The sequence below is a fragment of the Lepisosteus platostomus genome, chromosome 2 (genome assembly GCF_059453375.1).
Source record: "Lepisosteus platostomus isolate fLepPlt1 chromosome 2, fLepPlt1.hap1, whole genome shotgun sequence".
In the NCBI taxonomy this organism is placed as follows: Eukaryota; Metazoa; Chordata; class Actinopteri; order Semionotiformes; family Lepisosteidae; genus Lepisosteus; species Lepisosteus platostomus.
In genome coordinates, this window is record NC_142612.1 from 6,436,626 (window position 1) to 6,502,699 (window position 66,074).

Genomic DNA, 66,074 nt, shown 5'->3' on the forward strand with positions numbered 1-66,074 from the left:
TCCCAGATAAACACATAGAGATAAACTGTTGAACAACCAAACACACAAATGTATACATTTTGCATGAACATCGCATCGGGCAGTTATGTAATATTTATAGTTTAAATTGATATTTTGTTGACTGAATGATATTGTTCTTTTCAATGACAAAATGCTGAGCTCTGATTATAAGATGTCATCGCAACACCAGGTTCTCCGGTTTTGTTATTTGAGGTAAAGTTACCCCAATGAGACAATAAATAATCCGTCGACATTAAAAATGACGTGGTTTTAATTAACGCGAACACAAAGACCCGACCCTGGTGGAGGAAGGAGCATCGCCTGGTTACAGTGATGGACGATGACTTGGTTTTACACCAAATTATTCGCACCAATTGAAGCTATTGTCCAGGAGTGCCGTCTGGCAATATTTTAGAATCTCTAATGCCAATTAGTGTTATCTGCGGAATTTGTGTCACTCGTATACTTTAGGCACATACTGCAAACAGTTGGGAAAACTGTTAACCTGTGGTATATGTACATTTTTACATCTGAAAATACGCAGTAGGCTAGATGTTATTTTCGTTTCTGCGTTCTGAGTGTACGAGAACTGGGAATTGGTTGGTACTTAATCTTACGAAATATATTTCAAAAACATGGTTCCTGATAATTTTTATGTTTATAGAAAATAAACAAAAAATGACCTGTACGTTTATTTTAAAATGTACTCTTATCTGTGTACTACCATTAATGCACAGGATCACGTATATCACTCACGCCCAAAAACTGTTTCAAGGTAATAAAGAGCATGCACTAAAGTAAAATCCAAACATACCTCCATAACGTTGGTGAACCGCTTTTGGTCTCTCAGTAACGATTTCATAAAATGTATAATTGTGTCCTTTAAACCCTAATGATTGAAGAGTAAAACCCGACTAGGTCTGTGAGTGACGTTAAGAAAAGTGCTCTGAGAAACATAGGAACTTAAAAGTCCTGCTTCTATTTAATTGTTTTATTATTTCCCTATGTCTTACTTCTGGTAAATCTGAAAATACTCCTAAAAGAGGACTGAGAACAGACGAGTGTGGAATTCCCCATAGTCATGGATAAGAACTTGGGAATTTCCGCTTTCCAGACTTCCACTTGGAAAATTAAAAGGCCGAAGTACAGTACAAGCGAACCTTTGTATCATTTTACTTCATAGTCTGATTCACTTACTGCAATCTTAACTGTGTGTAAACATCTATAAAACTGCTGACTAATCTTCTCAACCAGAAGGTTTACCATGGCGTACTAGCTCACACATACACAAAAATGAAGAAAAAAAAGAAAGGTTAACATAGGGGTAGGTACTCAAACCACAACAGCTGATCGGTCCTGCATGTATCCTAATTGCCCTGTTGTTACGCGAACAGAGAGCATCAGAAACGATGGTCCACACTAGTACAGCCGGGCAGATGGGAGCAGTTTCAGATCACAGTACGACACAGCCCCACAGTTGAGTCCAGAGACTAACCCATTACCCTGTGGTGCTCCGGTCTAAATAATAAGTTTGATTTTTAAAATGCTTGTATTACATGAAAAAAGCTTATCTTGATATACAACCAGGCTAATATGCAACTAAAGTGGTCACAATAAATGGAAATTACATACATACATATAAATTACATACATTTTAATATAAAATTATATACTTTTTACAAATTAAAAATATAAAGTTAATCTAATATACAACTACTCTGATATTAAATAAATGTATATGTATTTATTAAAAGTATAAATGTCTATTTCAAACAGTAAATGATGGTTTTCATATCTTGAAATGTGGTGACCATTTTTAACTGCATAGCTGTTTGTCTTGTGCTGTATAGACTCTAATCATGTGGCTTGGTGTACCGTTAAGTGGCTTACGTAAGAAAGACCGCAGAAAGGTCATCCATTCACGACTGGCTGTTAAGATCACTTTATTGGCCATATACAATTTCTTGTATTAGGAATTTGTCTTTTCACATACCCCAGCTTGCTCATCATGAGACACACAGACAGGGAGAGAAGCTGGGGGTCAGAGCGCAGGGTCAGCCATTTATACGCCGCCCCTGGAGTTAAGGGCCTTGCTCAGGGGCCCAACAGAATAGGATTCCTCTGCCGGCCACGGGATACGAACCGGCAACTTTCCAGCCACAGGTGCAGATCCTTAGCCACAGAGCCACCGCACTGCCCCTTTTGGTTTGCAAGCTATATTTTGGAATGGTTACTTATTATTATTAAGGCAAAAAAATAAGAGGAAAAGATATAGCAGGCCCGAGTTAGATCTGGGCATATGGATAGAAAACTACATAAATGACACAGACTAGAAATTAACGGTTCTTTGTTCCATGTTTTTAAACGTTTATTATTACAATTGCATAAATTAGTATAAAGCTTTGCATCCCAAAGGATAAACAACTCCAGAATAATGTATTCTCAATTGCTATCAAGAGTTGTTACAGTGCATATATATTGTCATGATCAGAGTAACCTGGAGAACAAACCGATGACACGGTGTTACTTCTGTGTCTGTTCCTTCTGCTCTGACTGGTGAGAGAGAAAATCGCAGGAAAAAATATTTCTTTTCGGCTTGGGAAGGAATGATGGAAGTCATTCCTTGTGTCTGTTTACTTGCACATACATGTAGCTGTCGAACGCGTGAATGGGGACACCTGGCTAGCAGAACACCTGGACTGATGCCAAGCAGCTTTTAATCGCTCCCTAACCTCAAAGTGTGTGGATATATGCCAGCCAATGCAGTGTCAGTAAAGATAAGCCAACAATATAATAAACATAATTAGTAATTAACACATCTTTACATATCCCGTGGCTCTCCTCAATGTCTCTTAGTAAGCCTCCAGTAGTTGCAGCACCTGGTATCCAGAAAGAAAATTTCTGCAGACTTTATACAGTGGTTTTCACAGAGAGCCGCTGGAGTACTGCCTTACGGCGGACAGCAGAGGGGTTACAGCAATAAAGATAAGCCCCGCCTCTCGTGACCGGGCCGTGGGCAAACCCGAAACTGCCCAGCGCCGACCAGGCCAGCAGCACCCGCCGCCGACAGCTCCTTTCCCGCGAGGGTCGCGTGCGCCGAGCCGGGGGACGACCGGTCCCGAGCGCCGCCTCCTCAGCCGCCCGGGCAGACGTGGGAGAGGAAGACGTCGACCTGGTTCTTGACGATCACGGCGGGGGGGTGGAGGGCGTGCGGGAGGCGGTGGGCCAGCGTCATCTCCCAGGCGTCCACCAGCACCACGTCCAGGCCCTGGAACATGTGGCGCAGCAGGGCGTCCAGCTGCAGGGAGAACCAGTCGCTGTTGTACAGGCTGACCTCGGGGCCGAGCTCCTGCACGTTGGCCGTCTTGAGCACCACCAGCGTGCGCGGGCTGCGGGCCAGCAGGCGCCGCACGGCCCGGCGGATGTTGCGCAGCCGGCGGATGTAGACCTCGGCGGGGAAGGTGCTGAAGTGGGACCAGATGGTGATGGCGACCACCACGTCCCGCCCACCCACGATGCCCTCCAGCTCGTTGGCCACGTAGCGGAGCTCGCTGGCGGCCACCGTGGAGAAGCGGATGGGCGGCCCGTGGCAGCGGTACTTCAGCATGATGCCGTGCGCGCTGTCCACGGCCAGGAAGGGGCCCACGTTCTTCGGGCTGCCCAGGTTAAACTCCTGAAGACCTGGCGGGAAGAGAGGGCTCAGAACGATCTAACCCCCGATTAAAGTAGAGGGCGGCCCAAATACGATACCATGGCAAGCGGCCGTTCACTGACACAGAGACGTCAATACACACCAGGCTGGGTTTTCTTTCTGCCAGCAGCCATATCACTCTGCAACTCACCACTGGCAGCCCACTGAAGCTCAGCAGGTGTGGGCCTGGCCAGTACCTGGATGGGAGACTCCTGGGAAAGCTAAGGTTGCTGCTGGAAGAGGTGTTAATGGGGCCCTGCGGTCTGTGTGGGTCCTAATGCCCAGATGAGACGTAAAACCGACGTCCTGACTCTCTGTGTATTAAGACTTTGGTACAGGCACAGGGTGAGAAGTGAAATGCCAAAAATTCTTCCACCTATGCATTTGCATTGATATCAAGAAGGGGTATTGTCACCTTCGGTATAATACTTTGTTCAGATGCTCAATGGTGGAGACAAACCTCTACAGAGTATGAAGCAGCCAAGTAAGCCAACAGCTGTGATCAGAATTAGCATCATAATGCTGCTAGTCACCAGAAAAACATGCCACTGAGTACATGAATCAGGGTACTCTCAACTGATCTATTGTACAAATTCCACTCTGTGAAATCTGGGGCTTCCCCTTAGATAAACTGTCCTGTGCTGGGCTGTCTGTGGGCCAATCCAGTGAAAACAATTGTATAATAAGAAGGCATAATTGTATAAGCGTACTGAGTATCATTGCTATTTGCACTTGCTAAGTGTGTGTTTTTTACATCTAAATTCGTGGCTGTGAACCCTCTGGTTCTCCCACCTCCGAGTCACTCATTATTTGAACCCGTGCAGCTCTGTACCAAGGAGCTTTCCTCCTCTTGCCTGCCAGCGTGCACGAAGCCACAGGGGCCGCAGTCAGGTATCGACATGGCTCAGGCTCAAACCCGTGACTGAATAAGAATGCGCCTCCTCTTTACCAACAGAGCCACTCAGGAGCACCTGCTATCATGTATCGTACTTTCACAACGTATAAGAACTTTCTCATACATCAAAATGCAGTACTAAAAAGTATTACCCACCTTTATAATTTTGGCAATGTCTGGAAACATTCAGCTGAGCCACAATCTACTCCCACTCATTCAAATAAACCCTGAAATCACTACACAGCCAACAGCAATTCACCTCATTATACTGAGCCACAAAGACACTCCAGGTTTTGCTCCTATTACCCGATTTTAGGAATAAACAAGATGCTCACCAGATTGTTATATACTCTTCAGCAGAGTTAGCGTTGCCAAATTCATCACCAGTTATCTTTTCCAAGGGATTCTATCAAAGCAGCTCTTTAGGATGCACCAACAGCAGCTTCAGTTTGACCAGCTAATGTGGTCAAATGTGTGTGATAGTGAAACAATGTTTATTTCACTACCAGAGGAGCAATTTATACAGTAATCCCTCATCATATGAGTTCCTCAAAAACCACTCATAAAGTGAAAGCTTGCATAATGGAAATTAAATTCCCATTCCTTCCCTTGTTATAATTTCTGATTGGTTCCAGAATTCAAAAACGTTCCCTCAAACACCAAACCTTCACCTTCATACAGCACAGAACAGTTCCTAAGAATGAAAACAATAACATTCCTGGTTAATTAACAGAAGTGAGCGAATGCATAAACATCAGGTGCTATCCTGTACTATATGAGCTTTTATCATAAAAAAAGTTAAAATATAATAAAAGATAAAGAGAGAGTAAATTCCTTCATTTCTTGAAAAAGAACCTGACAAAACTTGATATCCGAGAAATTGAGAGAAAATCTGAACCTCCTATAAGAAAAGCCAGCTTGTAAGAGTGAAAATAAAACAAAACAGTAGGAGTTACTATATGTCTTATAACCAAAAACTCTTACAGAGGCAGCTCGTATAGGGAAGGATTACTGTAGTTGTATGACATCAGAAATTTGCTTCAATGATAAAAATTTGCTAATGGTAAAGTGTTCAGGGGCAATAACAAATCACGTTTATTAGAAATAATTCTAACAAATGTTCCTGTAAAAACATACATAACCAAGGTATAACCGATAAAATCAGTGCTGACTATTCAAGGCAAGATGACTTCTGTCCTGCATAAAATGAAAAAGAACCCGACAAAACTCAACATTTGAGAGAACCGATAAATCACCTCTGTAAGAGCCCAGCTTACATGGGGAATGGGGAGGAGAAATTTTGTGTGAGAAATACTGAGAGGCCTTTGAGTTTTCTAATCCAATGAGCAGTTCCCATCAGGAGGGAGTCAAAAACTTACCTGGAACAAGGGCATTCAAGTATTCAAACCACTGGCGCACTGTCGAGTCCCCATATAGGTAAATAACCTTCCGTTTCAGGCACTGTGTGACTGAAAGGGCATCGTTGAACTGGCGCACAGCTCTTCCTCCTGTGGGCTTCCACACATCTTGGTAATAGAATCCAGAGGGCATGAATGTCAGGCCATCTGGGTTAGTCTTCTTCCCTCTGTCAGAATGACCTAAATGGAAACCCACACACACACAAATAAAAACTAAACTCCATTCCAAGTCAACAATACGTTTCTTCTGCTTGTTTTCACGTGTCCCTTTCTCTCCCTCTTTGAGCACTTGATGATTTAATGCTGCACTCACATACCCAGGAAGAAGGGTGCTGTGTTTATGAGTAGAAAACATTTGACCATTAGACATGCATACACTGAATGATTTTACCATTTCAAATTTGCCTAATTTTGTATGAAGTAAAACACAATCTCGATACCTTTGTCTAAATTTCAATCACACTCCACAAAAGACAGTCACACTCTTTCTTTGCATAGTCACAGCCCAATATACAGTATACCCTGATCATGTACAGTATTTTTTCACACGGAACACTATTTTCCACTACATGATGCCATCTTGTATATCTGATATTTTTCTGGGCTCTGAAATGCAAAGGTTTGAACTTTTTTTCATTTTTGTAGCTTCGTCATAAACTATGTACTTCATAAAAATTACCTAAAACTTGGAATGCTTAGAATATTTGGAAGTATAAAACATAATCTTGAACAAATGATGCAGAAGGTCTGACTTGAGAGAATGAAACGCCTGTGTGTTGAATTGGGATAAAGCTTGCAGGGGTCGTAAAGTATTCACAGGAATACTTCAAAACTCTTTACTTCCTGCAACATTGTTGTTTAACAGATTTTTATTAAAAGATGCCCATGTATGCGCTCTCTTAATTTTCGAATGTATGAGATATGAATAGTTACAAATAGAAGGATCTCATCCAGCTGTTTCTCGGAAAATCCCAGGGTTTCAGCTTCCATACCGTGGCTGGGTAGCTTGTTCTATATTCCCACACCACTTTATGTTAAGAAGTTCCTCTTTCTTTCCAACATTTCATTTCAGTTCTTTGCTTGGAATGAAGAGAATATTCAAAGATGAAAACAAAACAACAGATGTTATTTACCATTTTTTTCCTGGAGCTTCACTGTCACATGATCTGCACCAGAAGCCAGTATGGGAACTTTGATGTTTACATTACTGAAAAATAAAAGAGAGTCCTGTTGCGTTCATTTGCCGACGTGAACCGAAAGATCAATGTAACAGATGGCCTCTGCAAAGTCCCCTTTTCTATTTTGAATGCTTAACAGGTCATTCAAAGAGAAACAGATAATTCCATCTCTTAGGCACTAGGCTGTGGAAAAGTAACCCTCAGCCAGTGCATTTTCACAAGCGAAAGAACAAAACATGTACCAGACAGCCGAGTCCAGATCTCACCCAAAATCAAAACCCTTTCCTTCTGTCTTCAGCTGGAGGACACACTAACATTCATCCCTCTTCTGTGTGGACACATGCGTCCACAAAGCAGCAGCGGCCCCCAAGAGGTGACCTGCGGATACCGAGAGAAGGGAATGCTGTTACCTCTGGAAAAGCAGCCCCTCTTTGGCAGTAAGCAGGTGCTTCTGATAGCCCCCCTTGGCGTGGTTGACCCGGCTGTCGCAGCTCAGCAGCTTCGGCTTGTAGCAGAACCAGGGCTCTCCCGTGTGGGGGTCCGTGTAGTTGCAGAGGGGCTGGCTGGCGGGCAGACACAGGTTGCACAAGGTGGTCTCGGAGAAGTAGCCAGTGCGGAAGAGGCTCTTGAAGTACACCCGGTCGGGCCGCTCCTGGCGGAGCCTCTTCAGCACCTGGACGGCCTCGCTGGGGTGCACCAGCGTCACCGACACTGTCAGCTCCCCTGGCCACAGCAAGGCAAAGAACACCGAGTAGAAGCCATTCTGGTGGTCCACCACCTTCCCAGCAGCCCCCGCTTTGAGCTCCGGGGAGTGAATCCGGGCCAGCAGGAAGTCTCCCCCGTACTGCTTGGGCTGCCCCTGGAAGTCCTGCATGTGGACCAGCACCTTCAGCTGGCCACCCACTCGGAGGTCCTCACTGGGATTGAGGATGACGAAGAAGCTGTGTGCTGGGTCGGTGCTCTGCTGGAAGGACGGAGTCTGCACTGGCGGCTCTGGCCAGGCAATCAGGTCCAATAAGTACTGCTCCTCCAGGACCTCCTCCGGACTCAGCTCGAGCTCCGAGTAGCCACAGTACGAGTCTTTGTTGACCGCGACAGGTCCCACGGGCTTGAAGGCTGTGCTGATGGTGTCCTGGATCCGACAGAGCGCCGTTCTGGTGTTGCAATCAAATTTCTGTGCAAGAAGAGGGTTTAACCGTCAGGCCGGATGTCAACTTTCGCTGCTTTCGGCGATCGGGCTTTTACCAGCAGCAGCGCTTTTCTAATTAGTGATCGCCCGGGACTCCATGAAAAGTGAGCGATTTTATGAAATCAATAATTCCTTGAAATGAAAAACGTGCCGCGTGGTGAATGTGCTTGGAATAGGCGCTGCAGGAACCACGAGCCTGCAGAAGGCTACAGTAAAAACTTACATTAAAAACTAAGAACGCAGTCCTTTCAGAAATTATAAATCATATGTGCAGATAATTATTCTCACTTTATCAGTTGAACAAATTCCTACTATATCATTGTTCCATGACAATGTATACAAAAACCAATTAAAAATACAAGTAGTATTTGTCTACTGACATAAAATCAGCAGTTTCCAGCTCCAAACAAATCTTCCAGCTACAACAGGAACCTACATATTGAATGGCAATGTATATTATTACCTTTCCAAATCCAAATGACTTCTAAATCTCCAGAACCTTCAATTTCCATTTGTAGAAACCGACAGTATTGACCATTACTGAGTGCGGTCTGATGTTCATTTTGCCACACAGCGACATTTTGGGAAAAAGCAGTGTCAGCTCCCTTGTAGCACACATTGCTGCAGCTGCCCAAAGAGCCTCCGTGGAGACGCGCAGTCACAGGCCAAGGGATCGCCCATCTCGCCCCACTCACCTCCAAGGTGAAGATGTTCCTCAGCAGGAAGACGAGACCAGTGAAGGCCAGGAACAGAAAGAGAGGCGTGAACCGGGACAGATTCGTCCACATGGTCACGCAGCGCCTTCCCCGGCCACTGTCCAGCTCGATAGCGCGGCCTCGCACTCACTGCTCCTCCCGGCGCATCAGCGTCACTCCCACGGGGCAGAGAGATCAGTCAGGAGAGAGACCTGCACCGCTCGCCCTCCACGAAAAACAATGAGTAAAATGAGATGAAGATTTAATGGCCTCCCACTCAGTCAAGAGGTGTGGTAAGGTGCTAATATATTATAAGCCACAAGAGACTGAAAACCATCCCTGACTGATTTCCTGAAACTTATTTCAACTTACTTGAAGGTAGTGTCCAGCTGCTCGTCTGGATAGTTTCATCTTCAGCCACAGCTGGAGCTCCCAATTGGAACGAGAGTCTGTGAACACACACCCGTGCAAAAATCCCTACGTTTTCAGTAACGGTAAGGAGCTGGCGGAGCCAAAGACGGTGGAAAGACTGCCCCGACCTGATCCTTGTACTCATAAAAACTACAGTCTGCTTAAGAGCTGTGCCTGCTAGAGCACCACAATTCACACTCAACCACGTCACAGATCACAGATCACACATCAGAGATCAGAGATCAGAGATCAGAGATCAGTCCCAGTGTGTGAGATCTTGCTCTTTGATCTGTGCTTGATCTTTGAGCTGAGCTTTAAATGAGAGCTTATCTCTATTAAAATAACTATCGAGTGGTATTAAATGCAACTTATTTTTGTATAGATGACACTTTCCTAAAATGTATTTAAAAATAAAAACGATTACAACTGGCACGCCTGTAGCTCTTTCAAGAAACCTCCTAGGGTTACGAAAACACTTGCTGTGTGTACGAAGTACATTGTGACTGTTTTTACAGCCTTTACTATGCCGTTTCTAGGCCATTTTTTTTACCACGCTCGAATATTTTTCTGTCCATATCTTTGGAAGGGAAACACAGAAAGCCTTTAAACCAAATGCATTTCAAAGACCACGACTTGTGAAAATTTTCACAGCCTCCACATAAAACTATCAGTGAGCTAATTCTCTTTTTTTAAACCTCCAGTTCTTCATCGATTTGACTAGCTATTCAGGGGGAAAGGCAGTGACGTCACTGCGCTGGCAAGCATGCATTTTAGATAACGCGATTCCATATTATATTCCCTATTAATCAAATTCTAATCAAATTTGTTTACTCCGATAGCGAGAAGAAAAGTTTAAAATATCACTTTTCTCACAAAGTATATAAGTATTTCTTTTTACTCTCTGAAGTTGGAGATTTTACATTACCTGTGAAACACAATGGTTAAAACTCCAAAACTCCAAACTGTGCAAGAGATTAAAGCAATTAAAGAATTCAACTTAATCCTATTATCAGGTTAATTAAGGGTTCAACTGTGTAACTGACAAACCAGCTGGAACCAAGACAAATTTCCTGCTTTAGACAATTCACACTAGACCCAGTTGATACTAATGGTGATGATATGAGACTCGTACCCCTGAAATGCTAATTACAATACCTATGTTATTTACAAACATCTGGCACCAGGAAATTCCATAATGAAATTAGACCGGTCTGGGAGGGAGATAAAAAAATGGTTCTGTCTCTAGTAAATAAACAAATGTGAAAAATTGACTGTGGAGTGAATGGCTTATTTCAAGTATCTAAAATCCTCAAGGGTCCTGACCGCCTACAGCATACTGAACGGATCTCAGGACACCAATCACAAGACCAGTGGAATCCAAGGGAAAAGCATGCAGGCTCTATTTAAAGAGGAACTGCACTCCCAATTTCTCAGGCAGTGATTCAGTCTCGATGACAAAATAAATTAATTGACAATACAGAATGATTTTACAAACGGCAAATTAAGCACGAAATCATGAACTTCGTGAAAGTACTGTAAGTTGCCATGTTGTCGCAAGCTCACATTCGAGTTCCCATGAATTGCGCCGAGATGTGGCCCTTCCTGCTCACTAGTCTCCATAATGACTAATGTAATGTTGTGTGCAAGAGAATAAGTGCAGGTTGTTTACCGCAGAAATGTTCCAACGTGATCTGCATGCAGAGTCAACACGTAAGTACTATTTGTTTGCAAAACCGTCGCGAGATCGAAATCAATATTTCTATTGGATTGAGAGATGTATTCACAAGCCTGTTTGTTTACAATGTCATATGGCTGCAACATATCACCAGAAGCTGCGTTTCCTTATTCTGAATCACAGAACATGGCCCTGTGCACACTTTTGTCAATTTTGTGATGTCAATTGGAGGTTTTACATGTTACTGTGCACATTTGACTTTTATTGTGGTGTGATATGCACTCGTCAACGCTGAGTCTTTCTCACCTCAAATATAAAAATAGCCTTGCAGTTCCTCTTTAACACTGGAACAAGACACCCTTTCACATTGCTGAAGCCAGACAATCTGGCTTCCTTCGAGAAGCAGCTGGGATAATTCTGCTCCCCCGCAAAGCAGCACAATGTTATTGTTTCCTTTAAAAAAAATCATCAGTGTACCAACTTGTTTAATATTATTGAGGTGCTGGCCAATACACCAACCTTATCATTGGATAAATGATCTGTAAATAATACATACATGGCAATACACGTCATGTCATTTACCAAACCACTTTATACCCTAAGGTGTCGCGGGAGGCCAGAGCCTACCTGGCAAGCAACGAGCGCAAGGCAGGGTTCACCCTGGACAGGACGCCAGTCCATCGCAGGGCCAGTGCAAGCCAGTCATACATGGGGACAGTTTGGAGGCCACGGTAAAGGCCGAGGGGAGAAATTTGGCCCGGACACTGGGATAAGTCCCTACTCTTCTTGACAAACGCCCGGGGATCTTTAATGACCACTAAGAGTCAGGACCTCGGTTTAACGTCTCATCCAAAAGACAGTGCCCACTTAGGAGAGGTAACCCACACAAACATAGTGAGAACATACTGTACCAACTCCACACAGACAGCATTCCAGGAACCGAACCTAGCAGCAATATTAACCAGTGCACCACTGCATATACATGATAATATAATGCATAAATGAAACCGCCTCCAATCTACCCTTGCAAAATCATTTATTTTGTAAAGTGTACATTGATATTATTTCAAATATGCATAGGTTTGGAGATTGGTTTGTGTTTATTTACAGGTTATATAAATAATACATCGCCGAGTTTAAAATTTACCATAGAATATGGTCAACGTGAGACACGTTTTCTTAGCTTAGTTAACGTTGATTGTAAATCTGAGACACTATTTTTTTCCTTACCTTAAAGATTGGAAGATGTTTCTTCTTCCTAAGACCACCAGTAATTTCTTTCAGATCATACATCAAAAAGACAGAAGCAGTTTCACTGCTTTTAGTCGCGTTAAAACAGTATATCTGAAAAGAGAGTTTAAAAGGCTTAATTTTTTTAACTTTACTTATAACACAAACCATGTAATTTAACATGAAATAATATTTAAATACTAAAAGGGTAAACATTAATTAGGGATCTTTTGCTCAGATAGATTACTATTAAACCAAGCCCTTACCAGGAATCAGAGACTGAGAACGGCGGGTGCACGAACTTATTATCTTATAATAAAATATAATCTTTTTAAACCCATTAGCTCAACGTTGGTGCGCTGGGCACTAAATTGTAAAATTAAAAATTGCAAACATCAAAACATGCACCAAACAATATGGGTATGTATGTCATACACACTGACAGCAGGAGACTGCATTATGTTCATGATAAATATCAAAACACTGCAACGGTCATGTTGATATCAAGTCACACGAGGTTCTGCTGTTTCTTGCAAATCAGAACGTTGATGATGCAGAAAATCGGCAAAGGAGGAAGATAGATCGCCTATATTTTAACGCGAAATGCGTTTTAGTTGCTTTCGAAACTTGGACACACGAATGGCAAATTGTGCGTCTGCTGTTAGTCTCGGAAAAGAATAATTTATTTCGCCAATGCAATGCTAAATAAAAACAAGAAATGCGCCATTCAGTTTCATAGTTTCGTTTTATAAAGGTATTCGCAGCGGGGGAAAAATCATGCTTTATTAACAGACTAACGACAGCTTCCTTGGTATGCACAACTAGAAGCCTAGCAAGTGAAATATTAGAAAACTTACATGAAAGACGTACAAAAAATACTCACGTCCCCTCTAAAAAAAGCAAATCCGAGTCCGGTGGTGTGGTTCAAGCACTTGCGCTTTACACTATACTCACGCCTTTTGCAAAACATTTGATTCTGAAGAAAACCGTCCACGGGGGCGTGCTAAACGCTTCGTGCATCAATACATTTCAATGAGCAGGAAAGCCCTGCCAGAACTGCATCCTCTCCTCTAGGCTAGACGACAATCGCTGTCTTCGAGAATCGGCTAACTGAGCCTTAAAGCTGCTGTGTTGCGCTACTATACCCAGAGATTGCAGGTGTTTTGCGTCATTTTGTTGCACAGTCCTCGTCTTCCGTTGTGTCATTCACGTGCCCCCTCCACACAGGAAACATATTGGCCGACATTAGACTATTTTAAAATGAGCAATGTTTTTCATTTTATTTTACTCATCATTACTACTAAAAATATGAATAGCATATCCACATCCATATTTAGTTTCAATAAACGCACCAGCGCTATAAATCGTTTTTTAATGCTGTTGCAATACTCTTTGTATTGTCTTAGGAAAACATTTTATTGCTTACCACTGAAGTGACCGCTTTTCTAGACACTCCACTCAAAGTGCTTTACAGGTAATGGGGACTCCCCTCCACCATCACCAATGTTGGTTTTACGCCTCATCTGAAGGACGACGCCTTTTTACAGTACAGTGTCCCCCTCACTATACAGGGGCAATAGGACCCACGCGGACCACAGGATGAGCACCCCCTACTGGCCCCAGTTACACTTTTCCAGGAGGTCTCCAATCCAGGTACTGACCAGGCTCACACCTGCTGAACTTCAGTGGGTCGTCAGCGGTGAGCTGCAGGGTGGTACAGCTGTTGGCCTGTAGTTCCTTTACTGTTTTACCAAGACTGGAAAAACCCCTTGCCTGTGTGCTCGGCCCTGAGTCAAGGACTGCTACTGGAGGGCAGAGGAGAGGACTCGAGGGGCAGGGCTGTAGGAGGGGACTACTACATGCAAGAGAGAGGAGCCCATTGCCCTCCCAGCGGGATCAGAGCACTTCATAAGACTCTCGGCAGGATAAGTACTGCACCGCTGACAGAGTTCTTACAGTAGATCTGTCTAGCCAAGGCTGGGGAGTTTCCACGGAGCCAGGGGTGTGGAAAACGGGGCCACAGAAGTGACAGCACGAGGGAGGGGCCAGTGAACCACCCTGATTTCTGTGCTATGGCCTCTGGCCTCTATCCACTCCCCGCAGTGGAGCAGGCACAGGAACACACCAGCAGAAGCAGCAGGAAACGCGCCCAATGGGAAGACTGCTGTCAGCAGAACAGAAGGGCCTTTCTAACACCGAGCACCTCTTCGGTCCTGGCCGGGCAAAGAAATCCCATTCCACATCCTGTCTGGCATCACAGGAAAACGACATGAAACATCCAGCGCAGGCTCGGATCTGAAAAGGCTCGCCTGGGTTGAGGGGGAAGATGCTCTCTGATCACAAGGAACGAGAAAAGATTTCAACAACCAAAGACTTCAGCAATCAAAGCCAAAAGATCGAGGCCCTGATTCCTTATTTCAAAATTAAAAACTCACCCGTGGGGTCTTGTGACAAGTTCAACGTAAAGGTTATCACCTGCCCTCTATGACTGTGGGTTTGAGCCTTAATCATGTCAATACTGCAGATGGGGACTCCCAAGTGGTGGCACACATGCCAGTGCTTCCCATATTAATACAATTACAATCAATATCAACATCAAGTTTCTAAAAAGCCTGCGCTTCATTGCCTGCAAAATAGTTAAAAGCTTTTCCCCACATTTCGCACAAAATTAGACTAGTACTCTGAATTTTCAGTATTCATTTTACAACAATATACCGGGCCTCTTTAAAATGCCATTAACAGTCATTTACTTTTCACTACATCCCAATCTAGCAAAATCTATTTCCTGTAGGCATAGGAAATAGTTTTTAATCATTAACAATAAGTATTTTAAAAACGTATGTATTTTATTTTCTGCTGTTGTTGTACACTGCATATAGTACATCTGTTCTAAAAAAATCATGTTGTCGACAACTGCTGTAGCTGAAGTACGAAACCATAATGTTTCTGTACAATTGTGAAACGGCACGACTGAAATGCAAGTTAAGAGGGGCTCTGGATTTAATGACCAGTTTCTGCTGTAAACATGAAATAAAGAAACATGCAACTGTGGTAAGTGAAAAGCGCTCACCTTCTTTAAGAATTATTTTGAGTATTTTAACTGTGGAACAAGCCAAAGCCACATTTAAAGGATGTACTGTGACAAAACACAAACACCCCAAATATGCAACACTAATTTGCACAAAAAACAAAAAAAAAAATCAGTAAAAGGTTTCCTTTTTAAAACATGAACAGCTGTATTAATACACAATTTAAGCAAATAAATGTATTTGTTTATGCTTGGGATAATTCACAAGAACATCCAGCAAAGAATCAATCATCTGTTTGCGTAACAGAAATGTAAATCTCTATTTGGGTATATAATGTTATGATGAATTGTCCAAGCTAATGTTCTCAGACCTTCAAAGATTTGTTGCAAGTTTGTAATGCGTGTTATTGTGGCAATTGGAAAAAGAAGTTTCAAAACTTTACATAAAAAACATTCATAAATACACAGAAAATAAATGTACATATTTTATTTACAAAACATTGTTCTATTTATAAGTTTGAACTTCTTAAGTGCTACAGAGACTTGCATCCATATGGACCTTGCATGCTTAATTAATCTGAGCATTAAAAAAAGAAAGCCACACAGCTAACATTTACTTCATGTGGCTGACTCAATGGAGGAACTAAAGCTTTAAAATACTTCCTTCCATTGAATGTACTATGCATTTCTCCAAAACAGTTCTGCCTTTGTAATAGTTTAATTTGGCATCCACTGATCTCACTTCTGACAGCCTGTAAATGAAGGAGAAAATGTTTGCTTTCACTAAATGGTCATAAAACAGGCCCTGTCAATCTTTATTGTAGGAACATTACTCATTCTGTGCAAGGCTACATTCAATAGTAAGCTGTACTTTGCCCTTCTTCTTTCCAAAAAAGGTTCCCAGTAATATTTAAGACAATTAACATAGCAGTGCATGGTTCCAAAATGTACTTTAACAGTCAGATGAAGAATTATGAGCAGAAACAGTTTTCTTAATCCTGTATATTTACCATGCATTAGCTATATTTTACTATGTAAATATGTTACTGAGTTTTATTTTTATATATAACATAACAGTCATGAATTACTCAACAACAGGTTAAAGGCTTTACAATATGGTAAAGCAGAGAAATGTTCAAGTCATTCATCACTGATCTTTGGAAACTGCAGTTGGAACTCGAGGGTTTTCCTCATATCGTCAGTCACCAATGAAAAAAAACTAAGGGCTTATTTTAAATATAAGATCCTCAAAGTATGTCTGTATATAACTAGCTGCTACTGAATTTCAATTACCAATGAAACCTTTTCAGTAAGAACTAACAAGCCATCACCAGCGGAATGCAAACAGTTTGAATGCCAGCTGGAAAACAGGTATCTCTAATTAAGCCACTGAGACATCTGCGCATTGAGAGTTCATGTGAAGTCCAGCTCAACTAGTCCTGTCAGTGAAAACCCAACTGTGCACTGCCACTGTTGCATCCTAATGGCAGTCATGGGTTCACATCAGCAATATCCAAGTGCTAGAATTCAGTACTATTCATATACTTCTCAGCATTTTAGTAAAGGGGACACCATTTCAAACTATTTAAGGTTAGGTGGGTGCACAATTTACATTTCCTACAAATAAAAGCTGGCAAATAAATTTGAGAACGATACAAAATGCAGCAATTCACAATAACTGACAACCAATACTAAATGGTACTGTGTGCTTAATGTTGGAAAATTACATCATTCCAATTTCCCAAAGCCTCACATTCAGGATTTTGAACACAAAAAGTAAAATAATGGAGGCGGGGTATTTGAATGTCAAGGGATTCTTAATAACACGAAAATGAAATCACATTCATAATTAATCGGCACAGCATCAGCATAATCATGCAAGATTCATTTACTGACTGTATTAGGATCTGAAAGAATTGTTGATTTTGAACATACATAAAAGAACCTCAAGGAAATAATTCTGCTATTTCTGACTTTTAAAAATAAAAAAAGGGAAGCAAGACACAATCTCCAGTTTAAGATCCAGAACATTTCACAGAGGAGAGGGTAGACATCCTCTTCTCAGATTTCTCTAACACATCTCCTTTCTGTTTTTCACAGGGTATTTCCAGCTTCCTTTAGATCAGCAATGAAGAATATTAGCTGGGCACATACTAAATCGGTACTAAAATCACGTGTGCTCCCTAAAAGTTCTTACAAAACACTATTGGGAAACATCCATGGATTTTATTTACTCAAAGGCCCTAAGGCATAAATGTTCAAATGATGAGTCTGTGAAAGTTTGACCAATAAGTGTTTCTGTAAGAAAAGAAGGATGTTTTGCGAATCTCTGAGGAAATACTGCTACGGTTAATGAAGGAGCAAAGTAACGAGAGATAAACAAGGAAAAGCGTGTGAAAGGTACCAGGCAGGATAGATAGGTACCAGGTTTGCATGCCGATCAGTAATGTCCACACCGCACTTCAGATCAACAGTCTGTGAGCTGGCGCCGAGAGACACGTCAGCTTCCTGCTGTGAGGAGAGACCAACGTGGTGCGCTAGGACTCAAAAAACATGGTCGTGTCTACTCCCCAACTACCCCGCTCCGTCACACTCCCACTCCAAGAAACAGGGCCTGCCTCTCAGGTTCCCCTTCTCTCTCCAGGTGGGGAACTTCATCTGTTTCGAAGGCAGGGGGGGTCTCTTCAGGAGCTGGAGGCAGAGGACAGCTCCTCTCTTGGGCTGTCAGGGGGATAGGGCTGTCTGTCCTCTTCCCTGCCTCCTCCTCCTCCTCCTCCTCCTCAGCTTCCTCAGCTTCCTCCAGCTGCCGGACCGAGGTGAGGTACTGCTGTAGGAGGCTGCTGTCCTGCTCGCTGCGAGAGCTGTCCCGGCTACCCGCGTCGGCGACGTCCTTCTTCCCATCAGCCACGGGGCGCACCGTCTCCAGGGTGTCCCCCGTGGCCGAGCTCGAGCTGTCGTCCATGGCGCTGTGGCTGGTGGCCAGAGCTCCCTGCGGTTCACCCGAAGAATGGAAGCCCGAGTCGGGGAAGGAGCGCTCACAGCAGCGGGCAGCGGGACTGTCCGCGTTGGGAGCCAAGGACTCCTGGGACGGAGACTCACACAGACTGGAGGAAGCCAGCCCAAATGCGGTGCTGGACACAGGGGCTCCGAGCTGGGAGAAGGTCTGGAGCTGCTGGTTGACAGACTGCTGCCACAACTGGAAGGTCTGAAGCTTTAAGGAGAAATACAGAATAAAGTGTTTGCGCATTAGGTTCTTCAAAAAGGGCTTCTGTGGCTGAGTTTATTTTTATTTTTTTAATGAGACTTTATACAACAATGAACTAGTTAATTACAATTTCATGTGCTTTCTTCAAGGAATTTCTCTAGTAAAGAATGGCGACAAATTAGAAGAGGCCATTCGGGCCCTCAGTTGTTTTTTCAGCAGCTAAGGGACTGATTCGAGGATCTCATCTAGACGTGTTTTAAAGGATGCCAGCGTATAGACTGGCAGGGCCACTCGTTCCATACTATGCCAAAATATTGTCTAAAGAAGCATCTCCTGTTTTCAGTCGTACATGCACTTCAGCCTAGTTTTTCATTACTTTTCTTTCATAAACTATAAATCTGTTGCTTTGCACTTACTTGTTTCCATAGGAATTTGACAGCTTCTTCTTGCACGAGCCTCTGGATTCTCTCCTCCTCCCGGTCTTTTCTTAACCTGAAAGAAGAAACAGAACCTGCTATCAGAACTGGTGTGAAGACAATATCATCCCCGTGAGATAAAATATCAGACTCCGTTCCCTTGCACAAATGTCCAAATGATTATGTACATCCATCATTCATTGTTATAGTGAAGTGCCTTTATTCTTTTAGCTTTAAAAAGGAAACAGGAAAAAAGTACTCTTTTGAGTCTCCTGAGTAATAAGGTTCAGATATATGGACAGAGATCTCATGTGGGCAGTGATCCTAAGCAGGAGCTTTAATGATTCAGACTGGAAAAGACATTAGATGAAAAGAAGACCACATATTCCAATGCACAAATAATACCTATTCCTATGTATTTACAGTACCTTGAAAAAACATTAAGATCCCTCCTAAGGTATTCCATTTTATGAAATTAGAAAATGATGCACATTTTTTTTCAAACTTAATATCCTTTTCATGTATTAGCATTGCTGCCTTGAACCGAAGGGGCCCCGGGTTCAGTTCTGGACCTGGGGTGATCTTACCCCAGTGGAGTTCGTATGGTCACGGGCGCACCCTGGACGGGACACCAGTCCGTCACAGGGCACACACAGACACAAACACGCACACACTCACACCAGGGCCAATTTTCCCAGAAGCCACTTAACTTAACATGTTTTTAGACTGTGGGAGGAAACCAGAGCATCAGGAGGAAACACATGCGAACATGGGTGGCCTTAAAAACTAGTAGATTTTTATGCTATAGCATATAATAAAAAATACAGTATTAAAAAAGTGCATAAGACTTAAATAATTTCAGATAGAATACCCCCGCTTTGAACTTAGAGGTTATTAGAAATGTATGGATGAAGGGGTGTCAATACTGTTTTCTGCAGGTCTACTGATGTTTGCCTTGATACCCCCTTCTAAACTTCTAAACAGAAGGTCTGGGCTGTGATGTGTGACCCTCACCGAGCCAGCTCGTCGGACAGAAACACTATGTGCTCCTGCATTCGGCGGAGGCGGATTTCCGCGCGGACCTCCTTTGCCGCGGGGTGGAAACGCCTGGTCCACAGGCCCCGCCACCACGCCTGGATTTTCACAGCTGCTTCGTCCAAGTCAGGACTCCTCTCCCCGCTGGTCCGGCCCTGCTGCTCCCCGTCTACAGGAGAGCAGTCAGAACACTCCTCGAAGGCATGCACCTGGTCCAGGTGCTGGCAGCCTGACTGAAGGCAGTCGGCGGTGCACGCGAGGAAGCCCATGCTGGGCATGTGTGAGTCGGGCAGCCCCGCTGCGGCCGCCCCCTGCCCCTTTGCCACCAGCTGCTCCTCCCGCGTGTCGCTGCAGCTGGTCAAGTTCAGGGCGGGCTCCTCCACGCTCTCGAGCTGGAGCTGACGGGTGGGGGACAGGGGAAACATGCCAGATGCGACGGGCATGAAGGTGGACTCGGAGCACAGGAGGCTGCAGTTGAGCTTGTCCTCGTCCGTCTGCACGTCCTCCAGGAAGAGGGGCTCGCCGTCCGCGGCAGGCGGGCGCGTGACGGGATCGGCAGCATAGGAGTGGTCCGAGGAGACGCTCCGGCCCAGCCAGGTGTTGACCTGCGTGATGGGTTCTGAGCCACAACAGGAAATGTATATCATAGGACTTTCTTATTTTGTACGTTTGGGTCAAGTCACATTTTTTACAAATAAAACTACATGCCCTTTCATTTTTCTAATTGTTACCCAATTTAGAAACGCTCATTTCCAGGGAACCTTTTTGAACCTAATCCAAAAAAACATCATCTTATTACAGAAGAAGAAGGCTATCCTTAACTTTGACGGGAAGCTGTTTAATTACACTGAGTTCCAAAGTGAATGAAGGTGGAGACCTATGAATTCTCCTCAAGGGTAACCATTCTAATGGATGACAGCAGTTTCATTGCACTACCTCAGACATTACCACAGCTAATGTGTGTCCCACCTCTCTCCTCCGACGCCCCTGGTGTGTAAACGGGGCTCTGCTCCACCTCAAGATAAGAGGGCCGGCTGAGTGTGGATGATGAGAAGGGCCCTCCTTTCACAGTCTGCTGGAGGAGCTGTTTTTGATGAAGCCTGGAGATGTGCAAATTCACAGAACAGTATCAGCTAAATGACACAGAGTGTTTGCCTCTAATATGTCTTTATATATCTTTTGCCTCTAAATGACATTTGGACCTAAATAAGCAAAAGTTATTTTTAGATTTCTAATTTCAGTTTATTTGCACCATTACGGAACAAGTGCCTTAAAAAGCCTCCGAGAAGAAATTTCTCTTTACTTGAGCAGCGTGGGGATTCTCACGGCACAGATTTCCCACAAGTGAGAAATGTGATAAAACTGCACTAAACTGTACATGGTCCTACCTCTGCTTGTTCAGTATCTTCTCCAGCTTGGCATCTTCTGCAGACTGCAACGCTGGGGTGGAGGTGAGAGGACAGACGGTTGCCAGGTACTGGACCAGCTGGATGTGCTGTCCGGGGCGGTATGAGCGTCCTTTGCCTTGGCTATAAAGCCACTCTGCTTTCAAACTAGAAAGAACAACACAAAAGATATGACCAATACCTGAGCAACATACTGTACGGCAGGTCTCACCTGCTCGAGAAACCTGGAGGTATGGGTTGGACATTTCAGGATAAGAATTTGGGGACACATGAAATTTTGCATACCACAGAATGCTTACATAGTAACAAAGAGATGATAATATCATGAATGTAATGAAAAAGTATAGCATAAACCTGTACATGTACATTATACCATAATAAACTACAAAACATGATTCCACAACAAACCAGAAATGTCATGCATTAAAAAAAATGTTGAGCTCGGACAGCTCACCTCTTACCGATTGAAAACTGATCAGGATTTTGTTCTATATCTTGAGTACTCACCCCTCCTTCTGAGACACCACATAACCATCCAGAATGTTAAGACTGAGACACCAGCTAACTATATATGGCCGGTAGTCAAAGCCGGGCAGAGACGGTGTTGCCATGACACAGGGGTTACTCATGATGGATAGCTGCTCCAGTTCAGGGAGGGGAGCCAGGTAAGACACCTGCAATTATTTCAAACAACTATGTGTCTTTCAGATTCAACCACATAGGAAAGACCAGTCCTGGAGTTAAAATACAATATCAAAGTCATGCTTCACATTGCATGTTTCACTCTGTAACGTACTGTACATATGAAATATTTAATGTAGGTCTGTATTTAGAAATCAAATACTAAAGCTGCTTATATAATCTAACAAATATTGTTTGGTCAAAATCATTTAAAATATAAAATAATACTAGTCTTTATCGATAGGGATGAAGTCTTTATATTTTCTCTCTTGAAAATGATTAAGCTTTCTCTTCTCCACACTTGGCTGTTTTGTTACAACTGGTTACAATGTATAGCAACATTGCTTAAGAGCAAAACAATAAAAATAAGAAGTACTGTACGAATCAATCAGGACCATCACCTTTCTACAGTCACTGTCCCCTAACAGCATCCTGGCCATTAACAATTACACACTGGTGAGACCTCTCAATTTTTAATGCTCTTCACTCCACTCCCCCCTGTCTCATGTAAGTTGGATATTCTGTATGTAAATCAGCCTGCACTCTGATCACAACATACATTTTGAGACCGAAAGAGCATACTTAAATATATTTACAATTGATCTTGTTGTATGTCCTGAAACAAGCAAGGCCATGATACTAACTCAAAGAACATGACGTTACCTCATTGAGGTCTCGAATTTCATTCTCTGCCAGGGACAGGATGGTCAGTCCTGAAGGCAAGTGAGCTGGTACAGTCCGCAGAGTAGTTATCATATTTCCATGAAGGAGGAGAGTCTATATAAAGGCACATGGCTCGTTAAATCAACCCTCTGAAACACCACACATGACAAGTTTAAAAATATGAACAGCGCATTACAGTCCTCCAGAGTGTTTAAAGGTTTTATTGCCACCCTGCCCATCTCTAATGGTTCAGAAAAAATGTATCAATCACAGCTTCTCACTGTGTCAAAAAGCTGGCTGGCACTAATGATATCATCAGTAGCAATCAGTAAAGCTTGTTGAACTAAATGTGGGGAGACTGCTATCCCCACATTACCAAAAAAAAACTTTTCTAAATAAGAAAAGGTCCTAATCTTTCTTCAGCTAAGTGACAGCTCCCTTCTCCACAAGTACAGAATCAGGAGCTGCCATGTACAAAAGTTATAATGAAGCTATGGTCCGAGCAGCTCAACGCATAAAAGGCACATGCCTGGAGCACAGGCTGAGCTGTGCCAGTAACTGAACACAGCAGCCCAGAACACGTTTCCAGAGAGGATCCCAATGCAATGACATAGAAATGGCCAAGTGCCAATGGATGGATCTCAGCTTGCCAGGGAAGCGCCTGTGAGTGTCCAGTGTTACCCAGGACAACTCTGCTGTCCAAACTCAAGAGCTTGCAGAGTAAACAAGACGCTGATGAGTTTATCCATCCCGTATAAACAAGGTCTCGGTTAGGATTTTACCTTTAAGCTTGAAAGCCTTGAGAGGTCACCGATCTGTGATATATTGTTGTCAGACAAATCCAGATGTTTGAGAGCCACACAGCTGTTCAGCTGCTCAACGACCTGAGGACAAAAAGTTGTAGGTGGTGTGAACCATTTAGTGCTACCTTTTGTACTTCCATTGTTTTTCGGTTACAAAATATTTATTTTAAAACAAACTCAACACACAACACTGTGTTGTGGAAGGCATAGTTTTATTCAGCCATGAAGAGAACTTCCCTCTTTTCTGAATAAAATACAATAATTCAAAGTCTTTAACCAATAAATAAGCACATCAACAAACATACCAAAAATAATCAAATGGCAACAGTAATAAACAAAGGGTCCTGTTCTGGACTTTTGCACCTGTACCATTCACAGCAATGGTTAGATGGACATTTAAAAGTGCAATTATTGAGGATCATTTTCAGTTTTATTATAATTCCTTTTTTTTTGTGGCAAAACAAAACTACGGCTACAATGACCGTGATTAATACTGTTCTTTGTCTATCAATGAATTCAATAATAGATGAGAACTTACATTAAAAATAACTATTTGTGAAAGACTGAGATCATATTGCAAAATATTGTCTAAGGAAAGAACGGAATGCACCAATGACAGTTCACAAGAGCCTTGAAGCTGAAAAAGTACTGGAATTGTTTTAACTTACCTTGATGTTGTTCCCAGCCAGGTTCAGCCATTCCAGGTGTCCAAGATCTTTCAGCCCTTCAATGTAGCCGATGCTGTTGTTAGGCAAGTTCAGCACTCTCAGGTTTACCAGTTTGGATACCCCCATCAAGCGTACCAGACGGTTATTGGCAACAGACAACTGGACAAATGAGGAGAAGTAAAAGAATATTAAAGAGCTGGTTTTGGGTAGCTTTGATTTTGTGAAAGAGATTTATCATCTCTTTCACAATCCCACTCCATGGATTCACCCAGGTTTCTTATCTGCAAAGTTAGCTAGCTGTCCCAGCAAAAGTGACCCCTGAAAAAGGCTCTCAAGACTGAGGAGAACAGAAAGGAGGGTTAGTGAGCAAAATAGCAATGCAGAGTTCTCCAGACCTCCAGGATGAGGCATTGAGAATCAAAGACTCAACTGCTGTGGTGAACTGTACAGTGATCAAGAGAAATGGGACTGCTGGAGAAAATGACAGTCTTGAGATGAGAGTTTGAGTTGAGGTCCAGATTACTTGGTTAATAAAGATCCAATGACACTTTATAAAAAAAGGGGTGTTAACACCAGTCCCCTTGCTAAATTCCCCCTGGCATTACAGAATCATATCCAATTAAACTTCCCTCTTAATTCAGCTAGTGATTTAATTTCTCACTTCTCCTTAGTGGGCAGTGAAGCTGCAAGCTGATCCACACAACCCAGATGGGTGCTATGTTTCTGTAGTAGGTAAAGTGGATCCCCTTTTTTATCCCAAAATGTTCTACATGCAACATGCATACATAGGAATTAAAAAATGTTTTTTTTACCAATGGCACTGTTTATTAATTTACTGACATACATAGGGCCCCATGCAGCTAAGCTCAAGGAACTCAACAGCGTATCCACTATGCCCATAAAAAGTTGAGTTGTATGATAAACTACTGTACATCTCTTTCACATTTTCAGCAGACGAGAGCAGCAAAGATCAAAACAAAATATTTAAGAATAAAAACAAGCTAGATGGGGAGCTTTCGGTTGAAACCTCATGAATACATTAACGAGATGAGATCGGGTTCCAGGCCAGACCTGCAGGAGCTCCTCACACTTCTCCAGGTGCTCGAGCTTTATGATCTGGTTCCGGTCCAGGATGAGAGTGTGGGCACCAGCGGGGCAGGGGAGAGAAGGCTCCAGCCTCTGGATCCCCTGGGCGGAGAGGTCCACCACAGGGCCTGAGCACACAGCAAACACAAGAGGACTGTACTAGGGTGGACAACCCAGACAGGCACATCACAACAGCCAGGAAGATACAGAAGATGCCAAAACAGGAAACAGGTGAAATTACATCGTCAAGGGATAGAATCCCAGACATATCACAATACATTAGGGTAACCTGATAGCCGTCTCGCGGAAACAGTTTTATATTTGCCTAAAATGTCTCAAAGAACAAGCAAAACAAAAAAGAACAGCACAATCCCCTCCCACTCAGTCAGCAGTATTCTATAACAGCTGTAATAACCTGCAACTCACAGCTGGCAGCCCACAGGAGCTCAGCAGGTGTGAGCCTGGCCAGAACCTGGATGGGAGACCTCCTGGGAAAGCTCAGGTTGCTGCTGGAAGAGGTGTTAGTGGGATCAGTGGGGAGCGCTAATGCTGAGGTCTGTGTGGGTCCTACACCCCAGTACAGTGATGGGGACATTATATTGTAAAAAGGCGCCGTCCTTCAGATCAGACATAAAACCGGGGTCCTGACTTTCTGTGGTCACTTAAAATCCTAGGGCATTTCTCAAAAAGAGGAGGGGTGTTAACCTGGTGTCCTGGACAAATTCTCCCCTGGCCTTTACCTATCATGGCCTCCTAATAATCCCCATCTCTGAACTGGCTTCATCACTCTGTTCTCCTCCCCACTGAGAGCTGGTGTGTGGGGAGTGTACTGACGCACTATAGTGTCGTCACATCATCTAGGATGGGCTGTACATTCTTAGTAGATGGGAGTACCCATTACCTGTAAAGTGCTTTGAGTGGAGTGTCCAGTAAAGCACGATATCAATGTAAGGATTATATTCTCTCCATGCTGCTAACCAAAGGAAGCAGTATTAGACAGCTTCTCACAGAGACACTTGACTGCAAGCATCTGGGAGCTTCATCTGCTACAGTACACTCCAGTCCCCCACTGTCTCCGCTAAAGGACCATGGATGTCAGCACTAACTAGATAACAAGAATTTTGGGGGAAATGTAATGTAATACACTGCCTCTTAAATGTGATTCCTTACTCATAAAAAAAACCAACCAATCCCTTACATGAATAATTTGTAACATTAATGGATTTAAGAGTAACTTTTATCAACACTGCACAGGGCCACATCTCATTCGATTTGAATGTGGAATTTCTTTATAAAAGCAGACATTCTATCCCACTATCCCAAAGGAAGAGAAAGAGGAGTCACATAAATGAAAACAATGCAGGCAAGGAGGCATACAGTAGTCATTTTCCAAATCTGGAGACGTGAACTTGACTAGACCCATTTTAAACGTTTTTTCGTATTCAAATAGTTCGCTGTGATTCCAAACAGTGTTCCACCGGTGTTCAGTGTACCAAGCGCTCTGGGCTGTTCTGGTTGAATAACAGAAATAGGGTTTTTATAGACGCAAATATACTCTTATAGACGAACAGAATACCGTCAAGTACCAAATAAAAATGCCCGATGTGGTTGCAATGACTATTATAATAGCATAACTAAATTAATGTTGAAATATATGTACAGATTTAAGATATTTAAGAAGCGGGTAGTACAAAATTGAAAATCATAGCTAGAGTATGCTAGAAGAAAATGTGTAAAACTCGTACTTACCATATTTGTCTAACTTCGGGCTTTCTACTCCCATGTTTCAAATATAGTAACAGTTCTCGTTCAAAGACACTATTCTCGTTAGCTAAACTGCGTTTTCCATATGTTTACAATCTTAAATATAACAGGACACGGCTTTACAGTTAAAACAGAAATCTCCTGACAGTTGTTTGAGAAACAGCCTTGTAAAATTGAATACTTTCACGACTCTTTGTGAACGAAAGGAACACAATAAACCAGCGGCTCCACAGAACTTATTTTAAATGTATGGCTGCATTAATCTAAAGGTTATTTTAATCCAATATCGTATTTCCAAAAGAAACAGGATGAGCAGCGAAGACTCTCAGCAGTAACGACTACACTTCAGTTCCTACCAACTGTCACCATGACTTTACAAGGCATCGTGGGACCTGTAGTCCCCAACCTCGGGGCTCTTACTCCCAACTCCGGAATTATGAGAACACAAAAAAACTACAACACCCATTACGCATCGGGCCAGTTGCGCCTTGATCCAAAACAAACGCAAAACCTTATTGTATAATGGAATTACACCAAAAGGCGTTCTCGATATCTGTGGCCATGTGTAGATCCCCCCACGACAGAGGTCTAGAGAAAATGTGACACGGTTTACACTCTAATTGAACAGAACACCATACCTTTTATCTCTAACATTTTAGCTCCTACTCCCCCCTCCATCGCCGCCATACTTCCCGCTTGTACTAACGCCAAGCAACCAACTTAACTGCTTATTGGCTGTTTAATTTCGATAGAAAATGTTTGAAATGAAAATAAAAACGCATTTGTTTGTTAAATTTAAGACATGTATGCGGCCTTCTCTTGGATTTCATGGAGGTATTCTGATAATCAATTAATTACAGTTTCGTACAAATGGATTACCCACAATCCCCTCTTTCTTTTCTCCATCTTAGCCGCCGTCATGAAGTGAGTGTTTCTGAGTCTTATCCGTGGCCATCTGAGCTTAAAACCATCAAAATAACGCAACTTGGGTAGTACGTTAGCCGAGTACAACCTTTAAAATCTGTAATCATGTTGTCTTTCTTCTTTTCAGGGTCGAGCTTTGTAGTTTCAGTGGGTACAAAATCTACCCCGGTCACGGCCGGCGTTACGCCAGGATAGACGGAAAGGTAAACAGGGGTTCCGTCGGCCTTGTCCGTACCGGTTTCCCTCTTGCTGGAATTATTGTACAAATCAAATGACAGTTCACTTTCTGTCAGATTTGAGAAGATGATCTTTTTAACTTACGCAGTTCTTTAAATGCCTGAAGTACAACAACTTGTCCGTACGTCTTGTGACGCGAACGTAGATGTTTTAACTTCTAGGTGAATTGTTGCTTAGGCCAGTCATTATTTTGCGTGATTGAATTTGAATTTTGGGGGGATTTTATAAAGTGGCTGCTCTCGGATCCTCGGTACAGTCCAAACACGCATGGTTCTTCCGTTGGAAAGCTAGAAACGTTGTGGTTTTGCTATCCGTGCATTTGATTTACGACTCGGTGATCAGTCCTTGTTTCGGGGTTATTTCTATGACACATGTCTGCGTGAACGTGCTCTGTGACAAAGCAAACTTCTCCGAGGAATGGTTTGTTCCATCCTCCAAGATGCTATTTAATGGCAGCACTGTCCCGTGAAAGCGCTAGTAAGCCATTCTTGCAGATCAGATGTTTTCAGCCGAGTTTATAAAGTGAAACTTTTTTTTCCCCCACGAGACTGACGGATTAAAATGGGAACTTGTGCGTGTAAATAGTATCACTAGCAGAGCTGTTAAAACTTGAGTACTCATGTGAAACTGCAGGGCCTTTAGGCGACAATGTTATTGCTAAGTTCTACTTGGCTGCAAGTTGGCAGACTAAAATTCATGGTACAGGAAGGATGGTTTGACCCTTGTTGATAAATAGCATGTTTACAGTCTGGGGAAGGCAACTGGTTTGCCAGCACTATTAGTGTTTCTGTTATTTCCACTTTAGACCTTAATGACTTAAAATTTGAGAACATGAGAAAGTTCCCATGAGAGAAGTCTATTGGGTCAGGTACTTTAATAGTTCATTGATCCATTAGAGCTGTTTCTTGAAAGAAGCCAGGTGTCCACTTCAGCAACAAAGCTGTGCAGCTTGTTACGTGCCCCTACAACCCTTTGGGTAAGGAAGTGCCTTTTTTTAAAAGCCCTTCCACATGGTTTTCACTTGTCCTCTGGTTAGCATTCATTCTCAACACTTCTAGCTGGCTTGACTTTGTCAGTAGCCTGGAGGATTCTCAACTTCTTCCTGAAACAGTTAGGTGGATCAGTCAAGTCAGCTGTGTTCTCAAGGTCTCATCGGGAAGTAGCTAAAAGGAACCCACAGTAGGCTGGCACTTGAGAGCCAGTGTAGCTTGCCCCTGGTCCAGGCGTTTTTGTCACAGATTGATAGGGATCGAGGTCTAGAGGGCCAAAGGTGATGGTGAGGTGGATGGAACATTGTTAGTGATATTGACAGTTTTTTCTTCTTTCTGTTCTGATTGGATATGTGGATCAGAAATGTGCACTGTGAAAAGTGGAGAGGAAGTGGGGTCTTAAAAGTGGAATCTGATGGGGGGGGGGCGGACGTTGTCTTACGGCAATAGGGTGTGGTAATGTCAACCAGTCTGAGATTTCCACTGCTCTTTACAAAAGGTCTTCCAGTTCCTGAATGCAAAATGCGAGTCGGCCTTCCTGTCCAAGAGGAATCCCCGACAGATCAACTGGACTGTCCTCTACAGACGCAAGCACAAGAAGGGCCAGTCTGTAAGTGTTGAAGGCAGGGGCTGCTGGCTATGTCCATGTGACCAACGCTAGTGTAACCTTGCCATTTTATGTGTTTTGGTTGAATACTTGTATCGTTAAACAATCATTGCTAACATTTCAGTGTTTTGATGAGATTTTGCTGCTTGCAGAGTCACAAAGCTGCTCTTGTGATCTTGACAAGCTAGTTTATCAAGCAGGAGCTGCCTGTGAATTTTGTTCAGAATTGTTCAACGCACACATAAAGACTGATATCATGGAAGTTTTCATTGCATCATTTGGTGAGAATGTTGAGCATTACTGCAGCCTGTAGAATGAAGTACTCCCTCCTGATTGGCACCATTGAAAGAATCCAAGGAAACCCAGTACAACGACAGTCGGACTAGGTCTGAAAGACTCAGTGCTGCACTGATCTAATTGTCTTTGTGGTTTGCTCTGCTGAAAGGAAGAGGTTCAGAAGAAGCGAACTCGTCGGGCTGTGAAGTTCCAGAGGGCCATCACTGGTGCCTCTCTTGCTGAGATCCTGGCCAAGAGGAACCAGAAGCCCGAGGTCCGCAAGGCCCAGCGGGAGCAGGCCATCAGGTGAGGGAAAACTGGGGTCTCTGAGGAGGTGTACTCGAGGGGAATGTCCGATCATTGACAAACTTTGGTGCTTTCCCTGGCTATTGGAAAAGTCTGTTACATTCTTGCCTCCCTCTTTTCCCTTTCTGCATTTACCTTAAGTGGAGTCTTTTTCCTGAACTTGCAGCAGAATCGGACTTGGGTGTCAAATCCCTTTTCTTGCTTGCAACAGATCTGCCACGGTTGTGTTTAAAATGACAGTTTCTTTGAGGAGTAACTTGGAAGTCTGGAGCTTCATATGAATTTTAAGACTCCGTTGGAAGAAAGATATCTGCTGAGAAAGGAAGCAAGATTGATGGCGATTGTGGTGGGTTATAGTTGTTGATCTTTTTTCTTGTTCTGTATGTACAGGGCTGCAAAAGAAGCCAAAAAGGCCAAACAGGCAACTAAGAAGGTGGCTGCTCCAAGTGCTAAGGTAAAGTTATCGGCATTTATTTTCAGTTGACCATACTCTTTACACAGACTATATGACACCTCTTATCCCGAAGGACTCCTAAGTGCTTTACATATAGAGGAGATGCACTTCACCTTCCAGAAAGACATTTATGTTAACTGCATTTTAAGTCCTTAAAGGGTGTTATAAGGACATGTTCACTGTAACAGGGTTAAGGTTTTCTTTAGTTTATGATATAGTGATTTATAAACGCACCTCTTTGTGTGCATCCCTACTCGTTTTTTTTCATATTTTGTGTTTCCTACTTTGAAGAGGTTAGAGAAGTGAGGGGAGTCAGTGTGGGGGGGCTTAATGAAAAGTAAAAAGGTTGGACTGGAAAGTCGTCTTCATTTGTGTGACACCCGTTTTAATCATACAGAACTAATTACTGCATGTTTTCTCTATTATGCCATTCATTAAAGGTGCTGTTTTTGAAACACCCTGTGTAGTAGCTCTGTTAAATTTCTTCAGAATTGTAAATGGCAAGATAGCAATCAACTTAGTGCAAAATAAATTAAGATTAATCTGTATCAGTCATAGGTGTTTATGTAGTACCCATTGTGCCGTTTAGAATTAAAAAAAGCTTATAGTTAATAATCCACATTGCTTTGAATTTTTATCTATGTCAAGTTGTAAGATTTCCAAGCTTTTACAAGTTGTACTTGGGAAGCAAAAATAAAAATGTAACTAACACTGCAACCTCATTTATTTAACTTACTCAAAACAAGATGTTTTACTTCAAATATACAAGCATATAGTGTAGGAGGCTGTTACTTAAAACACATCAGAATTTGGCTGTACCTGAGGTATACAATGTGAATAGTTTGGTGATTGAAATTGCTCAACAGATTTTAACTCAAGCACAGAGCATAGAAACGGTTATCCTCCGGATGGGGATTCTTGATTCTGTAATACAGCTCTTTGATTATATGCAGAGACTGATGTGTATTCTTCTTCTCCTGTGCAGGCCCCTGCGAAAGCAGCTCCGAAGCAGAAGATTGCCAAGCCTATGAAGGCACAGGCTCCACGTGTTGGTGGAAAGCGCTAAATTTAAGATCCGATGACCATTTGTGAATAAAGCTTTTGACAGTGTGTACTGTATGTTGCCTTGAGTCTCTTTATACATGGGTGTTGCCAGTTCGAGTTTTGTCATGTGGCTGTGAACAGATTTGTCTGTTTATGGGACCACCGTGCATGTCTTTGCTACCCTATGTTCTTCAGAGTGCTGTTAATAACCGCATCGATTTTTTCTGCACAAGCTTAAATAATTAGGGGAAGACTACTAATTGAGTCCCAATTTAAATTAATCTGGGCAGAATATTTTGCTAGACATTTCTAAGTGATCACAACTGAAACCTTTTAATGGTGTTTACCCCAATACTTTGGTCATCACTAAGGTGGTGCTGTTTTTCTCTGAATATATGCACTAGTAATGAAGGCAGATGATTTTATTAGAGGTGATGCATACCTTTTAACTATTGTTAAAGTAACATTTTACTAATGTTTATTTGGAGTACTGCAATAACAGGAGCCTTTATATGTAGAGGACGGTTTATAAAAAAATTGTATATCTTAAAAATACTTAATGGCAACACTGATTCAAGATATTGCACCGATAAGACGAAGCGTAAATTTGAACTATAAGTTTGGGTTTTGTTTTCGTTTACTGCCAAAAATACGTAAGCATTTCCTTACAAGGTAATATTTGTGCTAAATATGAGCTAAACAAGAACCTCGAAGGGAAAGCGGTTCATTGACACTTCCACTTACCCAATTAAGACTACTACGCTCTCGAGATAATGACCAAACATAATAAACTCGATTATAATCGCCAGTTGTAGCATAAGATTCTGATGCGTCAATCGGGGTGAAGTTATCCAGAATCTAATACCGTCTCTGCTTTTGATAAGCTTAAAACTATTAAAAAAAGAAACGAAGACGTTTTCAAAAATATCTTTAATGATGGCACTGTTTAATATTGGGATCTATAAGCTTTTTCCAGGAGACAATAACACCAAGAAAAAAAACTGCATTGTTAATCTTCTCTAGCTGAGCCCAAAACCACGGGCACTCTGTTCAATGTCACCGGCGAGCACAGCAGTTCGCGAAGCAGTTTTTAAAGGGCACTGGTCGATCAGTGCTCACTGTCATGAACATTTTATCTTATTAGATTCAGTGGTGACCTAAATGCAACCAGAACCGTACAGCTGAGACCCACGCCTGACTGAGCACAAACCACCATCAACACGTCACGGGGAGGAAGATGTCCCCGGAACTTCCGCTAGCCGCAGCCCGCCCAGGCCGACGCAACATCCGCTTGTGCAGCAGCCATTTTGTCTGTTCATGCAAGTCCATCCCTTAGGGTCAAGAACTGCAGTTCCCCCCTAAAAAACAATCCATTTTTTTCCTTTTACTAACGTTCCTCGCCTTCCTATGGAAATTGAAAAGGGCTGAAAAACAAAATCACCTAACTGCGCACAAATACAGGTCGTTCCTCCGGCGATAGTCGTCTCCGTTTTGCCGTCTAATCGCTTCTTGCCGAGTGGCGGAGGGTTATGTCGAGCGAGGAGAGTTACCTGGCCATCCAGCGCTACCTGACCGACGAGCGGGAGCCCTACGCTCCGGGGACTGAGGGCAATGTCAAGCGGAAGATCCGCAAGGCGGCCACCTGCTACGTGGTGCGAAACGGGACGCTGTACTACCAGCGGCGGCAGAAGGGCCAGGAGAAGTTCACGGAGCTGGAGGTGGTTCTGCAGGCCGGGCGGCGGAAGGAACTGATCGATGAAGCGCACATCACCGCCGGAGGAGAGCACCTCAACCGGCATCAGACCTGGCACACGATCTCGCAGAAGTACTGGTGGCGAGGTGAGGTTCGTGCTTTTAAAACGGTCGAAGCGGAAATCGCTCTCAGCGACACGCCGGGCTTGTACACACGGCAATGTGCTCCGCCGCCTTTTTCTGGAGACGTGGTGGCTGTGTTTTGGTTTTGTCGGTGACCTTCTGTGCACGTCTCAGACGCACTTCAAGTCAAGACTTGGGGGATGCGTACCCTGTGCAGTAACGTGAGTGCGCGGTGAGGCCTCATTTTCTGCAGCAATGCAATCTAGTAAAATCACTTGAATCTGTAATGCGTGATGTGTCTTTTCACTTCCGTTTACTTTCTAAGCTCGAAATCGCGTTTCGCGTAGATTGATGGCTGCCGTTTTGTAGAACACGAAAGATACTCCTGCAGTGCGACTGAAGTTCGCTGTCTGCATATGAAGCTCAGATTTGAACGTGCCCATTGTTTTTGTGACCTTTTTTCCTGTTTGATGTATGTATCTGTAGTGATACTTGCATTTGTTTATCGCTTTTCATCCCCCAACATATTAAAGTGCTTTAAAGAGGAAGAGACTGATTCATTCATGAGTCTACGGCAGCACCTACTTGAGTGATGTCTGATAGCCCTTATACGACAAATCAGGTGTCGAAGTGCAGAATTACTTATTAGTTGAATTAAGTGGAGAATCGGGTATCAACAGTATAATTTACCCAATACACTGCAGTACCAACAGTGCTCTTACACACTCTGCCATGTTTGCGTAGAGAGGATGGAGGACGTCAGCGCTCTTCAGCGAAGGTTTGAAATGAGTTTTAATTCATTACGAGAAAAACCCTTTTGTAGAGAAAAGCCACGAAGACACGAGGTGTATCTATCCCCCGTGGTGCTCTGGATCCAAGCGGTTTTTCGGGACATTTTAGTCTGACTACAGTTTTGGTCACTTTCTATTACTTTCGCGAATGGGCGTTTGGAAGAAAATATAAACAATTATATATGTTTATATAGTTTTTCTGGGTACTCCTCAAAGTGCTTTACAGATAATGGGAATCCCACTACCACCACCGCCAATGTGCATCAGTGCATGTGCAATAGCCCTATACAACATTCTTTCTCAGATGTCACAGCGGCATTTCTGAAAATGTTATTCGCATACAGTGTCACGTACTGTACAACAGATGTCTGTAAATGTACAAATGCACTGGGGTCAAGACAGGAATGACCTCAGGTCAGCTCCCACATTTTGTGTGTCTGTGTGGAAATGACCAAGTCACTGTCAGGAAATTAGAAAACATGTCCCAGCATAACATAAAAGGCTGGCTAGTTTTTGAGATGTCAAAGGTTGTTTGCTACTTTCATCTTTTTTGTGGGGGGGTGCACGTTTTTCCGCAAATGGTGGAATGTGTCCGACCGTAGAAGAAGAGAGAAGTGCTTTTGCTTCCGGTCAGCCTGGGGAAAGGAAGCCCTGTGTGGCGCGTGTCTCACTGGCTCTGACCCTTCCCCCCCAGGCATCCTGAAGCAGGTGAAGGACTATATCAAGGTGTGCAGCCCGTGCCAGGAGAAGCAGGAACGCTCGCGCGGGTGGTCCGACGAGGCGCCCGGGGAGGGCTCGGAGCGAAGGGGGCGCAAGGCGGCCCACGACAGCGATGAGGATGAGGACGAGGACGGCGCCCTGGGGCCACAGCCCGGTTCCGCCACCTCCAAGCCCTGCAGGCCCTCCAAGGCCATCGCCAAGCATGAGCTCGTCTTCGTAAGTAGAGTGGACGTATTTTCGGAGACTTGGCACCCCTGGAGGTGTCCCAAGTGGCTTGAGCCCAGGTGTTGCGTGCTTGTGCCTGGGTCAGGGCACCAGCTGACGGTGGGACTCCCCGAGCAGCACACGGCGGAGGAAGGGTGGGATTGTCAGGGCTGTCTGTCAGGGGGGCGCAGCCTGGGGTGTATTAGTAGACGGGTGGCTCAAAGCAGGCAGATAGGAGGACTCAGCCTATAATTCTTTCTTCTTCCCCGAGATCTGAGGTATAAACGGTACACAAGTGGTAAATCCAGAATCAGCTGGGTGGACCAAAATACAGTTGCCAATTCTAGTTGACATTTTTAAGAAACGATGTGGTTTGACTCTGAAATTCAGCTGCTTTCATCGATAGGAACAATGCTGAAGTGCATAGCACTCTTTTCAAATATTTTATATCTTCAAATCAAATATTGTATTTTGATTTGTTGCCAATGTGAAAAGAATGTTCTGTTAGCAGTCTTGGCGACTAAAATGATTGCCATCCCTTTTTCTGTAGTGATTTAAATAATCCCCTGTTGCCTAGTATAGCGTCATTGCAGATCTCAAAGCACAGTCTGTCCTTTTGTTATATCTGATGCTTATACATCAGGGTGTGTTTACAGCGCACAGATTAGACAAAACAGAATGCCCAAACTTGTGAAGTATCTGTTTTTGTGAGTCCTCTAGGTGACAAGATTGAAGCTTGAAAGTAATCAGAATTCTTCTGGGGAAATATTGAGTTCATGTTAAGTGCAAGGTGAACCTTCCTCTTTTTGGGTCATTTCATTTGAAGGAACTGTGGAAGGTGCTGTCTAAGGCATTGTTCCTCAGTATCCTGAAAATTGTTGTGTGGGATAAGATCTGGTGCCCGAGAAGGCCGTGAAATAAGGATCACATTGTCAGTGTCAGGCTTGTCAAACCGCTGGGTGACCACACACGCACTGTGGATGAGTGTAGTGTCGTCCTGGAAGAGACACCCCCCCACCTACACCGGCGTTCTGAAACCGAATGAATTTCCTTGCAGGTGGACACTAAGGGTATTGTGAATCAGCACTCAGCCAAGCACGGCCAGGCCATGCTGGACAAGCTGAACCAGCAGCGCCTTAACAACCAGTTCTGTGACATCACCCTGCTGGTCGAGGGGGAGGAGTACCGCGCACACAAATCTGTGCTGGCGGCCTGCAGCGCCTACTTCAGCGAGCTGTTTATCGAGAAGGGGGCCGTCTCCAGTCATGAGGCTGTGGTGGATCTCTCAGGTGAGACCGCGAGGGCAGGCATGCCATTGGCATTAGCGCTGCCAAAAAATAATTGTTCTTGATTTTCTTTCCAAAAGATAGGCGTGTGTCTTTTTGTGCGTTTTCCTTCTGGGATGGTCCACAAAAGGAAATTGTTTAGAAAGACAACAAGGAGAAAGCATTGACGTGTGTCTGGATATCATGGGAAAGGACTATTTCTGATGGTCATTCCCCAGTCATTTCATGTCATTGACTATGGGGGGAAGTGTCATTCAGGGGCAGGATTTAGTAGAAAAGGAAATTGTAATCTCATAATCAAGCAGGTCATTGAAGTAATTAAATGACTACTTAGATCTTCGCTCTTGGTCTTAGAAGGCAGGTGTATTTGCAGATTTTTGTTTTTATTCAGCTCTTAATGACGTAAAAACGCTGGTTACTGGCTTGACTGGAACAGTGATCACTTTTACCAGCTGGTCAAGTGCTACTGCTTTAAAGTAATTTATAAAAGCCTGCAGACACACCTGCCTTTCAGGACCGGGATTGGAATAAAATTGATTTAGACTCCATTTGCAGATGCAGCTTGTGATTGTGTGTGATATTTTCTGAATAGTGTTTTGTTTTCCACATGCTATTGCAGTGCCTTGCAAAACTGTTAAGCCCTTTCTGTTGATGTCTTATTTTACTTTTCTCCCCCATATATGTTGAAGTTGATTGTTTCTATAAGTGAAAGCTTCATTTATATTTCAACAAAATGGGATGTCATTGGAAGGGGATGAATACATTTCCAAGGCACTGTATATACACTTTCCATGTGCCTAAAAGATTTGGAAGGGTGTGTTATCCTGGCACAAATTGTTTTCCATGTCCACACCCATTTAGTCATAATGAATAAATAGTTGACTTTGTATATAAAGTCATTTTGTTGTCTTATATAACAGTTTTCAAGACTTGCTTCTCATTCATCTGACTCTCCTTAAAGGACCTCCTCAAGTGCAAGTTGAATCCAAAATTCACTCCTCTGTTTTCGTAATCCTTTCCTCCAGGGTTCAGCAAATCCAGTTTCCTTCCCCTGCTGGAGTTTGCCTACACCTCCAGCCTGACGTTCAACTTCTGCAGCATGGCTGAGATCGCCACACTGGCCCGCCACCTGCTCATGGTGGAGGTGCTGGAGATCTGCGAGTTTGTGCACAAGCAGGTGGAGGAGAAGAAGCTGATGGTGTACCAGAAGGGGGACGTGCACACTGTGGTTTCCTCCGAGGTCCTGCCCAGTGGCCCGCTTGTGACTGAGGCAGCCGCAGAGCCCCCTGCAGAGGGGGGCGGGGCAGGAGACCCGCACCCAGATGGCACCCCTTTCGTGGTCACGGTTCAGAACGACCCCCCCATGCCGCAGAGCGAGGAGGCGGGGCCTGCAGCAGACGGGCCTGCGAATCCGACCACATGGGCGGCCGGCGAGGTCCAGATTGTGGAAGTTCCGGGCGAGGCGGAGCTGGCCGAGAAAGGCCAGGAGCCGGAAACCTTTGTGATCAACGTGGACCCCGGAAGGGGGGCCTCCAAAGGCGTGGTCCACCTGGCGGCCACGGCTCCCCCCGTTCTGGAGGAGGGCCAAGCGGTGCTGGAGGCGGGGGGGGCGGAGGGTGACCCTCCGCCCAAGACGGAGCCCGCCCCCCTGCCCCCCAAAAGGAAGCGCGGCCGGCCGGCCAAGGTGAAGCAGCAGCCGCCGCCGCCGCCGCCTCCGCCGCCGCCGCAGCAGGAGGTGGTGCTGGTGGAAGACGTCGCAAACCCAGAGGCCGTAGAAGTGGTGGACTACGGCGCCGCCCCGGAGGGGGAGGAGAGCCCCGCTGACGACACTTACAGAAGCCGGCTGCGGCAGCGCTCGCTGGAGGAGGGGGGCTACATCCGCCTGCACATGGGCCTGGAGAGGAAGCTGCAGAGCAGGAAAGGAAACCCGCGATCGGCTGTACAGAAGGCAGGTGTTCTCCTCTTTGGTCCCATTTCACACGTGGCAGGATTATCGGTAGATGTGGTATTTTTAACCTGCCACATGGTTAAAAAACAGATTCCTCTCCGAAGGACGTTACAACAAAAATGGGGTCCTCTCACGTATTTTGTCCAACCATTATAAAAATGCAAGTCTGCAGGACAGTGATAGTGTCCATAGTAATTCAGCAAAAGACTTGATTATTGTGCTCATACCAATGTGCAGAATACTTGAATACCTTAATCACTTATTCAGGTGGTGGACCAGTATTCCTGCCGTTTATGAAAAATATACAGATAAAGAACACAGACAGAAACCATGGGAGAATACCAGATAGTGTTTGGTATTTTAAAGCATGCTGTTTTTAGTAGCAGTGTTACTAAAGTACTAAGGTAAATGTAAAGCCTAAATAATGACAACCATGAAACACCTCACACAGGCTGTATGAAAATAGTCTCTATAAAATGAACTGGTAGATTCTAATGTGTCTTTCCCTCACAAGTGACAGTTGTAAGATTTATCAGCCAAAAATTGACCCTCTTTTGATTTCTTTTTTTCTTGCCTTGGTTTTTCATTTCAGTTCAATCTTTTCAACACATTTGTTAAAGTGTTTACTTTAAGGAACAGAAATGGGCTGTTGGATTTTGCGGGTTTAATTGAACTGGAAGTGCTGTGAATTAATGCTGCAGTGTGATTCGAGTTTACTCAACTTCACAGTAAGTGTCAGAATGAACATAATGTTCAGTGCAGAGCAACTATTCCTCAGCTGAGCTCGTGCTGACTGCAAGCTCCAGTTCGTCTGGCGCCGCGTCGGGCCTGGGCGCCGCGCCGGTCCGTGTCGGGCCTGGGCGCCGCGCCGGTCCGTGTCGGGCCTGGGCGCCGCGCCGGTCCGTGTCGGGCCTGGGCGCCGCGCCGGTCCGTGTCGGGCCTGGGCGCCGCGCCGGTCCGTGTCGGGCCTGGGCGCCGCGCCGGTCCGTGTCGGGCCTGGGCGCCGCGCCGGTCCGTGTCGGGCCTGGGCGCCGCGCCGGTCCGTGTCGGGACTGGGCGCCGCGCCGGTCCGTGTCGGGACTGGGCGCCTTGCTGGGGCGGTGCGGTGCGGTCTTACAGCCAGATCCCTGTGCCCACAGGTCGCCCAGCGGCTGGTGAAACGTGGCCGGCTGCTGCAGCCCTCGAAGAAGCCGGTGGCGGAGCCGGACACCGGGACAGACGGGGAGCACGTGTGCTCCGAGTGCGGGATGGTCTTCCAGCGCCGATATGCCCTCATCATGCACACGCTCAAGCATGAGAAGACGCGTGGGTACAAGTGCAGCGTACGTGTTTCCCTCGCACCCTTTCCGCCAGGAGCGCGTCGATTTCTTTTGGACCGGCTGGAGACGGGCGGCTTGTTAAAATTGTGTTTGCCCTGCAGCTGTGCAACAAAGACTTCCAGTACGCGGCCTCCCTCCGCGCTCACCTGGCTCGGCACAAGCGGAAGACCCAGCGGACGGGGGTGGCCAGGGGGCCCGCGGAGGACGAGGGCGACGCCAAGGCCAGGGGCCGGACCAAGAGGGAGTTCGTGTGCGACATCTGCGGGAAGACTCTGCCCAAGCTCTACTCCCTGCGGATACACATGCTCAGCCATACCGGGGTCCGCCCCCACGCCTGCAAGGTAGAGCCGCCTGGCTGCTTCAACGAGCTCTTCAAACCGGATCCATCGGGAGAAATGTTCAGCCGTCCAGGAAAGCTTGCAAAGCTGGAGCAGGGTGAAAGAATCCTGCAGCTTAGGCTCCAAAGTAGGGCATCCTGTAAGGCACTTCACCTGGAGTACAGAATAATGAACTAGTACGTGAAATCAGCGTAGCAGTGAACTCCTAGCCCACTGGGCATGTGGACTGCCATCGCTGGTAATGGCAGCTTCGGCACTCCTCTGTTTTTGAAGCCCTGCTGTTCACACGCTCATGTCAAGAAGCAACAGCAAGCAGAAGGGCTGACAGTGCAATTGGGAGAGGCATGGGTGCCCTCATCTTTCCCAGTCAGGTGCAGCTTTCGTAGCAGTGACTTGGTCTGGATACTTTGATAGTGTAGGCTGTACTGGAGGAAGAAAAACAATTGGAGATTTTAAAAGAAAATATGCATGCATTGATTTCAGATAGTCATAAAAAACATTGGGCCTCAGTGCAGAGCACACCAAGCAAGTTACTTGAGTTGCAGAAAGTTACTTTACTCGACCAGAGACAGATTGCCACGTGAATCATCTTCTGGTGTTGATCCAGCATCTTTGGTTGTTTGTTTTAGGTTTGCGGGAAGTCGTTTGCCCACAAGCACAGTTTGAAGATGCACAGGTCCCTCCACGATGCCCTGAAGCAGTTTCAGTGCACGCTGTGCGACAAGTCCTTCGTCACCAAGCGCAGCATGCAGGAGCACATGAGCATTCACACAGGTGGGTGGGCAGAGATTACTCTTATTTCAAAATAGAATAATTGGGAGACATCTTGATGTTTCTGTCTGTATGTGGCATCACTGTATGTAACCTGAGTTTGATCTGCTAACAGGGGAGTCAAAATACTTGTGTGCAGCCTGTGGGAAGTCATTCCACAGAGCGTCTGGACTGAGTAAGCACTTAAAGAGACATCAGCCAAAGCCAGAGGTCCGGGCCTTCCCTTGTACACAGTGAGTAGCTCTTCTAGCTCTTGGGAATATACAATTGTAATCTAGTGACAGACGTTGAAGACTTCTACATTCCCATCAATGTAGAAGTCTTCAACGTGTATGAAGAAACATACACACTTGCTAGATACCAAAATGGAAGTTGTTATTGAGCAGCAGACATTGACTCTAAAAATACTGAGGATACTGTAAAAAGCTGATGCCATGTTTAAATTAATAACAGTTCAGGGTGTGACCTCATTACAACACATATATGAGGGCTGGGCTACAGAACAAATGTGCCATTCAAGATGCGACAATGTTATTGTGTGCTTCAGGGGTCAAGAAAATTGATCAACAGGGTGAAAACTAAAAAAAAAACAACTCGTTTCCGACTAGTGTTTAGGTTGGCTGCAGTAAAGGTTACAGTTTAAACTCTCAAAACAAAATCTCAGCAGCAGCGGACTGCGCCAAAGGGTGGGATTTTAAATGTGGACGGGGGCATGGTGTTGAATAATTGTCGAATGCCCTTTGACTCGCCCGATCTCTTGGCTGCAGGTGTGACAAGAGCTTCTACGAGTCTCGCGATCTCCAGCAGCACATGAACAAGCACTTGGGCTTGAAGCCCTTCCAGTGCCAGGTGTGTGGAAAGTGCTACAGCTGGAAGAAGGACTGGTATTCCCATGTCAAGTCCCACAGCGTTGCGGAGCCCTTCAAGTGAGTTGTTTTTCTGAGAATCGCTCTTTTTGTTTTTTCCTCTGAGGAGTGAGTGGCAGGATCGGCACAAGCTGGCGCTATACTGTAGTCGCCTTGTTCCCTTAAAGGTTTCATCCGATTAATTTATCACGGCTGCTCCCCCTGGACTCGTGTGTCAGGTGCTTGTTAGTTTAAGGGAAAGTTGCCATTGTTTCAAATAGCTGAAATGTTTGTGTGACGCTTCGAGAATACCGCTCTTATATTATTAAGGGGTGGTTCACACTCGTTTGTAAATGGATGATATGGAAATATAAATGCTGAGTGAAGTTTTTTAAAGCCTGAAGCTTGTGTGCAGGCTTATTGTATAACCTAGCTCTTGAGATACTGCAGCTGCTGCTGATTGCCCACAATCAGATAAACGTGTTAAAAATGTTATAATGAAAATTACACATCCCTCGACATGATGACATGTTCCAGCCTACAGTTACATTTAATTTTAAATTCAGATCAAGCTTTATTATCCCAAGGGGGCATCTATTTTATGGCAGGGTCCAACACAACCGTACAACAAGTACAAAAAGAAAGGTTACCAACAAAGAATTCAGTATAAGAGTGTTTCAGGAAAAGGAGTTATTTTTTGAGCATTTGAGAACGAATGAGATTTGTTGAGGGGATGAAGGATTTCCTGAGTATTACCGTTACACCTAGTGGTGCTGGGGCATCTCCCAGATGGGTGTAATGTAAGTTGACAGTGAAGGGGTTGAGCCAAACACTCCCCAGTGCTCTTATTAAAGTAAAGCCTTCTTTTCGTCCCCCTGTTTGTAGAAGGTATTCAAGCTGATGTGATGTGATCTCATGATTTTGGTGCTCATTTTCACTTTTTTTCCAGCCTGTTCCAATTTGAGGTACAGATGCTGCGAAACCAACAAGTAGACCTAGTTTTAACATACTTGTCTCAAACCAAAAATAGTTCTCCGCTTTAAGGAAGTGGAGTCCCGGTTGGCCTGAAACACTATCGTGTATGTAATGGAGGACTCGTTGCAGTTCTCCTGAGTTCTGGAGTATTCAGTCGCTTAGCGGTCGCAACCAGCTGGGTTGTGCGGAAAGACAGTTTGGTTTTGCAGTGAGGTTGAAAGACATTGCTCAGGCTTTGCAGTACACCGTGATAACCCAGATGGAATAAAAGTACCAGATCCCGGAGAAATAGTTGCCCCCACTGACGCAAGAGGAGCAAGATGCCATCTTGCCGGGGCGTCGCTTGAAGAACCCCCCAGGTGGCTGCAGCCCGTGGCGCTAAAGCCGGGTCTCTGTGCCGCTCAGGTGTAACGTCTGCGGGAAGGAGTTCTACGAGAAGGCTCTGTTCCGGAGGCACGTGAAGAAGGCCACTCACGGCAAGAAGGGGCGCGTGAAGCAGAACCTGGAGCGGGAGTGCGAGCACTGCGGCCGCAAGTTCACGCAGCTGCGCGAGTACCGCAGGCACATGAACAACCACCAGGGTGAGTCACTGCCAGTGCCCCACGCGCCTCGGCCCTCTCTGGGGTGTGAGGGCTGGGAGTGGGCGGAGGGGTAGCTTAACGAGGTCTGTAACCGGTGGCGTACTCTTTTATGTTTCTCTTTACTGGTGAGATCGTCAGAAAATGTTTATTTAAAAGGGGGGGGGGGGCATTGTACGTTTGTCTGAATTTTAAAGATTTTAAAGTTTTTAGATCTTGCATTTTAATTCTACTTTTAGGGGTCGTTAAGGGACCACATGTCCTCTTTGCCAGTGGGTGTGATGAACTGTAAACGCAGTATCCTTCAGAGCTGATGGCTGAAATGTTTTTGAATCCCTGTTGGGGAATTAAGACAATAGAAGCATTGTATACTCTTCCAGTAAGCACAGAGAATTAACCTCCCTGAGGTTTTGAGGGTTTTGTAAAAAAAAAAAAGAGTACACAGGGAGTCTAGTTCTGTAATTCGGAAGCTGTCCTAGAATTTTGCTCTTTTACTCTGTTTTGCTAAAAAGCTTTTCTGATCGTGATCGTGCTCTGATTTGCCCCTCTGCTACAGGCGTGAAACCGTTCGAGTGCCTGACCTGCGGCGTGGCGTGGGCGGATGCCCGCTCCCTGAAGCGCCACGTGCGCACCCACACGGGGGAACGCCCCTACGTCTGCCCGGTGTGCCAGGACGCCTACATCGACGCCCGCACCCTGCGCAAGCACATGACCAAGTTCCACAACGACTACATCCCCGGCAAGATCATGCTGGAGAAGGACACGCTGCAGTTCCACAACCAGGGGACGCAGGTGGAGCACGCCATCAGCATCATCGCCGCCGACCTGCCGCCCGAGCTGCGGCCCCCTGAGGAGGAGCAGGTGGCCGAGGAGATCGAGACGGTGCTGGTCACCGAGGAGACCATCGAGGCCGTGCAGGCCGTGGCGGCCACCGAGGAGTGCGGCACGGTGTCCACGCTGTCCGACCAGAGCATCATGCAGGTGGTCAACTACGTCCTGTCCCAGCAGCAGGGGGGCGGCGGCCCTGCCAAGCTGGCCGAGGACACCCCCGATGCGATCCAGACCGTGGAGGTGGAGGTGGCCCACGTGACGGAAGCAGAGTGATCTTCGTCACTGACGTCATCTTCACAGAATCGGCACGGTTCTTCCTCCTGCGACAAAATGGCCTTGCGTAGCTGGGGTTGTTCTCCTGACAGCCAGGGTACCAGGGAATGAGCCTCCATCCGCGTGGCAGTCCGGGTTCAGTTTGGGAATCGGCCTTTCCTGCGTTTTCCAAATGATAACCTGGTCCTGCCTGGGAGGGGTTGTCTGTAAATGTGTAAATATCAAGTTGCGCTTTTTTGGGGGGGGGGAATTTTGACATGGCACCTGCAGGCTGATGAATTCTCATTTTCTCCAGTTTTTTTTTTGTCAAAACCTGGTCTGTAATGTTGCATATTTGGCTACATGAGCTGTAATGATACTATACATGAGCAGTTTATTGGTATTCTACACAATGTGTACATGTATGCAGGGAAGTGTATGTTGTTGCCCATAAACTTCTTAGGTTAAGACTTACCTGGTTTGCAGCTTCTTTATAATACTTGCAATTTGTATGCTGTATAGTTTTCCCCCTAATGTAATCATATAATATGTGGCCAAAGAAATGCCTCGAGAGTGATGCAAAAAATGATATGATTGCCAGAGGAGGAAGGTTAAATTTAGCAATGCTGGTTTAAAAACAATCTTAACAGTAGAAGTCTTTAAATGGTGTGAAAAATAATGTTCTCCTTTGTTCATCTGTAAGCCTTTCTTGAATATTAATGAGTGAAATTGAATTTCATCTTTAGGTAAGTTGCAAGAAACATTACAAAAAAAAAAGCATTCCAAAATGTGAGTATGTATTTTATCAGTGAAGACTCTTGTAAAATTCATTTTGCACACGATGTTTACTGCAGAATAATGGGTAACCTGAAACTGTGAAAAGGTCAGCCAAGCGTTAAGGCGTATGATGAATATACCGTACTGGTTTCCAGTAACATTTCTGTGATAAAAGTATAATCGTTCTTTTTGCTTGTATAAATTGCTGGATGGTCTGAGTGACTAATTAAAAAAGAACATACAAAGTGGTTGGCTGTACTGTGGCTATAATTGACATTTGTTGTCATTTAATGAGTATTAAAAGTGTAACAGGGCTGGCAAAAACAAAATGGACCTGGGTTATGAATATGAAAGATTTTAATGTGCTTCATGGTTAATGACACTGCATAGCCGTGGTACTCTAGGCAACATTACAGTAGAAGCAATTTAATGCATTTTGACTTTATCCTTAATATTTCTTCTAATATGACTACTTTTTAGAGCTTTAATACCCTATAAAACTGACAACTGAGCATTGAGCTGAGCAGTGAAATATAAGTGTGAGTATTTGCTCCACTAGGATCTGCATGTAACTCTAAACAGGACATCTGATTGACAAAAGCACATCTGAGTGTGTGCTTTTATCACACTGTGCGTGAAACACCATAACGTACTTGGTGGTGTGTTATAGAAATGTGGATTTCTCAGAGATGAAACACCCTGGTGTATTTGTTGTCAAAGCTAAACAGATTCTCAAAGCATTTTCACCAGTTTCATTAAGTTGAAAGGTTTAAACATCAAAATCAGGGATGTACTGATATATCTGTAGACCAAAAGTGAGTACCAATGCAATCCATATTTTATTGGTTAAAGGTAATTTTTGTTAAAGCCTCTAAGGTGTTGATATCAATTTTCATCTTCAGTCTTGGGTTAGGTTTTATTTTGGCCATCTTAATATTATACAATGACCATGAGGTGGGAATATTCCTTGTATATTATCCTCAGCAAATTGATCCCAAAAATAAAGCTGTAGATGTACCTAGAAATGGGAACAGGAGTAGACCCTTGTGGTTTTTGTGATACTCCAGATTTTTAAGGCTGTATTGTTAGTTTTTTTTTCTGTAGAGAATTTAACACTTCTCTATTCGGTTTGTTAAGCCCTGATGTGTACGTTTTCATTAATAGAATGTTTCATAAATATGACAGTCTCTGCTGCTATGAACAATACATTTGACTGTTCTGAAGCAGAAACACCTGTAGGTTTTTAAATCTTAAGATTTGACAAGAACTATATCTCAAACAACAAATAATGTTTACAAAAACAAAACACAGCAAGGAGTGATAGTTTTCCACTACATTTTATATGCACACAATTTCATCAGTACACCCTCTGAATAGTGAATTGGATCAATGGTTACAGATGTTCTCAAAAACCTTTAAAATTTGCATTAGAAAAAAGTGATATCTTCCACACATGGAAGAACAATTTTGAATTCACATTCTCTGTACCACATATGGAAGTTATTTTTTCCATATTACGTATACAATAGTCTAAATACACCTATTTAATGTGACCTTAGCAGGTCAATATTTTTAGCTCTTATAATTTATTACTTCACCTTTGCTTAATATCCAGTATGAAAGAACTTGAAAAAAATTGTAAACATTGTAATTTGATTACAAAACAGTGGAGCAAATTAAACAATTTAAAAACTTGTGAAACCCTTCCACTTTAGAAAATGTAGAGGCAACCCACTACCCTTGAGTCTTTATCCAAAAGTTTATTTGATCAACACTTAAGATGCCAGCTGTATGAATAACAAAACTGGTGGAGCACACATTTCAGTTTTATTTACATCACTCATGCATTTGTAAATACAGAATTGCATATTCAGCAAGTTTTGCTTTTAAATACAATTTTTCCCCTGTAATGGTAATTTTACTATCAATTCCCACCCATCACATGAAGCCATTATTTTTCAAACAAAAGTTTAAAATGAAACCAAATATTAAAAGTACAAAACCATTTTAAACATAGGATTATGGGCAGGATATTGCCATATACTTACACACTCTCAGGCAGCAAAAGCTTTATTACAAAACAAGGGAATTCCTATTAACTATAATCTTGGGTCCTAATACACTGTGTAGCTAGTATCTAAATATTACCGAAATGCATACAAATGTCACAGTCTTATAGTGAAGCAGATATTTACAAATGCAAAAATATTAAACAATATACTGTACTCATGAAATATTAGGTCAAAAGATCTAATGAATTTGCTGGATTGAGAGTCTAGTCCAAAAGTAATTCCAAGCAAAGCTTAAGCAGAAACAATTGCCTACTTTAATAGTGAAGCACACAGAATGCAAAACGAGAGCTGATTCGTGACAATTCGTGACGGCTGAATAATTACATACCAGCAGATGCAGAACAGCAAATGTCACTTATCCATGGACATGAGATTAAACACTATTTCTTCTCAGATGAAAGAAAAAGGAAGGCTTCAAAAATACAGTAGCATCAACCATTTATTTAAAAACTATACATAAGATGGAATAGTACTAAAATATAGTTTGAGCACTAAATTACCAACAAATGGCTAATAGCTATATACTATGCAGTATTTTTCACAGGAAAAACTTTCACTATTATGTCATTGCTAAGAGCTGAAATTAATATTTTTAATAGCAGCTTCCATCTGTTTTGGTAAGCACTGAACTTTCATTGCCAAGACTGGGCAGCTAAATGAAGGGCTGGTCAAAATATGGGTGGGATTTTATTGGAGAGCAATAAAATTTACCAGCCTGTTATCCTTTCCTCACATATATGCGAAGTATGCTTCTAATAAGTGTTCAAACTTTAAATACTTTTATAAGCACTGGATTTGGCTCTTGTGCAACAATATGAATGATAAAACTAAAGATTAATAGCCTGGCTAAGCATGCTGTACTATTAAAGAAGAGTGCAGTTTCTCTTCTCGATTGAGGGAATGTCTTTTCTTCTTCACATAAGTGATTAAAAAAACTGCACAGTGACAAACAATGTCCAAAAGAGATACCCCAACACGATAACCATGTTCCACTGTGTTGTTAAATATTTTATGAAAGCCCCCTTAGCGTTTTAATGTATAAATAAAACAAATTGTGCTACACTTAAAATAACCTAAAAAATAATCCCAAACCCCAAATACACCTTCACATTATTTATCCGTGTGAGTTTTGAGCTTCCTTTCCCACAGTTTCTGGTGATCAGAGAAGCCATGCTTTCCTTTGTTGAATGAATTGGGTCCGGCAGATGTAGGCGTGTCTCTACAAAAATAAAAGACACATGCATTATTCAAATGTCAATGTGTTCGCCTTACACTAAGACTGTTTTCTCATGATCCACTTTACCTGGAAAATTTATTCCAAAGTCACAATGATGTGAGCAGGGTTTGTAACAAAGGTTTTGAGCTTTCCTAAATGCAGTTAAGAAACTTTCCCAGGATACCTAGGACATTAATGGGTCATATTTCTAAATTACCAATTTGACCCCAGTAGTGCATTACAATGATAAAACAATAGGTCAGTTCTCATGTTCTTACCTCCCAATGTTTTTCATTCTCATTTTAGCTTCTGGTGGCATTTCTTCAGGTTCACTCTGGGAAAAAAAAAGTTAACGATTATACTACAAAATGGAAATTCCTCAAGTTTATATAATAATTGTTAGTGTCCTATATAAATAGTGTATTATTGAATAAGCTATATAAATGGCTGAGACTTGAATCAATAAGATTAATCACGTCTATTTGCTGGTCAATATAACTAATGTTAAAAAATAGGATGCTGGGACTTCCCAAACGGCTAAGGCAACAAAGGTGCTTGCCCCTGCGCAGGCAGAGCATGACCACGGGTCTGAGCGCAGGTAATGTCACTGATTCAGCCTTCCATGTGTTCACAGGCTTGGGGTTCAGTGTGGTACAGTGTCCTCCAGGCGGCACTGAACCTCCCGCATGGAGGTGTGTAACGTGACGGGTTAAAGGGCAACAGCAACAAGGGGGTTTTTGGGGTGAGGGGAAAACAAAATCGGCACTGATCGAGTGCTTTTCAAACCACAATAAGAGTAAAATGTACACACTAACTTGTAAAACTCCAATTAACATCACGCAATAGACAACATTTCCAGGTATGCGCAGCGCCATATTCTGAGATTCAGGACGAATCACATCACAATTTGTGGGTTTGTGACAACGTGGCAACTATCCAGCGCTTTCATAAAGCTCACAATTTTGTGGTCAATTTGAAATTTGTAAAATGGTTCTATGCCATCAAGGAATTTATTTTATAACCAAGATTTAATCACTGGTCAGAGAAATAGGGACTGGAGTTCCCCTGCACATGGAGAGTGGCTTAAGGGTGGGAGGGTTAAGAGATTCTGCCTACAAAGCCTCATTACCCCCTTTGGGCAGTAGCAGGGCTCACAGCTGCAAGCTGAGATGTAAAATTAGGCAACTGGCTATGTCAATTACAGAGGTATACCAAACACATGGCAGATCTAGGTGTAAAGAAAAAGTACATATGCTTTGCTAGAGAGCTCACTCTGTGTAGAGTGTCATAAAATTCTTATCCACTACATTCACTGCTTAGGCTGAGGTCGGTTGCATCAATACTTACATCTTCATCCTCGTTAAACACAGCCGCCAGCGCAGGTTTCTTTGCAGGGAGAACTGGTGCGCTCTCTTTAGGTTTCTGCATCCCCCAAAAGAGAAAAAAGATGTTCAACTTCAGAAGAGTAACCTTCTGGACAATATATTCGTTGGTTAATAATAGCATTGCACTGAAATCGTTTAATAATGGTCTTATTGCTCACAATAACATGTTCTAGACTATGATAAACTGTTATATCCTTGCTGAAGTATAATTTTAATAATCACGACAATCTTAATGGACACATTTGTCACCTACCCACTGATGATTCCTTGATGATTTAGGAAGTGGGTGTAAAAATTAAGATTTGAAAAGTGATGGGTTACTCGTGCACTGTATAGTTTTAAGAATTCACACAGTGGATGGATACAGTAAATATTGGGATCCAAAGACTAAACACCGCGTCACATTAGGGTCATCAACATGGAGACAGCATTTCTAACGTGACACTTTCATCTGAAAGGAAATCTGACACAGTTAACTTCTTGCACCCCAACCACGACAGACCAAAAAGCAGGAAATCCAGACTCACACTAGCACCAAGCTTGATGGAGATCGGGGCTGGCTTCTTAAGGGCCTGGCTGCTTAATCCGATTTTGGAAACTTTAGGTGGTGCTGGCTGCACCATTGAGTCTCCGGCAGCCTCTTCGGCCGAACGCTTGTCAGCGCTTCGAGTGTTGCTTCCTCCTCCATTGCTGGAAGAGACAGTCTTAGTTTTCACACCTTTGCCTCCCTTCTCTTCTGGTCCTGGTGGAGTCGAAACAACTTACCAAGGTGAGCTACTTTAAATCGAGCAGGGGAACCGCAGCAGCAACGTCATTAAGAACCCGTTTTAGGGAGGGCCTCTCTGCAGCCTTTGCTCTTACTGACTCAGCTGGCTTGTCCGCTGTTTGTTAGATACAGTAGATAATACAGCAGCAGCTAAGAACATTGTCCACAGCACAGGGGCTCTCAGCATTGTCATACATAAATTCTTTCAAAGTACATTTGCTTTTAAAAATAAACATTTAGTCCCTGATTAAACATCAAGCACACAAAAGATATTCTGTGCATGAAAGTGTAATACAGTTGGAATACATATGGGAAGCAGTTTCATTTCTATTCTGCTTATATATTCCATCTCCAACTTTTAATTGTTGTGTAAGTTTTATGCATGTTTCCTATTTCCTTGTAGGTGCTGCAGAAACAGGTCCAGAATTTGAAATGTTGGTTACTGCTTAAACTTACACAACAAAGTTGTTACAGCGGGCCACTTTACCACAAGAGACTAGCTTGAGTGTTACACCTAGGCAAGTGATCTCTTCTTCTATAAAGCCACTTAACCACAGAGCACTAAGTGACCCTTTGTGTTAGCTTTCATTAAAAATTGCACAGAAGATGTAGTCTTTGTGTTTCTAATACAATTCAACACTGGTTTAAAATGGTTCCAAATCACACTCATTAACATGAATTTGGGATACTTAAAATTCTTCACTCAGGTGTAAATAAAAATCATATCACAACTTAATGAGGCATACACCATTCCCATTCATCCCACATTTAGTGTAAGAGTTGTTAAAAAGCTGCTTCTTTTCCAATTGAATCTAAAATGGTTAGAATTGGCATCTGCGCTTCAGGTTCGTGCAAAATCAGTTTTAGCAAATGATACAAAAAAAATGTCTTGCTTCATTTTATCTGGTGGGTGATTTAGATGGCCCTTTAAAACAAAGATTAAGTTAATAACTGGTAGCATTTTTATGGTGCTTAATTTATCCACAGAATACACTTCACGGGAGAGGAGACATTTTTCAGCGCAGCCCCTTTGCACATTTCCACAGGGCCGCCACAGCTCCACGGGACAAAGGGAGGCTGGCCACTCCATCAGTCATTCCCGCAGCGTCCCAGAGCACTCCCTTCACTGCCCAAACGCAGAAGGCGAACGGCGCCGTCCTGCATCACGGCGGGGGCTGAGAAGGCTTCAACGGGACCCCACCTGACAGTCCGGGTGTGGCTCTGTCAGATTTTCACCACTCCGGCCCAATGAGGGAACCTCCCTGCTTCAGTCTGAACGCTGGTGCCAAGCAACACAGTGTCCTATTCTTCAGAATAAAACAGCTAGCTTGGCAAGGGAGGCTTGCGTGGATGTGCAAGGGGACCGCGTTGAAAAATAAAAGCTTGCTGAACATTTGACTTGCATAAGAACTCACAGTCCTCCGGCACAAATGCCAGCACAGGTATCCCTTTTGAAAGGATGTGTGGGTGCTGACAAATTCCCAATTGGCCTTTTCTCAGCGATTACTATACTTTAGTGCACAAAAACACATTTGAGATGTGACTGTGATTTAAAAACGTGGAACTTTTAAATGATAAACTTCCTCTGTGTGGAATCATTAGTTTTAATTGTCCCATTCCACCTAAATGTATTTTTATTGCAGGATGCATACTGAACAGACGAATTAACGCCTGCCTACTAGACTAATGAAGATCACTCCGAGACCGTTATTAATGGTCTAGGATTGGATGCTAAATCGATGTTTACACAGTTACGGCTTGGGTGTCATACCCCCAGAGAACAAATTATTTTAATTAATATTTGCCCAATATAACTGTTCACTTAAAAATGTAATGCATTCATGGTGTATAATAACGCACCACATTTTTTGCATCGAGTTTTTCTTGGAAAGAAATGATACAATTGGTTGCCAATCATGCCTTTCGCCAATCCCGAAAACACAACACTGGTATGAAAACTGACGTTAAAAGTGCTGCCAACTGAAGGTAGCTAGAACAAACCAATGTAGTGTGTGACAATCAATAAAATACATTACTGCTTCCCTACAGCATGCCAGATTTAAATAAGCATTGTTTTGTTCCTTGGTAACAAACCAGGTACAATCTAAGTAGCCCGAGCAGCCATACCTACTGGACTTTCCTCCGCGAAATTATTCAACATTAGCCGAAAAGGTAACGCGGAAAAAAATAGTTTTACACTACAGTACGGTACGAATTGCGGAAGTTAAAAGAATGATTTAACATTAAAAATACACCAACTACCGTCGAACCGCTCAGAACCGGGGTACCGTAAAACCTTTAACATTTCCCGATCCCTGGAGTCTGGGAAACGAAGCCCCAAACCCGCAAAACCTAAAGATGAGCCGGCCGACGACAAAACTGGGGTTTGTGTCCACGGTGCGTGACAAACCACCTCAGCGTGAACAGCTCGGGGTCAGGCCTCCGCCGCCTCACGGCTGTTCACTCGGCATCTAGCCCTGCGCTACAGCGCGGAAACCACGCTAACGCCACGGCAAAGGACGCTTCCAGCCACGGAGCTCTACATTTCATTGCTGCATCGCCGATCTGCTAAGAGTTACACACGTATGCGGAAAAAAATCGGATTTTCACCTCCGTCATCCAACAGCTTCTCGTCGGTTCGCTTCTCATCGGCCATTTTCACTGACGAACACTCACCGAGCCGACGTCACGCCAGCCCTCCCCAAGTCCGGCCCAACTGCCGCCCGACTTCCGGAAAGGACCCGGATGCTGCGCCTGCGCGATGTCTGGCCCGACGCCAAAGGCACGAGCTCCGGCTCGGCTCGTTTGGGTCTGCAGAAAGCGTCGGTTTCGTTTTCGAGAGTGATTCTGGCTTGTGCATGTTTCTTATAACTTTGGTCGCCCACTCAGAAGGGAAACCCTTAAAATAGTGGCTAAAAGTTCATCTTGACCTTGACTTGTTCAATTTAGAACAGCTCGTCATCATTTTGTTTACCAATATATAGTAAATGTTATATTTACACAAGGCCACATATATAAAATTATCACAATCTATGTCTTTGATATGCAATTTTCATTAATTTCTATGCTTACTCATACGACTTTAACTCACCAATGCTGTCTCCTGAACCAACTTTCATTCTGAATGTACAACATACTTTATACTTTAATCTTAAATATGATACAAAGTTATACTGCAATGACCATTTGTCCAGTTTCGGGCCAACCTTAAATTCCTTCTGCTTGTGTTCTATTCATCATCTGTTAACTCCCTTTCCTGTGACCTACTCTCAGTTGATCCTAATTCATTGTGTTGGTTGTCTACACTCTTTAAGGTAACAGGGTCTTTTGATGGTGTGTTAAAGGGTACCCTCTACAAAAGGAATAAAGTACTGATTCAGAAACTTTAGATTGACTGGCTACTGATTGTTTAACCAGGGTCAGTTTGCATTACAGACTTTAAAACATTTTTTTCTGTACACAGAATTCTCTATAAATTATCAGGAATTATGGTGAACATAATATCACAAAGGAGAAAGTGGCTTTGAACAGGCTATCGTTAAAATAAGCACTTTCATTGCATTACAGATCACACAACGCACAATTTAAAACTGTAAAAATAAACTTTTTACTTATGATCTTCATGTCATAAAACCTTTCTTAATGCTCTTGTATAATACAAACATTACCAATATTATCTTTTTTTAGCTTTTGATTAATACTGGGGATATTTACATATGATAACACTACTGATGATCTTTATAAATTATGCAGATTATTTCCTACTGTTATGGACTATACTTGCGGCTGTAAAGGCACCAATAATTACTTCCGTTTTGTAACAGGGTGTACTATGAATATGTGTAAAAATATATATAACAGGAGCTTGCATGAATGTGCTGTATCTATTTAATATATTCATATACAATAATAAATGATATGTGTGAGATGCAAGACCAACTCATTTCATTTTCTATTAAGGAGTAGTGTAGATAGTATATGCTTCCAAACGTTTTTACTTTAAAAAAGAAAAAAAACAGCAGACCAAATTGCTGAAATGCTTTATTACAATTACACGATTTATTGAGTATATAGAGCACATGATTTATTTTCTATACCATTTCTTAAATCTGCATAACTAGAAAAAAACCCCAAACGGTTCTACAATCTCATTTCACTAGAAGGCAGTGGCTGAAATTCTGAAGCGCCGGGTTCAAGATTTATCAGGGCTAATCTTCTTCCCACCAGCTCTTCTTTGTCTTCGCCCTGGAAGCGGTTTCGCCGCTCTTGCTGCCTTTGAAAGCTGCTCTTGCTCTTGGTTGGAAGGCCTCCTGCCTCACGAAAGTCCTCTGTTTGTTAAACGACGCTCCAGATCGCCCACATTGCTGTGTCTGCCGTTGTGCCTCAAAGAAGCCGTCGTGCTTCCTACTGGGCACAAACCTCAGCGCCTCCTCCCACTTCCCAGTGTCTTTCATCGTTAGTAAGATGCGCATCACTTGGTCCAGAGTCAGGTTTTTCGCGCCAATCTCCCACTGCAGGTACTCATCTAAGGGCAGCCGGGCCGTGGCCAGCTTGAGGCGTTTCGCGTTGGCCAGCGAGAGGCCGGTTTGGATGGACTTGTCCACCATCGCGCCCACGATATACACCTTGTTGTGGTCAAAGGCTCTCAGGACGTGGGGCGAGTCCGCCGTCAGGTACACCAGCCGGTCCCTGGGGAAGAGGTCCACATGCGGCTGCTCGGTGGCGGTCACCAGCAGCCTTTCCCAGGCAGGGCCGTAGCGCCTCGCCAGCTCCTGGAGGTAGGCCGACCCGGGCCTCAGGTGGCAGAAGTAGAGGTGAAAGGGGTCGGCGGACCGGCGGTTCCAGCCCTCGCACTCCAGGAGCTGAGAGACGGTGTTCTCCACCTCCCTCCGGGACATGTGCTGGTCGTAGCTCATGTCGAACACGAGCGGCTGCCCGAACTGCATCGCCTGGGCCGCCCGCCAGTTATACAGGGCGTCCACGGAGCGCTGCCAGAACTGCAGCAGGAAGGTGTTCCTGAGACGCCCCCCGCCGGGCTCCTCCTCCGTCTCGGGGTCCCTGCTGGAGACCTCGGCGGCCCTCTCGGACGCCCTGTGCTGCTTTTTTTCCTTCCTGGCCTTCTTGTGCCCTTCCTTGATGGCCAGGTACTTCAGGTACTTCTTCCTGGCGGACTTGGTGGGCAGCTCCCCAAAGGCCCGCAGCTCGTCCTCGGCCAGGTGCTCCGGCACCAGCTTGCCCGCCTGCCTCCACATCTCCACCAGCTCCCGGGAGGCCTGCAGCGGGGAGGGCTCCCCCTCTTGCCCCCCTGCCTCCGGGGAAGCGCCCCCCCGCGCCTCGGACCTCGCCACCGCCTTCCACGCGCCCAGGTCCAGCCCCTCCGCGCTCCCGCCTGTGGGCTGGCTGGCCTCCTTGCGGAGCCCCCAGGATGCGGACAGGCCTCGGCAGGGGGCAGGAGGGCCGCAGGGTCTCTGCAGCCAGCCCCCCCGCCTGCCAGCCAGGGCCGGCCTCCAGGGCACGCAGCATCTGGAGACCACGCTGAGAAACTGTGGCTTTAAGAGCTTCATTCTACAGTGCCTGTTCAGAAGCAAAAAAAAAAAAAGGCATTTATTAAGAAGGAAATTAATAATAATTGCTTACACTTATATAGCGCTTCTCTTGGCACTCCACTCAAAGCTCTTTACAGGTAATGGGGACTCCCCTCCACCACCACCAGTGTGCAGCCCCACCTGAATGATGCGACGGCAGCCAAAATCTCGAAACATTCAACTTTATAAGCACATTAAGCTTGGTTTTACAGGAAACACACACTTCAGTGCTCAAATATAGATTGAATTATGGTTTATATCCACGCCCCCCATAAAGTACTTAAAGTACATCACATCGTATTAGCACACTCTGTGAAGAGCACACATCACTCTACATTTCGTTTCCTTTTCAGATTTCGGGGTGGCTAGATTTTTACCTTAGTTTTCTTCGGCTAAATAATTTCTATTTCACTGATGGCTTACAGGGAGAATAATTTCAGAAAATGATTCACCGACACAAGCTCACAAGCAAACCCATCACACGTTATTCTGTTAAAAAGGGGGAGTTTGTACAAGAACCTCAAATTCTTTAACGCGCTAAATTACCACCCTCCCCCGAAATAAAGCTCCGTTCTCTTACTTCGAAGATCATTAATTGTTTTGTTTCAAACACTTACGTCTAATTACACTGCAGCACTCAAGAGGGTTCAACACTACTCATGCTCTAGTTTCATGCCGGATTAAGGTCAAGGGAAAAACTCTGCCCTCGGTTTGTGATGTCCCTCACATGCAGGGAAACAGGAGGCAAATACGTTAGTAAGATATGCTTGAAAAATTTAAGAACCCCTAACCCGTAGACTCCAATACTTTTTAAATAGCTCGAATACTTCACTGCATCTACGCAGCCGGATTTATAAATGGTCGATACACAGTGGCTTTATTAGAGAGAGAGAAAACAACGAAACAAACGTGTTTCCAGTCGGAACAAATACAACTCCCGTACGCGGCGATTATCAATTCCGGGTCACAAATAGAAGTCACTTCACTACTGTTTTTGTTATGATGGTGTAAAACTGCTATTTCCATTTTTTTTTTTACAGCAATGCCTCCGTTTTAAAACAAGAGATGAGCTGGTTTCTATCAAAGCTATCCTGTAAGAAGGATATCGACGAGGTTATTAAGAGTGTGGCCGAGAAAGTTTTGGTGTTGCGGTTTGGGAGGGATGAAGATTCCGTCTGTATGCAGCTTGATGAGATAGTAAGAGCTCCCCTTTTTTCATTTTCAGATCATTGTGGGCTTTACAGCTATAACTTAACGACGTACGACTAAAGATCGAAAGCAGAAGACAAATGCAGAAATGCATTTGAAAATGTGTGTCTGTTATAATAAATACGGGGTTATTTTATTATTTTCTTCATTTAAAGCTGTCAAAGACATCGCATGATCTCAGCAACATGGCTTCGATCTACCTGGTGGATGTCGATAAAGTGCCGGTCTATACGAGGTATTTCGACATCAGCTACATCCCGTCCACAGTCTTCTTCTTCAATGGGCAACACATGAAGGTGGATTATGGGTGAGATGTTATTAATGTAATAGATTGTATGAAGGGGAAGGGACGGGGAGACATTCTTTACTTAATCGTTTGTTTTTCGCTCTTCGAATCCTCTCAACCTCTCTTCCAGAATAACACATGAGATTCAAATGAATGATTTGTTTCTAGTACGGTGTTGTATGACGTTTCAGCTCAATTGCACAGGTGCAATTAAATGGTTATTTTCATGTATACTCCAACACAAAGGCATCAATGAAATACCAGAACATAAACACAGAACAACAGCAGCAGCAGCAAAGAGTTAAAAAATTTACAACTTGAAAAAGAACAGCAGTGTGAGTAAGTGCTAGGGGTACAGTGAAATAATCTGACAGTTTGTGGGAAGAAACTGTCTCTGAATCTGGAGGTTTGTCTCTTTATGCTCCTATAACGCTGACCAGAGGGAAGGTGGGAGAAAAGTAAGAAACCAGGATGACTGGTGTCCTTAGCGATACTCCCAGCCTTCCTGAGACAGCGAGTTGTAAAAATGTCCACAGTAGAGGGGAGCTGTACCCCAGTGATGGACTGGGCTGACCTGACCACCCCCTGTAACTCCTTCCGGTCAGACAGTGAGCTGCTGTGATCCCACACGTGAGCACACTCTCAGTGGCGCACCTGTAGAAGGTGGTAAGGACAGCTGAAGATTGGTTAATTTGCTGCTTGGGAAGGCAAAGAATGTAGAGTGACCTATTCAAGACATGTAAAACGACTTGATGTAGATGTTTGATTTTATACCTTGTTGGTGTTCTGTGAAGTTTTTTTTTTTTTTGCCGTGACGTTCTTTCATAAATACAATTATTTGTACCGTTCAGGGGGGAATGCACAGTTCTGTCCTTGTTTAGACTTCTTGCCGCTCAAGGTCTCCACTCATATTATCATTCTTTCTCCTGGTATTTGTTTAGGTCTCCGGATCACACCAAATTTGTGGGAAGTTTTAAAACCAAGCAGGACTTTGTCGACCTGATTGAGGTGATTTATCGAGGGGCAATGAGAGGAAAGCTCATCGTGCAGAGCCCTATCGACCCCAGGGATGTTCCGAAATACGATCTTCTTTACCAAGGAATATAGGTTGGGTTGCAGTTTATATTCCGATGCTGCAGGGTCGTGACTACAGAACAGGACTTTGCATGAAGGAAGACAAAAGTTTGGGAATGTGTACTGCTGAAGGAAAGGAACTTTCTCGTGTTAAATTCTGCCACCTGTGAAGAGGAGTTCAGCCATCTGGTGTGACTTTCTTTCACATCCCTTAGTAGTACGTGTCTGGGAACGGTGGGACACAGTAGCTTGTCATTTGCTGTAACTGGGCTTCTGTAGTCAGACATTTTGTTCTCGATATGTGAAACAATCATACTGGTGCGTCATTCAGTTTGCCCTTCCTGTCCTATTTTTAAAAAGGAGAACGTCAGGTGTTTCTGAATGATGCATAAGAGGCAGACATGCTTTGACCCCGTTTTCTTCTGCATATTTTCATATTTTGAATCTATTATGAAACACGGGTTCTGAAAAAGCAATGAATGTTTCCTGAGGGATAAAAGTGGCCTTTTTGGCTTGTTGTATTTTTTCAACAGTGTTCCAGATGTTTTCGGTTTGTATTAAAAGCTAAGTGAGTGTAGTACTCAATTATTTCTTTGTTACCATTAAACATTGAAATGAAAGAGCCTTAAAACACGTTTGAAACCTTTGGTCAAAAAGCTTCGTTTAATGTACTGTAGTACCACACACAACCACAAGTGCATTCACTTACAATGCCTTGGCGATGTTCAAATGAATCTGAAAAAAAAAAGCAAATATAAAACTCATTATGATGATAGCAATTGTTGATTACATGTTCAAAATAAAAGGCAGATTTGGGCTCAGTTGGAAACTCTTATAAAGTGAAAAGGATTTCTATTTTTGGCTCAGATGATTTATGAATTATTTGTTTTTTAACAATTAAAATATGTTAAGTATGGATCTGTGTTTGATAATAAAGAGACGGCTGTGCTTTAAAATGTAGTGTGATGGTGGTAATGTATATCTCATGATCTGGAGTGTGTTGCATTGCAAAACCTTTGGTACTGTCAGCAGGAGAATTCAGTTCTTGGGAGGTCCTGTCTGCTGTGGTTTCCAGCCTGAGCAGTCATATAATGAACCTGATAATTATATGTTTTTTACAGTTGATTGCTCACAACATTTAGTTCCCTAAAGGTAGAGGTGTAGAGTTACAGCACCTGACAACTTGATTTAAAGTACTGCAATCCTGATTATTAAACTTTGTAGCTGAGAGCTCCCGTGGAGCAAGATCAGAGAACCCTAAGTCTGAGACCCTGGCTGTACCCTAAAACATTTCGGTTATTTGCCCCTTTGTGACTTCATCCCCTTGACCTTATTCCACTGATTTAGCCATTAAAGTTAATAACCAGCACATGTAGTACGCTGAAGTTCAGTTAACATATCCTCGGTTATCTGCCATTTACAATACTCAGCTACCCTTGAAACGCATGCCTAGCAGAACATAGCTTTTCAGATCAGTCAGTTCTTGCAGTGAATAAATAGCTTTACATCGGGGTGGAGCTCCTCTAGTTGGTTGATGAGGTATGGTTTTTGTGATAAAGTGTGACCTTTGAGATGTGCCTAGTATGAAGACCTGTATTGGATTGCCCCACCAGTGGCATCTCTGATGTGGATCATGAGATGGGATCACATCTCCAGAACATGTCCCCAGATCTACAGAGGTGGAGACACTGAATCAGTTCCCTGTTCCTGCCTGTTCAGCAGAGCCAGTTTCACTGCAACACACACCAAGAAAGGAGATCCACACTGTCATTCCTGCAGGTTTAGGAATTTGTCATAAGTGCATATTCTGATATACGTGAAACAAGCTCTCTTGTGTTCACACCAATCTGTTTTTTTCTTGTTGAATGTAATCAAGATCTGGAATGTAAAAGGGTGCTTATTTTCTTTACTTCTGTAGGACTGGAGATCTTTTCCCCTGAGCATCGGGCCCTATAGCACCAGTCCACAATGGTTTCTTATAAGAATGTTTTTTGTTTAAAATGTCTGCTGCAGCTTTGTCAATATCATGCATCCCTGGCTTACAGTCATAATTTTAATTAAGTCTATCTTGTTGTCTTTTTAATCACAAACTACAAGTTATAAATTAAGCATCCATTTTTTTTACTGATTATACTGGTTATTTGGTAATAAGGGCTGAACTGAAGGAGGAACATGGGTACCTTGGTTTCTAGTTGTAGGCTGTCCAGGTCAGATATAGACCTTTGTAGATCTTGCCAAATTTATTTTTTTGTTTTTTTGTGTGTGTGTGATCTGGAAGATGTGAATATGGGGGAAGAGTTTGAGAGCTTCACACTGCAACTTCACATACCATCTATAAAAGCCTCTTTCGGTTTAAAACATATGTTAATGATAAGCACGTGGTCTTGTATACACGTGATAGCTCTAGCCCTGAAAACAGATGGCTAGATTAGTACTCAGTTCAAGTTCAGAGCTGGAGAGGCTAAATTCCACTTTGTCTGTGCAGAATCTGCACTAAAATGTCCTTCTGAATTCAACTGATGAAGCCATATCTCGATTCTTCTTCCAGATTCCACGCTGGACAAGCACACTGGCCTAGGTACCTCCTCCCCCTGGCTCAAGTGATGAGTGGTTTCTCACTCCTCTTGCTGATCTGCTGCTATGTAATTCCCTAGGGGAGCTAGATCATGAGCTGCTGCACATCACCTAGGGTAGTGCTTCTCTTCCTGTACTTAACCACTGTGGGATCCCTTGGCAAGGGAAGCACTGGACACATTCACAGAACTATACTGGCGGACAGAAAGATTTGCGACCACAATTCTTTTTATTATTCCTTCACCTTTAAATTGTACATACACTCTCGCCTCACCGACATTTCTTTCCAGGTCTGAAATGAGGTGCCTCGAGGTGTACAGGTCAAGCACAGAGCCGTGGAATACAGGCTTTCCGATTCAGACCACTCAGCAGCCAGGGAGCCCAGCTGAACCGCGGTTCGAGTTTCCTTCATATACTCGAGGAATGAATAGATCCACAGCACTTCCTCATTTTTATCGTCCGACCATCTGTTCTCTATACCAGTACTTAAGCACAGTACTTTACTAGTCAATTTAAATAACCAATTTCTATCCCCCCAATGAGGAAAACAACTTAACGTAAACTTAACTGGAAAGCTCCGAATTCCCAGTGCTAAGTTTCACAAACATTGGACAGGACGTGGAAAAAAACAAAACAAATTAAGTTGTGGAAATTTTAGCTGACTCATCTTGTTTAAATACCTCACAGGGGTTGTTTTTTTTTTTACTGAGAGTCTGGAGGGGAAGTTCCACCTCGGTTCCAAAAGGAAAGCCGCCGGCCACCCTTCCCGCCCGCGGCGGCGGCTCACGCCTGAGGCGGCTCCCTCCTGCTCTTGCTCCTGGTGATGATGGCCGGCCGGGAGAAGGGCACGGTTGTCTTGGCTTTCAGGGCCCTCGCGAAGAAGCGGAACACGGAGCCCATGCAGCGCCAGGGGGCCGCCTCGCGGTCCTCCGTGCCCGCCGACACCTGGGGGCAGTCGACCTTCAGGGGGCCGACGGGCCGGTCCAGGGGCTTGGCGCTCGGCACCCACTTCCGGCAGTGCTTCCGGAGCCACTCGCGGCTGTCCGCGTCCAGCGCCTGGTGCCACGGGCTGTGGCAGGAGTCGAGGAAGGCCACGGCGTAGACCCGGCTCCGCACCGCCTGGGGCCGGCGCGACAGCAGGTCGACGAAGGCCAGGCCCCCGTAGCCGTGGGCGACCACCGCCACGTGGCCGGCGGCGCTCGGGGACACGAAGTGGTCCCACACGTACCGCACGTGCGCCTCGGGGCTCCCGCCGCCCCCCCGTGCCGGCTCCACCGTGCCGCCGTTGGGGTTCATCACGACGACCTCGCACGCGCCCTCCAGAGCTCTCCTGATGTAGGGGATCTGGCTGCCCCTCTCCACGTTTTCGCGGACGATCATCCTCCTGCTCCACTGGCCGGCACGGATGCTTCCCCGGTCCTGGATGAGGACCACCAGGGTCTTCGATTGAAACAGAGCCCCGGGGCTCATGAAGAAGGCACCCCCGCCCTGGCGGTCTGCGGCATCCACGGGGATGCAGATCTTCTGCAAGCGACACTCCTGCTCCAGGAGCCTGTAGACGTGCTCGGTGACGCACTGCTGGAGGGCGCGGTGCTGGCGCTGGTTGCTTTCCATGTCCCCCTTGTCGTACTTGAACACGAAGGGCTCCTGGCTCACTCGATGCCTCAGCTCTCCATACTGGTTGAAACAGTATTGGAAGTCGGGGGGGGCATCACCACTCGTCATTTCGGCACATTCGTCCATTGTCAGAGCTGGGGGAAAAAAAAAGTTTAACATGAGAGTTTCTTCTCAGGACCTGAAATAAACATCCTCCCTGACATTCAATAGTGTTTTCTGCACGCAAGGACTACTTAGCCATACAGTCTATCAAGTACTAATACCTTTTCTTTTTAGCATTACCTGAACCAAACAATAAATGTATTAATTCAAGTGATATTTCATTAGCTTTCACCCTTTTTTTAAATAGAGGCCACGGGAAAATGTCATTCTCGAGGAAGAAATGCTCTGATGAGAAAGGCATTCCTCTTATTAATAAAGAATCACAGTACGTCACAACAGTTACTGCTACAACAGGAACAGTTCTGATCTGATTCATGTGGACAGAGACATGAAATAAGTCAAATAAAAAATAAATCCATAAAGACCTCTCACTTATCGAATAGTTACAATTCGAAACGAATCGAAAGAGTGCAGCGTCTGTAGTCAGCAGGTCTTCATTTTCTCAATTTTATACTGAAAAATGAGCTTTAATAAAAATGTCTGAAACATTTAACTACTAATCGTCCCGCGACAACATAATGTCTGAGCAAAAGAGTGAGAAACTAGCCACTCCGTCCTTATAAACATTTTTTTTTACGAACTTAAACTTTACCTCGCAGTTTAATTCCCATTTGATACTTGATAATAACTGTGCGTTAATTAGTAAAAAAAATGTGACTGGCAAAACTGCCATTGGTTGCAACTAAGAGAAAAATCGATGATTTTGAATGGGAAATGAAAGACCAAAATAAGGTCAGACTTACTGTGGAAAAACTGGCCCAGTCAAATTCAACGGGACGCAAACCTCGGGGTTCAGATCAAGTGGCGTCAAACACAAAAACGTCATGAGATTGTATTTATACCTGGTACCCAGTATTATTAGTTTCAATTATTAGTCTATAGGAAAGGCTAACAATAAAAATGTGATGCTACTTGTTGTTCGCTTTAATTAATTCTTCGAACCTTGGAGAGCCTCTTACGTGGTGAAAAGTTGTTTCGTCAAATTTAGTTTTCCCTTTAAGATGAGAGACAGGAATTCCGCCATTACCCTACACTTCACTGACTCACCGAAATAATAAACATTTCGGGATTTAAAATGTCATTATTATTTCACTTATTTCAACCTTCAACATTAAAAAAATCAAACAAACTCAGATATTTTCATACAAATGAGGCCCGTGTGGGGGGTTGGGAAAAAAGTAAATATCGCCAGACAGGGCCATTTCTGGTATACTGTACTTTAAAAGCGAGTAAATTTAAGAATCATTTTGGCAAAAGTGGGTAAATGTTCGAGATAAAAAAATAACTTTCTCAGATGCACACTGGCTTTAAATTTGTCGTACGATAAAGTAATCAAAGGTTGTTCTTTTTTAAAATAATAATGGTAATAATATTTTAAAACAATTCTATTAACGTTATTAATTGTAATTCACATACGTGATGTGTTTGTAATGCAGCTAGACACGTATTTATTAAGGGCAATGGGTAAGGGAATTTGCATTATAGCACATGAGACCTACAGTATACTGCAGTATCCTCCCAATTTGGTTTTTGAACATATAGGTGATATTGACCTTCTGTTTAAGTGTAGTTTTAATATAAGAACAATTCTGATGAAGTTAATAAGTTTAACAGAGGGGTCTTCCTTTCTTGAAATGTAATATCTAAAGATAATTTCTCACCACATAAATACGATATATGGAATAACAAAGACATCAAGTATATTCCTGTAGACATGGTATAATAATATGATTTGGTTAGAAGGCGAATTGTTAAACACAGAGGGCATATTGTTGACTTATGCTGAATTTGTGGATAGATTCCAAATTTCAACTCTGAGATACTCCATGGTCTTTGATGCTGTTTCTGAGAATGGGGTGAGTTTGTTTAAAGGTAATTTTAACTCTGTCATGGTTGACCTTCCAGGTTTTACAGTTAATCTCTTATTGGATTGTGTGGAAGTAAACGCTAAAAAAATGCAATACCACATGAGGAATTTGTGTAAGCCCTGCTTCGTTCTTACGTGTATATAATAATTCCTTGCCCGTATAGAGCTCTTTTCTGGACACTTCACTCAAAGCTCTTTACAGGTAATGGGGATCCCCTCCACCACCACCAACATCCACCTGGATGGCAGACATAGTGCGCCAGTACGCTCCCCACACACCAGCTATCAGCGTGGAGGAGAACAAAGTGATGAAGCCAACTGATAGATGGGGATTATTAGGAGGTCATGATTAGTTAAGGCCAGGGGGAAATTTGGCCAGGATTTTTAAGAAATTCCCTGGTACTTTTAATGCTCTTAGAGAGTAAGGACATTGGTTTTACATCTCAACAGAAGGATGGCACCATCACTCTACTGGGGCATCAGGCCCACAGAAACTGCAGGGTGAGCGCCCCCTGCTGGCCCCACTAACACCTCTTCCAGCAGCAAGCTTAGCTTTCCCAGGAGATCACCCATCCAGGTACTGACCAGATGCAGTATATCCATCTAGAATGCGATATTTGAAAATATTAATTTGAAATTAGTTTGGACAACCCCTGACAGATATTTTCTTACAAACAAGGCTAAAGAAATAACATTTAAAATTGTTCATAGGTTTTATCCTGTTAAACTAACACTTTATAAATTCACTATAAACTAAATGATTTTTGTGTGCTCTGGTAGGCTGTAAAATGAACTGTGGCACATTTGTTACCTGTATAAATACAAAGTTGTTTTAGA

The 66,074-nt window shown here is 43.9% G+C and overlaps 8 protein-coding genes and 1 long non-coding RNA gene across 22 annotated transcripts; 4 read left to right on the forward strand and 5 right to left on the reverse strand.

Annotated features, from left to right (window-relative positions):
* Positions 1–2,336: 2,336 nt before the first annotated feature.
* On the reverse strand, positions 2,337–13,570 carry nxpe3 (neurexophilin and PC-esterase domain family, member 3). 9 transcript variants are annotated; one of them, XM_088648202.1, is made up of 9 exons: positions 13,240–13,570; positions 12,383–12,496; positions 11,459–11,605; positions 9,439–9,515; positions 9,067–9,292; positions 7,593–8,356; positions 7,138–7,211; positions 5,966–6,184; positions 2,337–3,681 (listed from the first exon to the last, which is right to left on the reverse strand). In XM_088648202.1, the coding sequence occupies exons 5-9, from the start codon at positions 9,157–9,159 to the stop codon at positions 3,134–3,136; spliced, it is 1,698 nt and encodes a 565-aa protein (XP_088504328.1). In that variant the 5' UTR covers positions 9,160–9,292; positions 9,439–9,515; positions 11,459–11,605; positions 12,383–12,496; positions 13,240–13,570; the 3' UTR covers positions 2,337–3,133. The 9 variants fall into 9 exon arrangements, with proteins under 9 accessions (XP_088504328.1, XP_088504310.1, XP_088504337.1 ...); XM_088648184.1 differs by having other exon boundaries at positions 9,439–9,634; positions 9,674–11,605; XM_088648211.1 differs by lacking the exon at positions 11,459–11,605 and having other exon boundaries at positions 13,266–13,570.
* Positions 13,571–15,882: 2,312 nt separating this feature from the next.
* cep97 (centrosomal protein 97) lies at positions 15,883–27,868 on the reverse strand. 4 transcript variants are annotated; one of them, XM_088648139.1, is made up of 11 exons: positions 27,776–27,868; positions 25,359–25,501; positions 24,288–24,446; positions 23,599–23,700; positions 22,817–22,930; positions 21,980–22,146; positions 21,455–21,619; positions 21,036–21,166; positions 20,046–20,685; positions 19,032–19,107; positions 15,883–18,621 (listed from the first exon to the last, which is right to left on the reverse strand). In XM_088648139.1, exons 1-11 carry the CDS (start codon positions 27,822–27,824, stop codon positions 17,998–18,000), a joined length of 2,370 nt encoding a protein of 789 aa, XP_088504265.1. In that variant the 5' UTR covers positions 27,825–27,868; the 3' UTR covers positions 15,883–17,997. The 4 variants fall into 4 exon arrangements, with proteins under 4 accessions (XP_088504265.1, XP_088504248.1, XP_088504257.1 ...); XM_088648122.1 differs by having other exon boundaries at positions 21,015–21,166; XM_088648131.1 differs by lacking the exon at positions 27,776–27,868 and adding an exon at positions 27,123–27,760 and having other exon boundaries at positions 21,015–21,166.
* A 111-nt stretch (positions 27,869–27,979) lies between these two features.
* Positions 27,980–32,049, forward strand: rpl24 (ribosomal protein L24). Its single transcript, XM_088648253.1, has 6 exons — positions 27,980–28,061; positions 28,189–28,264; positions 29,787–29,897; positions 30,340–30,476; positions 30,867–30,930; positions 31,916–32,049. The coding sequence occupies exons 1-6, from the start codon at positions 28,057–28,059 to the stop codon at positions 31,994–31,996; spliced, it is 474 nt and encodes a 157-aa protein (XP_088504379.1). The 5' UTR covers positions 27,980–28,056; the 3' UTR covers positions 31,997–32,049.
* Positions 32,050–33,213: 1,164 nt separating this feature from the next.
* Positions 33,214–45,672, forward strand: zbtb11 (zinc finger and BTB domain containing 11). 2 transcript variants are annotated; one of them, XM_088648099.1, is made up of 11 exons: positions 33,214–33,813; positions 35,275–35,516; positions 36,562–36,793; positions 37,816–38,738; positions 39,878–40,060; positions 40,159–40,398; positions 41,025–41,169; positions 41,282–41,399; positions 41,934–42,092; positions 43,392–43,567; positions 44,121–45,672. In XM_088648099.1, the coding sequence occupies exons 1-11, from the start codon at positions 33,504–33,506 to the stop codon at positions 44,666–44,668; spliced, it is 3,276 nt and encodes a 1,091-aa protein (XP_088504225.1). In that variant the 5' UTR covers positions 33,214–33,503; the 3' UTR covers positions 44,669–45,672. The 2 variants fall into 2 exon arrangements, with proteins under 2 accessions (XP_088504225.1, XP_088504234.1); XM_088648108.1 differs by lacking the exon at positions 33,214–33,813 and adding an exon at positions 33,824–34,021.
* Positions 45,673–46,745: 1,073 nt separating this feature from the next.
* On the reverse strand, positions 46,746–53,608 carry pcnp (PEST proteolytic signal containing nuclear protein). The gene is made up of 5 exons (XM_088648267.1): positions 53,474–53,608; positions 50,625–50,839; positions 50,060–50,134; positions 48,991–49,046; positions 46,746–48,715 (listed from the first exon to the last, which is right to left on the reverse strand). The coding sequence occupies exons 1-5, from the start codon at positions 53,517–53,519 to the stop codon at positions 48,607–48,609; spliced, it is 501 nt and encodes a 166-aa protein (XP_088504393.1). The 5' UTR covers positions 53,520–53,608; the 3' UTR covers positions 46,746–48,606.
* A 1,283-nt stretch (positions 53,609–54,891) lies between these two features.
* Positions 54,892–57,336, reverse strand: trmt10c (tRNA methyltransferase 10C, mitochondrial RNase P subunit). The gene is made up of 2 exons (XM_088648279.1): positions 57,066–57,336; positions 54,892–56,437 (listed from the first exon to the last, which is right to left on the reverse strand). The coding sequence occupies exon 2, from the start codon at positions 56,425–56,427 to the stop codon at positions 55,072–55,074; it is 1,356 nt and encodes a 451-aa protein (XP_088504405.1). The 5' UTR covers positions 56,428–56,437; positions 57,066–57,336; the 3' UTR covers positions 54,892–55,071.
* Positions 57,337–57,383: 47 nt separating this feature from the next.
* Positions 57,384–59,973, forward strand: txnl4b (thioredoxin-like 4B). Its single transcript, XM_088648292.1, has 3 exons — positions 57,384–57,645; positions 57,813–57,964; positions 58,885–59,973. Exons 1-3 carry the CDS (start codon positions 57,514–57,516, stop codon positions 59,048–59,050), a joined length of 450 nt encoding a protein of 149 aa, XP_088504418.1. The 5' UTR covers positions 57,384–57,513; the 3' UTR covers positions 59,051–59,973.
* A 1,387-nt stretch (positions 59,974–61,360) lies between these two features.
* On the forward strand, positions 61,361–62,229 carry LOC148675821 (uncharacterized). The gene is made up of 2 exons (XR_015941652.1): positions 61,361–61,617; positions 61,882–62,229. It is a non-coding gene; the product is annotated as an uncharacterized LOC148675821 (long non-coding RNA).
* On the reverse strand, positions 61,802–64,556 carry LOC148675822 (cotranscriptional regulator ARB2A homolog). 2 transcript variants are annotated; one of them, XM_088648310.1, is made up of 2 exons: positions 64,114–64,556; positions 61,802–63,342 (listed from the first exon to the last, which is right to left on the reverse strand). In XM_088648310.1, the coding sequence occupies exon 2, from the start codon at positions 63,332–63,334 to the stop codon at positions 62,375–62,377; it is 960 nt and encodes a 319-aa protein (XP_088504436.1). In that variant the 5' UTR covers positions 63,335–63,342; positions 64,114–64,556; the 3' UTR covers positions 61,802–62,374. The 2 variants fall into 2 exon arrangements, with proteins under 2 accessions (XP_088504436.1, XP_088504428.1); XM_088648302.1 differs by lacking the exon at positions 64,114–64,556 and adding an exon at positions 63,963–64,103.
* Between the last annotated feature and the right edge of the window lie 1,518 nt (positions 64,557–66,074).

Bases quoted from the DNA above. Each gene is read 5' to 3' on its own strand.
- nxpe3 (XM_088648220.1), bottom strand. From the start codon at position 9,159: ATGTGGACGAATCTGTCCCGGTTCACGCCTCTCTTTCTGTTCCTGGCC. The intron at 6,185-7,137 runs GTAAATAACATC...GTTTCCATTTAG, and splicing joins GAAGCTCCAGGAAAAAAATG to GTCATTCTGACAGAGGGAAG. The intron at 3,682-5,965 runs GTAAGTTTTTGA...TCTTCCCGCCAG, and splicing joins CTTGAATGCCCTTGTTCCAG to GTCTTCAGGAGTTTAACCTG.
- cep97 (XM_088648122.1), bottom strand. From the start codon at position 27,824: ATGGCGGCGATGGAGGGGGGAGTAGGAGCTAAAATGTTAGAGATAAAA. The intron at 22,147-22,816 runs GTAACGTCATGT...AAATAATTGCAG, and splicing joins AAATTCGAGACCTCAATGAG to GTGTCTTACCTGGCTCCCCT. The intron at 18,622-19,031 runs GTAAGTGCAAAG...TTCTCCTTAAAG, and splicing joins TCAAATTCCTATGGAAACAA to CTTCAGACCTTCCAGTTGTG.
- rpl24 (XM_088648253.1), top strand. The intron at 30,477-30,866 runs GTGAGGGAAAAC...CTGTATGTACAG, and splicing joins CAGCGGGAGCAGGCCATCAG to GGCTGCAAAAGAAGCCAAAA. The intron at 30,931-31,915 runs GTAAAGTTATCG...TCTCCTGTGCAG, and splicing joins TGGCTGCTCCAAGTGCTAAG to GCCCCTGCGAAAGCAGCTCC.
- zbtb11 (XM_088648099.1), top strand. From the start codon at position 33,504: ATGTCGAGCGAGGAGAGTTACCTGGCCATCCAGCGCTACCTGACCGAC. The intron at 40,399-41,024 runs GTAGAGCCGCCT...TGTTTGTTTTAG, and splicing joins TCCGCCCCCACGCCTGCAAG to GTTTGCGGGAAGTCGTTTGC. The intron at 42,093-43,391 runs GTGAGTTGTTTT...TGTGCCGCTCAG, and splicing joins AGCGTTGCGGAGCCCTTCAA to GTGTAACGTCTGCGGGAAGG.
- pcnp (XM_088648267.1), bottom strand. From the start codon at position 53,519: ATGGCCGATGAGAAGCGAACCGACGAGAAGCTGTTGGATGACGGAG. The intron at 50,840-53,473 runs GTGAAAATCCGA...CGACTCCACCAG, and splicing joins GAAGCTGTTGGATGACGGAG to GACCAGAAGAGAAGGGAGGC. The intron at 49,047-50,059 runs GTAAGTATTGAT...TTTTTTTCCCAG, and splicing joins TGTTTAACGAGGATGAAGAT to AGTGAACCTGAAGAAATGCC.
- trmt10c (XM_088648279.1), bottom strand. From the start codon at position 56,427: ATGAAGCTCTTAAAGCCACAGTTTCTCAGCGTGGTCTCCAGATGCTGC.
- txnl4b (XM_088648292.1), top strand. From the start codon at position 57,514: ATGAGCTGGTTTCTATCAAAGCTATCCTGTAAGAAGGATATCGACGAG. The intron at 57,646-57,812 runs GTAAGAGCTCCC...CTTCATTTAAAG, and splicing joins GTATGCAGCTTGATGAGATA to CTGTCAAAGACATCGCATGA. The intron at 57,965-58,884 runs GTGAGATGTTAT...GTATTTGTTTAG, and splicing joins CACATGAAGGTGGATTATGG to GTCTCCGGATCACACCAAAT.